This window comes from Chiloscyllium punctatum, chromosome 39 (assembly GCF_047496795.1).
Source record: "Chiloscyllium punctatum isolate Juve2018m chromosome 39, sChiPun1.3, whole genome shotgun sequence".
Classification (NCBI taxonomy): domain Eukaryota; kingdom Metazoa; phylum Chordata; class Chondrichthyes; order Orectolobiformes; family Hemiscylliidae; genus Chiloscyllium; species Chiloscyllium punctatum.
The window spans coordinates 14,501,815-14,573,903 of NC_092777.1; the positions used below are offsets into that span (position 1 = coordinate 14,501,815).

Consider the following 72,089-nt stretch of genomic DNA (forward strand, 5'->3'; position numbering starts at 1 on the left):
GGGAGTTGAAATGTTGGGCCACAGGGCGGTGTGGTTGGATTGGTGCGGGTGTCCCAGAGATGTTCCCTAAAGCGCTCTGCTAGGGGGCGCCCAGTCTCCCTAATGTAGAGGAGACCGCATTGGGAGAAAGGATACAATAAATGATATTAGTGGATGTGCAGGTAAAACTTTGATGGATGTGGAAGGCTCCTTTAGGGCCTTGGACAGAGGTGAGGGAGGAGGTGTGGGCGCAGGTTTTACAGTTCCTGCAGTGGCAGGGGAAGGTGCCAGAATGGGAGGGTGGGTTGTAGGGGGGTGTGGACCTGACCAGGTAGTCACGGAGGGAACAGTCTTTGTGGAAGGTGGAAAGAGGTGGGGAGGGAAATATATCCCTGGTGGTTGGGTCTTTTTGGAGGTGGCGGAAATGTCAGCAGATGATTTGGTTGATGTGAAGGTTGGTAGGGTGGAAGGTGAGCACCAGGGGCGTTCTGTCCTTGTTACGGTTGGAGGGGTGGGGTCTGAGGGCGGAGGTGTGGGATGTGGGCGAGATGTGTTGGAGGGCATCTTTAACCACGTGGGAAGGGAAATTGTGGTCTCTAAAGAAGGAGGCCATCTGGTGTGTTCTGTGGTGGACCTGGTCCTCCTGGGAGCAGATACGGTGGAGGCGGAGGAATTGGGAATATGGGATGGCATTTTTGCAAGAGGTAGGTGGGAAGAGGTGTAATCCAGGTAGCTGTGAGAGTTGGTTGGTTTGTAAAAACAATGTCAAATCGGTCATCATTAATGGAGATAGAGAGGTCCAGGAAGGGGACGGAGGTGTCAGAGATGGTCCAGGTAAATTTAAGGTCAGGGTGGAATGTGTTGGTGAAGTTGATGAATTGCTCAACCTCCTCGCGGGAGCACGAGGTGGCACCAATACAGTCATCAATGTAGCGGAGGAAGAGGTGGGGAGTGGTGCTGGTGTAATTACAGAAGATCAACTGTTCTACGTAGCCAACAAAGAGACAAGCATTGCTGGGGCCCATACGTGTGCCCATGGCTATGCCTTTGGTCTGGAGGAAGTGGGAGGATTCAAAGGAGAAATTGTTAAGGGTGAGGACCAGTTTGGCCAAACGAATGAGAGTGTCGGTGGAAGGGTACTGTTGGGGACGTCTGGAGAGGAAAACGGAGGGCTTGGAGGCCCTGGTCATGGCAGATGGAGGTGTAGAGGGATTGGATATCCATGGTGAAGATGAGGCGTTGGGGGCCGGGGAAAGGGTTAGGGTTGACTTGTCCGGACTTGTCCTACCTGCCTATCTCCTTTTCCACCGATCCAGTCCACCCTCTCCTCCCTGACCTACCACCTTCATCCCCTCCCCCACTCACCCATTGTACTCTATGCTACTTTCTCCCACACCCACCCTCCTCTAGCTTATCTCTCCACCCTTCAGGCTCTCTGCCTTTATTCCTGATGAAGGGCTTTTGCCGGAAACGTCGATTTTGCTGCTCCTTAGATGCTGCCTGAACTGCTGTGCTTTTCCAGCACCACTAATCCAGAATCTGGTTTCCAGCATCTGCAGTCATTGTTTTTACTAGGCTGACAACTAGGTAGAGTGGCAGAGGGGGAAGGGTTAGGGTGCAAGGTGGGTAGTGTGCCAGGATACAAGGGGGCGAGGGGGGCAGGGAAGAAATGCAGTGTTTAAGATAAGTTGCTCAGCAATTCCTTCAGAATTTGTTATGATGGAGATTCTGCAGATCCACCTATATGCATATACCCACATACACACCAATCTCCATGGGAATAACAACTGCGTGGTTTTCAGGAAATCCAGCCTGATATAATATGGATTAAGAAAATGTGGATCTGGCCTATTCTTCAAATCTCCTGCTCTTCTTCTTGACAGGAATGAGACTGATGAACAAAAAGAAAGACATCTCACCCAATTAGCTTCTGTCACAAAGCTGTACTCAGCTGGAGTCTGAGCTGCGCTGAAGTGCCATACACTTTATCACTGAAGCTTCAGCAATATGCAACAAATTACTTCTTACCACTTGAGGCAGAAGGAACAGCTGTGCGCATTTCTACTTAAATAACACTCAAATGGTTTTTAAAAAAAACCCATAGATAGTAGATAAAAGCACAAAGCCCAGTGCCTCAGTATGAGGTATCTTTGAAAGTTCATTAATAATTGGATACTATTTATCATGAGGGTGCTGACTCATTTTCCGAGTGTCAATATCTAGCTTTCACACATTGACTGAATCCAAAAGGAATTCACTCCAATTACAAGAGATATTTTATTTTGACACCACACAAACAATGATATTTTCAACTGAATAGAGTAATAGAGTCATAGTCTAATACAGCATGGAAACAGGCCCTTTGGCCCAACTGGTCCATGCTGACCATGGTGCCCTCTCAGCTAGTTCCAATTGCTTGCATTTGGTCCATGTTCCTCTAAACCCATGTACCTATCCAAATGATTTTTCAAATGTTGCTATTGGAACTGTCTCAACCACTCTCTGCATGAAGAAGTTGCTCCTCATGTCCTTCTTAAATCTTTCTCCTCTGTCCTTAAACCCTTACCCTGTAGTTTTCAATTCCCCATCCTGGGAAAAAAGACGACATGTATTATAAGCATAAATAGTATCCAATTGTTGATGGACTCTTAAAGATATCTTGCATTAAGGTACTGGGCTTTCTGCTTTTATCTATTATCTATAAGCCCCCTCATAATTTGATACACCTCAGTACGGTCACCCCTTATTCTCCTACATTCCAAGTAACAAACACTACCCTGACCAACCTCTCCCTATAACCCAGGTCTACTAGTCCTGGCAACTTCCTCGTCAATCTTCTTTGTACTCTTTCCAGTTTAACTATATCTTTCCTATAACAGGGTGACCAAAACTGTATACAACACTCCAAGTGCTGCCTCACCAACGACTTATACAATTATGACATAAAGTCCCAACTCCTATACTCAATGCCTCGACTAATGAAGGCCAGCAGGCTAAATGCCTTCTTCACCATTCTGTCTACACTTTCGAAGAATGCTTTCACTTGCAGTAGAAAGGTGATTTGGGGTCTTGCTTCTCATCTCAGGGACCTGGGTTTGAATTCAGCCCAGACTGGTGAGGTGTAAAAATCCACAACCCCCTCTCCTTTCTCCTGACAGGCGTCTCCTGTGAAATGGGTTTGGTAGTTTCAGCTCAGTCAGTGTGACTACCCCCTCCAGCAGCGGAACTGTCTCACTTGGAACAGGACATGGTAAATGTTGGTTGCTGTAAGAGTTTAAGTATCACCTTGGTACAACAGGGTATTTTGTCCTGAAAGAGGATGTGAGACAGAGTTTATTCTACATCAAGAAACCAGAGAGTAAATTTCACAGTGTTCAGTAGAGGGTGGGAATCTAATTCTGGACTGGGGAGAATCGCTGACTCCAACTCCTGGCTATGAAACAGACCCAATCATGTGTGTTCCATCCAACTAATAAAGGGAGAAAGTAGGAGTAGTGCTAACGTCACTGAACAGGAATTTCAAAGGCTTTGTGGACACAGGTTCAAATCCCAACATATCAGGTAGTAGAACTTAAATTCAATTAATCATAAAATAAATCTGGAATTGAAAGTTAGTCTCACTATGATATCATTATTGATTGTGGTAAAATCCCAGCTGGATCAGTGATATCTTTTAGAGAAGGAATCTCCTATCCTCTATGTGACTCCAGACTTACTTTTTATTGTTTTTCATGGGATGTGGGCATTGTTGGCTGGTCCAGCATTTTTTACCCATCTCTAATTACCCAGAGGGCAGTTAAGAATCAACTGTATTACTGTGGGTCTGGGGTCACATGGAGGCCATGGACAGTAGATTTCCTTCCCTAAAGGGCATTAATGAACCAGATGGGTTTTCAACAGCAATTGACAGTCGTTCCATGGTAACCATAAGACTAGCTTTTAATTGAATTAAATTGCACCATCTGCCAAGGCGGGATTTAAACCCTTGTCCCCAGAATGTTAGCCTGAGGTTCGGGATTAACTAGTCCATTGATGTTATCACCGCTCCACAAATATGGCACTGATCCCTTACTATCCTGTAAAATGGCTGAGCAAGACACTCAATGCAAGGGCAGTTAAGGAAGAGGAGCAAATGCTGGCCTTGCTAGTGATGCCCATATCTGTGCCATGAAGATTCATGAACTTAACAGCGACCCAGAGGGAGGGGAAAAACCAGCCAATGGGGAAAGCAGGAAAGCTTGGAAAAGCAGGATGCCTTGGTGGATGCATCAATTTAAGGACACTACCGGCACGGGGCCAAAACAGTTGCACCAGGCTTGTAAGTGTTAGTGTATGGGAGTGTGTTTGTGTGTGTTTATGTTTTTGTGTATATGTGTGTGTTTACGCATGCACGTGTGTGTTGTGTGTGTGTGTGAGAGAGATGGAAGCTGTGTGTGTGTATAAATGTGTGTGAAGTCATAGAGCATGGAAACTGACCCTTTGGTCGCAATTGCCCAAGTTGACCAAGTTTCCCCAAACTAAACTAGTCCCAATCACCTGCAATTGGCCAATAACCCTCTAAATCTTTCCTATTCATTCCTGTCCAAATGTTGTAACTGGACCTACAACTACCACTTCATCTGGCAGTGCATTCCACAAATGAATCACCTTCTGAGTGAAAATGTTGCTCTTTGGGTCCCTTTAAATCTGTCTCCTCACCCTAAAAATATGCCCCCTAGTTTTGAAATCCCCCATCCTAGGGAAAAGACCTTTGCCATTCACTTTGTTCAAATTATTTTATATGATTTTATAAACCGCTATGAGGTCACCCCTCAACTTCCTACACTCCGGCGTATAAAGTCCCAGCCTATCCTTCTAACTTGTTGTTCATCAGGGAGAACAGCATGAACTCGCTTCAGATAATAAAATACCATGTTTCAGCATTTTAATGCCAATTTATTACAGAGGCATGACAAGTCTTTTTGGTATGAGTCAAAGCTTCTGAAAACAATTGAGTTGGAGACCAGTCCTCAGGGGGACACAAACAACAAATCAGTGTCTAACGAGGACTGTGTATTTAATTTAAGTATTAAGTTCAGCTATCTGCCATGTTCAGGAGAAGGGGTTAACTGAAAGTAAAGAACACTTTTTGATTACAGTGGGAGTCATTTACAATCATTAAATGTGTCTGACTAGGTCACTGGAGAAAGGTTTCAACGGCATTTCTTATTCATAAGAACCCAAGAAATGTTTCTATGGAACTGCATTCATTGCTGTACATTTCATTGATTTAGCCCTCAACTAAATTACAACCATTGGGTGAGACATAATTCACAACTTTCTGTAATTTGAAATTAATCATACTTCACCTGTACTTTATATTTTAGTTAAACAGAGATTGGCAGATATTCATCCAGACATTTGACACCATCTGTTGAACTGTGTATATGTATATGAGTATATGTGGGTTTATGTATGTGTGTGTATTTATGTGTGTTTCTGTATGTTTACTAATTCCATCCCATAATCTCCAATTCTCTTTAATTAGTACCGATTGCTTTCTCATTTGTCCCCATTCTGTTCTCCCATGATGCTCAATGCCCTAACTAAATCTTCAGGCTTAAGCCCCCACCTACACAAGTAACTTTCGAAATTGAATATTGTGCATATGAATACAAATTCTGTATTCATAATGACTGATGTATTTTACATGACAGTAGAGAAGATGATGATACTGATTGTATATTCACATCGTTCTTCATTTATCATGTGATCTGTACCGAAAAGAGTGCACATTAAGTAATCTGGCTCATATAATAGTGTACTTAACACTTATCGGATAATTATATGTACAATTTACAAAATGAATAGTTATTAGGAAAGAGTAGTGTAGATTAACTGACATGATTTGCTAATATTTACTGGTCTGAAGTTGTGGGGCAGTTGGTAAAACTGTTGCATTAACAGATTGAGGAATATGTGGAATTTTGAGAAACACTACAATGACATAGAGGTAAAAACAAGGACTGCAGATGCTGGAAACCAGAATCTAAATCAGAGTGGTGCTGGAAAAGCACAGCAGGTCAGGCAGCATCCGAAGAGCAGGCAAAAGCCCACGGAATTACCTCTGAACTATACACCCAACCCAATTTCTCCCTCAAAAGTTCCCAGTCTATCATTCCTGATGAAGGATTTATGCCCGAAACGTCGATTCTCCTGCTCCTCGGATGCTGCCTGACCTGCTGTGCTTTCCCAGCACCACATTAATCTGGACCCTACAATGACAGAATCATCCAGCACGGAAACAGACTCTTTGATCCAAATCATCCATACCCACCAGGTATTCTGAACTAGTCCCATTTGGCCATATCCCGCTAAACCCTTCCCATTCGTATAGCCATCCGAATGCCTTTTAAATGTTGTAATTGTACCAGCGCCCATCAATCCACAGTAATCAGTCCTGTATGTCAGTAGATCCAGACACTGATTCCCAACTGCTGAACCCTGTTTGTCTCCTCATTGTTGTGACTGCCTGGGTTCCCAGGTGGTTGTTCTAGACTTGCCTCGTGTTACCTTCTATTTCTCTCCCTAACCCTCTTTCACATTCTGCTCTCCATCCTTATTACATCTCCCATGCTGACTCTCTCTCTCATTTTTTCATCTTGCTGTTCTGTTTCCTTTTCTTTTTCCCTATTTTCATTATCATTTCCTTGTTGTTGGGGGTATAAACTCTCCATTACTTTCCCTGTTCTATTTCCCTCACCTCCGCCTCCGCAGTGGGGAAGTTTGTAACCTCCAGTTCGATGACGCGAGATGCTGAGTCTTTTTAAATGGAAGGGGGAGACAGGGAGAGAGAGAGAGACCCACTGAGAGATCCGGAGGCAGGGAGAGAGAGAGAGAGAGACCCACTGAGAGATCCAGAGGCAGGGAGAGAGAGAGAGACCCACTGAGAGATCCAGAGGCAGGGAGAGAGAGAGAGAGACCCACTGAGAGATCCGGAGACAGAGAGAGAGAGAGAGACCCACTGAGAGATCCGGAGACAGGGAGAGAGAGAGAGACCCACTGAGAGATCCGGAGACAGGGAGAGAGAGAGAGACCCACTGAGAGATCCGGAGACAGGGAGAGAGAGAGAGAGAGAGAGACCCACTGAGAGATCCGGAGACAGGGAGAGAGAGAGAGAGAGACCCACTGAGAGATCCGGAGACAGGGAGAGAGAGAGAGAGAGAGACCCACTGAGAGATCCGGAGACAGGGAGAGAGAGAGAGAGAGAGAGACCCACTGAGAGATCCGGAGACAGGGAGAGAGAGAGAGAGAGAGAGAGACCCACTGAGAGATCCGGAGACAGGGAGAGAGAGAGAGAGAGAGACCCACTGAGAGATCCAGAGGCAGGGAGAGAGAGAGAGAGAGACCCACTGAGAGATCCGGAGACAGGGAGAGAGAGAGAGAGAGACCCACTGAGAGATCCGGAGACAGGGAGAGAGAGAGAGAGAGAGACCCACTGAGAGATCCGGAGACAGGGAGAGAGAGAGAGAGAGAGACCCACTGAGAGATCCGGAGACAGACAGAGAGAGAGAGAGAGACCCACTGAGAGATCCGGAGAGAGGGAGGGAGAGAGAGAGAGACCCACTGAGAGATCCGGAGACAGGGGGAGAGAGAGAGAGAGACCCACTGAGAGATCCGGAGGCAGGGAGAGAGAGAAACCCACAGACAGTGTCATTCATTAGATTCAGGCTGAGAACGAAAGGGCTATCGTTAATGAGGAACACTAATTACACTTTCAGATTGAACAGTCAGAGGAATTGGGTTTATTTAAAAAAAATAAATTGGCTTTAATTCTGAAATCAAGTGAAGAGATGGAGACAGTGGACAAGAGTTTAGTTATTTTTAAGTAGGGGTGAATTCTCTGTTGTAAATCACCTTTGAGATCATCGCCCCCCCCAACCCCTCAGCCGAGCTTCGAATCTGAACAGCTGGGTCCCTTCTCCTTCCCCTGAAGATGGATAGGTCGGAAACCTGGCGAGCAAATTCCTCCGGTGTCGCCGTCCCGGACAACGGATCGAGAGGGACCATCGGAAACCTGTCCGGTAAGGAGCAGTCTGTGCGCACCGAGGGTACAATGGACACTGCAGCTGAAACCGCAGGGACTCCGAGCGGGAACTATTCTGTTTTGGGACAGTGCAGCGAAACGCCGGGGCTGGGGATTGGAGGGAACAAGCAGCCAATAGTTTAACACATATATTGGAAGAAATAGGCGTGAGGGCCAAAGCCTGAGAGACTGTTGGAGGGAATTAAATTCTTTCTCCACCCTCTTTCCACAGATGCAAGGTTTCTGCTGCCTGTTTCAGATTTCCAGCATCTATTTTTCTCCAATAAATCAGACTATTATTTGAAAAAGGATTATGCAGGGGTTACAGGGAGTAGGCATGAGAAGGCATTCAGTCATGAAGCTTATTTGGAGAACAGGGCCCAATGGCCTCCTCCAACTTGTACATCAGCTCTGTGACATACAAGGCTCCGAGATTGAACTAGTGTAGAATGAAAGCAGAGACCATTAGAAACATCAGACAAAGAAAGTGCTCGCCAATCGCAGCCCTTTACTGTCAGGAAGGTGCTTTTGCAGCACAATCACTGATGGAAGGTAGAAGGACCACTGTAACGGCAGGTAATTTGTCTCAGTATCGAAATTGGCCAGGAAAAGTTCCCCCCACTTTTCTCTAAAATGGGATCTTCTATCGTTATCTGAGAAGGATCTAGCTGCTTTGTGAAGGGGCATCCTGTACCAGGCAGCAGATTTACGCATGAGCACTTGGGAGAGCAGTTAAGAGTTTTTGTCGTACTCAAGTTACATTTTTGTTACAGCATTCTGCTCAAAGTTTGTTTAAACACTTGTTTTTTTGTCTGACTGTCAATGTATGTATATCTGTCTCAATATGTGTACAGAGAGAGGTACTCATGTCTGATTCTGCATGAGTAGGTATAGTTGACTGTATAGTTGTATGGCTACCTATAGGAAATTTCTTGCGAATATGTATATGTATAGAAATGTTTGAAAGAGTCTGTATGTATATCTACAGGAGTATGTGGAAATGTGTATAAATATAGGTATGTTTGGAAGGATTTGTGAGTTTTTCTGTAAGTCTGCGTGAATAGAGTCAAACAGCACGGAAACAGCCCCTTCGGGCCGACCAGTCCCTGTTGAACAAAATCCCAAACTAAACTAGTCCCACTTACCTGCCTTTGGCCCATGTCCCTTCAAACATTTCTTATTCATGTACAGTGCTTATCTAAATGTCTTTTAAATATTGTAACTGTACTCAGTTCCTCTGGAAGTTCATTTCACACACGAACCACTCTCTGTTAAAAAAAATTGCCCTCATGTCTTTTTTAAATCTTTCTCCTCTCATCTTATCTGTCGGATGTGTGTAAAGCTCTGTGTGTATATCTGCAGGGGTGTGTGTAAAGGTTTGTATTTTTCTATAGGGTGTGTAAATGTCTGTGTGTACATCTATAGGGATGTGTGTGTAGGCGTGTGTGTAAACATTTTTTTATAGGGTGCGTGTAAACATCTGTGAATGTATTTGAAGGAGTGTATGTAAAGGTTTGTGTGTATATTTGTAAGAGTGTGTAGATGAAATACAACATTATAAAGGCAAATCTGTGATTTCATTAAGTAAAGCAAACTGAAAAAGTAATGGAATTTGAGTAATGTTAGAGATTGGTTTAGATTAATAAGCTCATCTTGTATATAAATGCGTTAATGTTTTTGAGAGAGGAACAGTGATTTCTTTCCAGGAATGAGCGGTCTTCTCAAAAGGTATCCCATTCTCCACTGGGTGGGGTTCCACCAGGTTTTTTAGATTAGATTACCTACAGTGTGGAAACAGGCCCTTCAGCCCAACAAGTCCACACCTACCCTCTGAAGAGAACCCACCCCCCTATATTTACCCCTGACTAATCCACCTAACACTACGGGCAATTTAGATTGTCCAATTCACCTGACCTGCACATCTTTGGACTATGGGAGGAAACCGGAGCACCCGGAGGAAACCCACGCAGACACGGGGAGAATGTGCAAACTCCACATAGACAGTTGCCCGAGGCGGGAATTGAACCCGGGTCTCTAGCGCTGTGAGGCAGCAGTGCTAACCACTGGGCCACCATGCCGTTTTAAAACAACTTTACACTTAGGATCAACCATCAAAAAACAGGGAAAACAAAGAGCTTAGTAAATGATGTAGAACATCTCCCTAAGATGGAAAGATGCAGTTAGTTCTGTCATTCATGAGATGAAAAACTCCGATGACTATGATTATAGTTCATACTTATGTGATGACACAATGGCTTTAAGAGGTGGACTTTGTTTTCTTTTACTTTTATGAAGAAAGTTGAGGGACTGAGCAGTCTGATCCAAAGCCAATAAAGTAAACAACTTGTGAGGCCTTGAGTTTTATTTCAAAATAGAAGCAGCCTGAATGGGTGGGGCCAATCTCCCACAGAACCAGGATTTTTGTTTTAGCTTTCTTGAAGTTGGGTGTGGAAGCTCTAATTCATCTCTCTGTTACAGCTCAAAGCTGGGATTCTCTTCCTGCTGCTCGAATTGCATGTGAGCCAACCTGTTTTACTGAATTTGCCTTTTCCAAGGGTGTGTTAATGGGATGTTACCATATTCGAACAGTAGTAGTTAGTATATGTATACACTATAATTTTGTTAAGCATTTCAATAGAGTTACAGTTAAACCAATTCTTTTATTTCATTTATATTTTGTCTGTATTTTAATTATAGTGTATGAATAAAGTGTGTTTTGTTTCAAAACTGGTAATTTGACCAATCAAATTGCATTCAGAACATCACGTCTTACACTTACCTTTAAAAAAAAAGTTAGGGACTTGGCTATCCTCTTAATATATTTAGAGAGGGTTTGATCTAGTCCATAATTTTTACCCAATTTTTGTTGACAAAATTAGCTCACAAATTTCTCAAACTTGTATGCAGAGTTCTGTGGGTTCACTGTAAAAATACAATGTACTGTACTATTTGCTGATGAGCTTGTGAGACTGCCGAAGATTCCTCATAGATCCAGCTTTCCCACCAGGTGTGTTATAGAGTTCATGGCCCTTTCAGTACAGCCAGAGTAAAGAGGGGGAAGATGCCAACCTGTGCCTACGAACAGCATTCTCCCTGTGGAACACTGAATACGTAGCATCTCAGAAGCAAACTGCATATAAACAGTAACTCTCAGACACAAACAGCACATTTACTGAAACTCAAGGGAGAGGAGAAGAATCATGCCTTTAGATTATTCAATTAATTTATTGCAGCAATAATCCAATGCCATACCTGTAGCCAATTTCCTGGGGAAACATTCTGTACCCGTGAGCTTAGCTTCAGAACAATAAGCTTGATGTGACTAAAGCTACTGTAAAGGGAAATGCCTGTTTTTCTCCATCTTTCTCTGTCTTTCAGGTTCTGACCAGTTTACACCATACACCAACATCATCATGCCAAGTGTGTTTGGGGTCATCAGCTGTTTGGGGATCACAGGCAATTGTATCGTCATCTACACTATTGTCAGGAAGACCAAGTTCAGGTGTAAGCACACAGTGCCCGACATCTTTATCTTCAACCTGTCGTTAGTGGACCTGTTGTTTCTTCTAGGGATGCCCTTCCTCATCCATCAACTTGTTGGAAATGGAACTTGGCATTTTGGAGCTGCTTTGTGCACCGTCATAACAACCCTGGACAGTCATAGCCAGATCACCAGCACCTACATATTGACTGTGATGAGCTTTGATCGTTACTTGGCCACAGTTCACCCACTGAAATCCACCTCTATGCGTACACCGTCTGTTGCAACCTTTGTGATCTGCTTGGTTTGGTTAATGTCCTTCTTGACCATCATCCCAGTATGGCTCTACACAGGACTAATGCCATTGCCAGATGGCACGGTTGGTTGTGCCTTACTTCTGCCCAATCCAACCACTGATGTCTATTGGTTTACCCTTTACCAATTCATGGTTGCCTTTGCCATCCCTCTGGTTGTTATCTGTGTTATTTACTTCAAGATTCTTCAGCACATGTCCACGAGTGTGGCCCCACTACCCCAAAGAAGCCTCCGAATGCGAACTAGGAAGGTCACCCGCATGGCAGTGGCCATCTGCTCAACCTTCTTCCTATGTTGGGGACCCTACTATATCTTTCAGCTGGCCCACCTGACCATTGAAAAGCCAAGTCTCGCCTTCTTCTACACGTACAACTTTGCCATCAGCTTGGGCTACGCCAACAGCTGCATCAACCCTTTTTTGTACATCGTCCTGAGTGAGACCTTCAAACGCCAGTTTCTAATGACCGTCCGCCCTGCCCATCAGCAGTTCCGGGTGAACAACAGTGTGGCGGAAGGGAGCCTGTCCATCAAACTCTCCAGTGAGCCAACACACCAAATGCGTTTCACGAGTCGGCTCTCGCCGAACTCTTTGCCTGCTCCAGGTGCAGTTCACTGAAGGTTGGTCGATGTCCTGTTTTAGAGATGCCAAGGAGATTTCTTGCCTCCATTTGCTCACGGTAAAGCCACAGCCTAAAGTGAGAGAAGTGACATCTCACTGTGAATAACAGGGCAAAATGAGCGCAAGGCATACAAGGAACTCTCCGGAACTGCTGCCAGAACACATCTTGTGCTGCTTTTCTGGGAATATAGTGGAATTCCACATGGATTGTAAATTAGCTCCTTGTTTGGAAACAGGAACAACTCTGAGGAGTTTCCCACAATGGTTTCTTCAACTACAAAGTCCTCCCTCATTCCCCATCACCCATATTAACTGCCCCTACCCCCACCCCAACCCACCCCACCCAATCACTCCAATTTGAGCACTGATAAAGGCTTTGACTGGACTTGCCTGAGGGATAGAATTGGACCATTTAAACTGTGGTGCATGCATTGACGGATTTGAGGTGGAGCTGGGGTCTACTGATTTCCTGATAGCAAATGGACATTTCATATCATGTGAATGCTAATATAGTGGCCTACAGCACAAACATGGTGAAAGATGTTGTGAACATAGCCCAGTCCACCACACAAACCGACTTCCCTTCCATTGACTTCATCTATATTTCTCACTGCCTCGGGAAAGCAACCAACATAGTGAAAGCCACCTTCCACCCTGGATACACTCTCTTCCACCCTCTTCCTTCAGGCAGAAGATATTAAAATTTATACACATATACAAACAGATTTAAGAATGGCTTCTTCCCTGCTGTTATCAGACGTTTGAATGGAAAGTCTTTAATGTTAATGTTGGTCTCTCTCTCTCTCTCTCTCTCTGCACCTTCTTGGCAGCTGTAACACTATCCTGCACCCTGTTCTGTTACCCTGATTCACTTGTATGTTACGATCTGCCTGTAAAGCACGTTAGACAACACTTTTCACTGTAGCCAGTACACAGGACAGCAATAATTCAAATCCTATATTTTGGAAGCAACACAGCAAATGATAAAAGGGGAACTAAGGAAAGATTTGTCAGTAACAGAACGATGGCGCAGTCCAGATGAAACATCATAGTTTGCAGTGAGACCATAGGACCGTAAGGTATAGGAGCTGAATTAGGCCATCCAGCCCATTGAGCCTGCTCCACTATTTGATCATGGCTGATATGTTTCTCAACCTCATTCTCCCATCTTCTCCCTGTAACCCTTGATTTCCCTAACAATCAAGAACTTATCAATCTCTGTTTTAAAAACACTCAATGTCTTGGCTTCCACTGCCCTCTGTGGCAATCAGTTCCACAGAGTCCCAATTCTCTGGCTGAAGAAATTCCTCCTCATCTCAGTTCTAAAGGGTTGTCCTTTTACTCTGAGGCAGTGTCCTTGGGATCGAGTTTCTATGCCCACTCTATCCAGTCCTCTCAGTATTGGGTGAGTTTCAATCAGATGCCTCCCCCCCCCCCCCCCCCCCCCAACCTTCTAAACTCCATCAAGTACAGACCCAGAGTCCTCAACCACTCCTTTTACAACAAGTCCTTCATTCCTAGTATCATTCTTATAAATGTCCCGTGCAGTCCCTCCATTACCAGCACATCCTTCCTTAGATACGGGGCTCAAAACTACTCACAATATTTCAAATGCAGTCTGACCGGAGCCTTCTATAGCCTCAGCAATACATCTTTGCTCTTGTATTCTAGCCCTCTCAAAATAAATGCTAACATTGCATTTGCCTTCCTCCCTGCTAATTGAACCTGTCTGTTAACCTTAAGAGGGGTGGCATGGTGGCTCAGTGGTTAGCACTTCTGCCTCACACAGCCAGGGATCTGAGTTTGATTCCAATCTCAGGCAACTGTCTGTGTGGAGTTTGCACATTCTCCCTGTTCCTGCGTGGGTTTCCTCCGTGTGCTCCGGTTTCCTCACACAATCCAAAGCTGTGCAGGTCAGGTGAAATAGCCATGCTAAATTGCCCATAATGTTCAAGGATGTGTAGGTTGAGTGCATTAGTCAGGTTTAAATATAGGGGAATGGGTCTGGGTGGGTTACTCTTCAAAGGGTCAGTGTGGACTCGCTGGGCTGAAGGGCCTGTTTCCACACTGTAGGGATTCTATGAAGAATCCTGAACAAGGACTCCCAAGTCCCTTTATGCTTTGACCTTCTGAAGCCTTTCCCCAGTTAAAAAGCCATAACTAACCGAATATGAAACAGAAAGATTTACTGTAACAACATCCGTTGGCCAGAAAGGTTTTCATGAGCTTTTTGCTGTGGAATCCAACTCATGGTTCTCATGGTGGGCTGTAAAAAGCCATAGATTGGCACAGCAGAGAAGGAGGCCCATCAAGTCTATGAAATGGAATGTGGGCTCAAGTTGTGTTATGTATCCTGGTCATTACTGTTGATAAACTATGGGACTATCAAAATGCCCAGCAATCCATCACATTGCAGCATTCAGCCTTGTGGCTGATTGGGAAGCTGTGGTTTATAACTAACCCAAAGCAGGTCTAAATCCTCACCATTTCATTTCAGGAACCTTCTTTGGAGTGTTACATAGCAGGTAAAAGGTTATTTATAGAATGTTTACATTTGTTCTTTTTCTGACCATTGAAACTTCTAGATAAATTCTATCTAATTCATGATCATTCTGTACTATCTCTGTTATCTCCACAACAGAAAAATAATAAGGCTGATGAAGAAGATTTTCCCACTTGAAATCCATACTAACCATTCCTTATTAGATGTTTCTCAGCTCCAAAACTTTCAATTTTCCTCCAGCATCTTCTGCCTTTTAGAGTCATCCAGCATAGAAACAAGCCCTTCAGCCTAACATGTCTATCACAACATTTTTTTGTAATGTCCATGATGTACAATACCATCACAAACCATAAGAAATACATTTCATTTGTTCCCACTTACTTGCCATCTTTAACTCTGAAAACTATTTATTACCCTTACAATAACTATAAACATATTATGAAAACTTCCTCTCTCCTCACCCAGTTTCCTCAGTGATGCTGACTTCCTGTTACAGTGTTCTAACATCTCCCACTCCTTGCAGTCAGAACTCACATAACATTAGGTGATAGTCCAACAGGTTTATTTGAAATTACAAGCTTTCAGAGCGCTGCTCCTTCATCAAGTGAAGTCTCTTCTGACAAAGGAGCTGCACTCTTGAAAGCTTGCGATTAAGAATAAACCTTTTGGACTATAATCTGGTGTCGTGTGACTTCTGACTTTGTCCACTCAGTCCAACACGGGCACCCCCACATCATGGCAACTGTCAGTGATGCTAACTGATGTTACAGTGTCCTCACCTCATCCATTTCCTCCTGAGGATACAGATTTCCTTTACTCTTGCTGCTGTGTAGCATTCCCTTCGTTCTAGGTTCTAATTTTAAAATCATGTCCCCTTATTCTGATTTCCCCACCAGAGAAAATAGGTTGTCTCTCTTCACTCAAATATGTGTGTCATCTTAACAGTTTTTTAATCACTCCTCAACCTTCTGAAGTTAGAGGAATACAAAGGAATGGTGCAATATGGCCTTTTAATAGAGCCATAGAGTCACACAGCATGGAAGCAGATCCTTCGGTCCATGCTGAACATTATCCCAAACTAAACTAGTCCCATCGGCCTGCTCCTGGCCCATATCCCTTCAAACCTTTCCTTGTCTTGTATCTATCCAAATGTCTTTTAAACATTAAATCGTACCCACATGCACCACTTTCTCAGGATGTCCATTCCACGTATGAAACGCCCTTTGTGAAAAAAACTTTGCCCCATGTCTTTTTAAAATTTCTTTCTTCTCACCTTAAAATATGCCTCATAAGTTTGAAAAGGGAAAAGACAACTACAATTAACCCTACCTATATCTGTCATTATTTTATAAACCTCTATCAGATCGCCTCTCAAACTCCCGCGCTCCAGTGAAACAAGTCCCAGCCTTTTTTAAAAACTAAAACCTTCCATACCCAGCAACATCCTGGCGAATCTCTCCTGAACCCCCTCCAACTTGATAATATCCTTCCTATAACTGGGCAGCCAGAACTGGACACAGTACTCCAGAAGAGGCTTCACTACTATCCTGTACAATCTCAACCTGACTTCCGAACTACTACACTCAAAGGACTGACCAATGAAGGCAACCATGCCAAATGCCTTTTTAACCACCCTGTCTATATGTGACACAGACCTCAAAGAATTATGTACCTGTACCAAATGTCCCTCTGTTCTACATCACTACCCAGAGCCCTACCATTAAATATATAAGCTCTACCTTTGTTTGTTATATCAAAATGCATTACCTCGCATTTATCCAGATTGAACTCCATCTGCCATTTTTCAGCCCATTGACACATTTGATCAAGATCCTTTGTAATCTTAGAAAACCTTCGTCACTGGCTACTCTGCCACCGATTTCGGTGCCATCCGCAAACTCATCCAAATTATTTATATAAATGACAAACAAAAGAGGACCCAGAACCGATCTCTGTGGAACACCACTGGCCACAGGCCTCCAGTCCGCAAAACAACCCTCCACCATTACTCTCTGTCTTTTGCTGTTAAGCCAATGATGTATTCAATTGGCAAGCTCACCATGAATCCCATGTGACCTAACTTTACTAATTAGTCTTCCATGTGGAACCTTGTCAAAGGCTTTACATAAAATCTAAATAAACAATATCTACTGCTCTGACCTCATCAATACTTTTGGTAACTTCCTTAAAAAGCTCAATCAAGTTTGTGAGATGCGATTTTCCTCACATAAAACCATACTGACTATCCTTAATCAAATTTTGTCTGTCTAAGTGTTCTTAAATCCTATCTTTTATAATCATCTCCAACAATTTACCCACATCTGAAGTCAGACTCACAGGTCTTTAGTTCCCTGGTTTCTTAATCAAAGGTAGAACATTAGCCATCTTCCAGTCATCAGGCACCTCATCCATTCTTACAGATGATGCAAATATTTCTGCAAGGGGTCTCATAATTTCCTCTCTTACTTTCTGTAATATTCTGGGATGCATTATATCAGATCCCAGAGATTTATCCACCAGTATATTCTCGAAGATCTCCCAAACTTCCTCTTCTGTAATGTGAACTTTTTAAAGCATCAAAGCTTATTTCTCTGCATTCTCTAGACTCCATCTCTTGCTCCACAGTTACAAAAACTGACAGAAAATATTTATTTAGTATCTCTCCCATCTCCTTGGGTTCAACACAAAGATGACCTCCTTGATCTTTAAGAGGCCCTACCTTCTCTGTAGTTACCCTCTTGGTCTTAATGTATTCGTAGAATCTCTTAGGATTATCTTTAACCTTATCTGCCAATGCCTGTATACTCTTTATATTAATTAAGAGACTCAATTGAACCAAATTGTCTATATCTAAAATAACATTATCTTTTTTTCTTGACTAGAACCTCAATATCTTTATTCATCCATTGTTCCTTAATCTTACTAGACTTACCCTTCACTCTAACAGGAACAATATGCCTCTGAACTCTTGTCATCACACTATTGAACCCCTCACACTTGTCAGACATCCTTTTGAAAGCTCATGATTCTTTTCAACTACACCTTCTACTTATCCACTGGCATTCAATGCTTTATATTGATGAAAATTCACATGTGTTTGCTCTGTAATGTTTTCTGAAGGCAGTATAAGGTGACACTCTAGAACCAGTTTTTCTTAAAAGAGCTGAGTTTGTATGGAATCTATTCTAAATGGTTGATAATTGCCAACTGTAAGATGTTGATGGCATCCATCTTCTCATAGCTTTGGGGTTTGAGAGTCATTTTAAGGACAAATGAGTGCATGGTGCAAATCGAAAGCTGAGAGCTGCTGATGTCTGTGTTGGTATAATACTAATGGTATTATAATACCATAAAATATGTTATTATCTCCAAGCCAGGGGGGCAAGTGGCTTGGAGGGAACTTGCAGCTGATGGTGTTCCCATGTATCTTCTGCCCTCATCCTTCTAGATGTAAAGGGTTATGAGTTTGGAAATAATATTATTATAATACAAATACTAATGATCCTGAATTCCATTTGACAAAATGGGAATTGCAAATTACAAAGACTTTCCTGTCATCCTTACTTCTTTAGCTCTGTGCTTCCCTCGCTCCATTGTGTTCATTTTCCATCTTCCATTCCGGCTTATTACTCTTTCCCTGGCTAATGCTAACACCATTGCCATCCCCCCAGGCCTCTCTCACTTCTCTCTGCAATATCTTGCTGCTGCTTTATTTATGAACAGACTGATCCAGCCACACCAATTACTAGAGGGTGATGCGCCATGATCAGGGGACACCAGCTTGCTGATTGAATTGAATTATTTGTGAGGAGCATTTCCAAAAATGGCAGTACAAGGTCCATTTAATAAAAACATGATGCAGTGTTAACAGGTCACCATCAAACAGCAGCATCAACCTTCGAATAATAGCAAATATGTGACAGAATTCCATCTTGTAAAAACACAACTACCATGTCTGTCTGTCTGTCTTTTCTCCTGTTCTCATTTCTGAGGGTTGGGACTACCATTGGATTGGTCCATGCTTGAGGACAATGCTCCCTGTAAGTTGGCTGAGCAGGAGACTGTCCAGGGTCTATTGGAAGGGTTACAGGCTTTTGTTACCTATCTGGCCATGTTAGAACACCTCTTCCATGACCAACAAGCCTTGGAGAGGACTCAAATCTGGAACTTCTGGTCTAGAGATATGGAAGCTACCTGGGGTGTTGCAAAGCCACCTACTTTACCATGACTAAATAATCAAGTGATGACAGCTCCAGAGATATTAGCCTTTGGTTGAATATTAGATCAAAGACTAATACATACAGGGCAATCTGAGTATCTTCATTTTTGCCTGGTTATGGTATGGTCAATTTACAAATATAAAGTCGCTGCATATTGTAAATAAGAATGACTTGCCATTTTACCTCATGGTTTCCCACCTGTGGAACCATTCATTAAAGGTTACAAATCCATACACAGTCTCTTCAATAGAACGGTGAGGTGAGAATGATAGCCCTTGACATCAAGGCTACATTCGACTGAGTGTGGCATCAAGGAGTCCCAGCAAAACTGGAATCAATGGGTATCAGGGGGCAATCTCTCTGCTGGATGGGGTAATACCTAACACATAGGAAGATGTTTGTGGTTGTTGGAAGTCAATAATCTCTGCTCCAGGACATCTCTGCAGAGGTTCCTTAGGGTAGTGTCCTAGCCCCAACCATCTTCAGCTGCTTCATCAATAACCATCCCTCCATCACAAGGTCAGAAATGAGGATGTTCACTGATGATTGCACAATGTCAGCACCATTTGCAACTGCTCAAAAACTGAAGCAGTCCATGTTCAAATGCAATAAATCTGGACAATATCCAGGCTTAGGCTGATAAGTGGCAGGTAACATTAGTGCCACACAAATTCCCACACTATGACCATCTCCAATAAGAGACAATCTAATCATTGCCCCTTGATAGAAAATGATATTTTTAATACTGAATCCTCCACTATCAACATCCTTGGGATGACCAGTGCCCAGAAATGCAACTGGACTTGCCATATAAATCCAATGGTTACAGAGGATAGGAATGCTGCGGTGAGTAACTCACTTTCTGTCTCCATAAAGCCTGTTCATCATCTACGCTGCACAAGTCAGGAGTATAATGGAATACTCCCCACTTCCCTGAATGGGTACAGCTCCAGCAATACTCAAAGAAGCTTAAGCAGCCCACTTGATTGGCACCAAATCCACAAGCATCCACTCTCTTTGCCAATGATGCTCAGTATTAGCAGTGTGTATTATCTACAGGATGCAGCACAGAAATTCACCAAAGATCCTCAGACAGCACCTTCCAAACTCATAACCACTTACATATAGAAGGAGACGAGGGCAGCAGATACATGGGAACACCATCAACTGCAAGTTCCCCTCCAAGTCACTTACCCTCCTGGCTTGGAGATAAATCACCGTAGCTGGAGCCTGTATCAGTACTAACTTTTCTTTTTTCTAAGCTTATGCAACTTCACTTAGCAATTTTATCAGTAGATTTATGTTTGAGATATGTTACCTTTCTCTACTTATTCTATATTTATTTCTGGATTTGCTGCTGGTTCTGATATTCACTCAGTTGCTGGCCATTTAGCCCTAGAGCTGGCAGTGCTGTTGTGTTTGGGCAGGAGGTCTGAGTGAATATGCTGCAGGTCTTGCCTCGGATTTTTAATGAAACAAACATGGAACCTGGGCTTTGCTGGCTGGTCAGTATTTCTCACCTGTCCCGAGTTTCCCTTGAGAAGGTAGTGGTGAGCTGCCTTCTTGAACCCGCTGCATCCACACACTGTAGGTTGACCCTCAGTGCCATTAGGGAGGGAATTCTGCGACAGTGAAAGAACGGTGATATATTTCCAAGTCAGGATAGTGACTGGCTTCAAGGGGAACTTGCAGGTGGTACCTGTTGTCCTGCTGCCCTTTGCCTTCCTAGATGGTTATGTATTTAATTTATATTGAGTTCAGTATATTTCTTCCTGATTTCTGTTCATTTTTCCTTATTTCGCTGATATTTTATTTTTATCCTTTTCTTTGATAGTTGACATGGCATAATCTACCATTCCATGATATCCTATTGCAATATCACTTATATCTGTCACAAACAATTACACACTCATTATTTTTAATCATCCTCTTTCTCTTCTTGCATTTATCAAATTAGAGTCACAGAGTCATAGAGATGTACAGCATGGAAACAGACCCTTTGGTCCAACTCGTCCATGCCGACCAGATATCCCAATCCAATTGAGTCCCACCTGCCAGCACCCGGCCCATATCCCTCTAAACCCTTCCTGTTCATATACCCACTCCAGATGCCTTTTAAATGTTGCAATTGTACCAGCCTCCACCACTTCCTCTCGCAGCTCATTCCATACACGTATCACCCTCTGCGTGAAGAAGTTGCCCCTTAGGTCTCTTTTATATCTTTCCCCAGTCACCCTAAACTTATGCCCTCTAGTTCTTGACTCCCCTACCCCAGGGAAAAGACTTTGTCTATTTACCCTATCCATGCCCCTCATGATTTTATAAACATCTATAAGGTCAATCCTCAGCCTCCGACGCTCCAGGGAAAGCAGCCCCAGTCTATACAGCCTCTCCCTTTAGCTCAAACCCTCCAACCCTGGAAACATCCTTGTAAATCTTTTCTGAACCCTTTCAAGTTTCCCAATACCTTCAGTGTTATCTTTCATATCCCTCTCAAGCCCTTTTTCATTTTTTTTTGCTGCTATTAACACTGGCGCGATATCCCTTTGCTGTTTTGTCTCTTCTAGTTCCCAGGCCCATTCTCTTCTCTGCCTTTGTTTAAGCCATTTCCTTTAGTTTTGCACAAACTCACTGATCTTATATTATACTGAAGCTTTTTCTCTCAAAAAAACTTTATTCATAGAACCTGTACAACTACATTTCAACTTGGAACTTTAGACAATGCAAGAAAACTTACCGTTTCTCTTTCCAACACGTTTATCTCTCAGTGCTTTATGATGCGGCTGTCACTTTAACAGCATATTTTGTCCTGGTGGTTTTTTTGAAGAAGGGTTGTAGGTCTGAGGTGGCAAACTGGTTAGTGAGAACCACATGTGTAAAGACGTTGATTTAATTAGCCTGAATGGATGTGGCCAGCTCTCACAGAACCACATTTCTGAGTAACATCAGGAGCTTTTGGCATCTCAAAACAATTGGAAGCTTCACTGAATGTCTCCTGGCTGTTACTCTGCTTTGAATTTTCTCTTGATTTTTTTTTCCTCTCCTGGATTGGAGAACCACATGGGAGAATCTGTGCCTGAATTTGCCTTTTTGCCAAGGGGTGTGTTTATGGAATGTTACTATGTTGGAACAGTTAATTAGTAATAGCTATTGTATCTATCTTACTTCTGTTGTTTCCAGTAGAGTTAAGTTATTCTAAATTCCTCTTTCTTTGGTTGTATTTTAACTGCAGTGTTTAAATAAATTGTGTTTTGCTTGTCTGCATTAAACTCCATTTGCCACCTCTCAGCCCAGCTCTGCAGCTTATCTATATCCCTCTGTAACCTTCAGCATCCTTTGTTACTATCCACAACTCCACCGGCTGTAGTGTCATCCGCAAATTTAGTAACTCATCCTTCTATGCCCTCATTCAGGTCATTTATAAAAATGACAAACAGCAGTGGACTCAAAATAGATCTTTGCAGCACACCAATAGTAACTGAACTCCAGGATGAACATTTCCCATCAACCACCACCCTCTGTCTTCTTTCAGCTAGCCAATTTCTGATCCAAACCGCTAAATCACCCTCAATCCCATGCCTCTGTATTTTGTGCAATAGCCTACCATGGGGAACCTTATCAAACACCTGACTGAAATCCATATACACCACATCAACCACTTTACACTCATCTACCTGTCTGGTCACCTTCTCAAAGAACTCAATAAGGTTTGTGAGGCACAATGTACCCTTCATAAAACTATATTGACTGTCCCTAATTGACTTATTCCTCTCAAGAAGATTATAAATCCTATCTCTTATAGCCCTTTCCAACACTTTTCCCACAACTGAAGTAAGGCTCACTGGTATATAATTACCAGGGTTGTCTTTACTCCCCTTCTTGAACAAGAGAACAAATTTGCTATCCTCCAGCCTTTTGGCACTATTCCTATAAAAAATGACAACATTAAGATCAAAGACAAAGGCTTGGCAATCTCCTCCCTAGCTTTCCAGAAAATCCTAGGATAAATCCCATCAAGCCCAGGGGACTTAATTATTTTCACATTTTCCAGAATTGCTAACATCTCCTCCTTGTGAACCTCAATCCCATCTAGTCTAGTAGCCTATAACTCAGTATTCTCTTCAATGACATTGTCTTTTTCTAGTGTGAATACTGACGAAAAGTATTTATTTAGCACTTTCCCTATCTCCTCTGACTCCATGCACAACTTCCCACTACTATCCTTGATTGGCCAATATCTTACTCTGGTCATTCTTTTGTTTCCTTGATACTATCCGCCAACAACTTCTCATATCCGCTCCTGGTTCTTCTCAGCTCTCTAGGACTTTGCTAGCTAACTTATAACTCTCAAGCACCCTATCTGAACCACCACATCTCATCCGAACATAAGCCTTCTTCTTCCTCTTGACAAGAGATTCAACTTTCTTAGTAAACCACGGCTCCCGCCTGACCAGTATATACTTATCAAGGACCCGCAGTAGCTGTTCCTTGAATAAGCTTCAAAATGCCCATCCCCTGCAGCTTCCTTCCCCATCCTATGCAGACTCAATCTTGACTAATTGCATTATAGCATGCTATATGAGGACAAGTTCAATTTTATTGCAAATATTAAAAGATAGAATTGAAATGTTGTGTAATGTGCTTTTACAAATGTTATGAGTAAAGCATATTTTTGGGGTCAAAAAGATAAATTGAGCATGTGTAGACTGATAATTAAAATTCTTCATTGGTCTTATTCATGATTTCTCTGTAAGCTCCTCTGGCTCTAGCACTCATTGAGAACCCCACATTCCTCCAGTTCTGGCCTTTTGCACATCCCTGATTTTCTTTATCTCACCACTGGGGACTGTGCCTTCAACATAGGCCAAAGGCCTGGAAACCCATCCCTGAACCATTCCATCTCGGAAACCCTTAAACCTGCCTCTTTGATAAAGTTTCTGTTCACATTTTCTGATATCTCCTTTACATTGCAGCTCTGATGAAGAGTACCCTAGACTTGAAATGCTATCTTGCTCTCTCTCTCTCTCTCTCTCTCCATGGACATTGTCTGACCTGCTGTGATCTCCAGCATTTGTTGTTTTCAGTACATCTCTTTACATTGTTTGGTCTAAAATATTGGCCTCCGATGCACCCGTGAGGTTCTGTAAATTGTTTGTAACATTTAAGGCAGAGTTTAGGCTAAATCATGACATCATAACTGAGGCTGATCCTGTCCTCAGCCAAGGGGCATTCATATAGGACCTGAAAAAGACCAGTTAACATCTCAAACATGTTCTGCCATTTGTTGAGATCACGACTGATCTGCAAACTAACCCCACTTAGCCCCCTATGTCCCAAATCCTTTCATATCTCGGCTAACAAAAATATCTCAACTGTATGAGTAGCAAAGGTTGGAGGGATATGGGCCAGGAGCAGGCAGGTGGGACCAGTTGAGTTTGGGATTGCATTCGGCATGGACTGGCTCGTCTGAAGGGTCTTTTCTTGTGCTGGATGACTCTATGACATGACGATAACTCAGTTTTAAAGTCACGTGCACATGTTTACTAATGAGTCACTGGGTAAGATTGCCGAACAAGATCCTCAGATATGTGGCTGCCTCCCCACTGACCTAAAGTTGCTGAACACAATTGTAAAAGCCTTGGCTGAGATCTTCACAGCCCAAGCAACTAATCTGGGATGCTCCTTGTCTAAATAGCTATTGCTGACTGACCTTACTTACCACATGTTTGCTGCTTTTGAGTCTTAAGTGCGCTGTGATGTTTTGATTATCCCGTTGGTTGATCCTGTCACAACTATGATGAGATCGTCAGTGTAATTTACTGCGAACTCTTAAAACTGTCATTTGTTACAAAGCTGCGGTCTTTTGAATGTATAAAATTTGAATTTATTGCTGAATTCATGCTGTATTCTGCCGTCGAGTAAAGCACTGGCATTTTATTATAATATTGCTTTTTGGTAGGGATTAAAGTTTCAGAAAGCATTGTAAACCATTTTGCAAGCTTTGTGTTGATATCTGAAATGTGAGGCTATTCTATGCAGATTGCCCACTTTACTGAATAGAGATGACAACAGGAGATGGTTACTGTCAGAAGAGTACGCTGCATCAAACAAGTCCCACAGGGTAAATTCCTCACAAATCCCTGAGCGTTTAAAAAAAATGCTCAGAGTTATATTGTGGTGTTAGCTTTGGTATTTTATGGGAACAAAACTTCCGAAAGATAATGCAGCAGTTTTAAATAACTGATGTGCAATATCTAGCACATCTAGTATAAAATTTGTTGTGTGCTGTTTTCTCAAAGGCATTGATGTCTTTGTTTTAAAGCACACCTGTGTGCAGCTTCGGCCACTCTGTTAGAGGAAAGATATTAAAGTGGAGAAGGTTCAGAAAAGCTTTACCAGAATGTTACTGGAAATGGAGGGAGGCTGGATGGGCTGGGTTCTTTGTCACTGGAGCCTAGAAGGTTGAGGGGTGACCTTACAGAGGTTTATAAAATCATGAGGGGCATGGATAAGGTGAGTGACAAAGGTCTTTTCCCTAGGCTGGGCGAGATCAAGACTAGGGGACATAGCTTTAAAGTGAGAGGAGAAAGGTTTAAAAAGGAAATTAAGGACAATATTTTTACACTAGGGAGTGGCTCATATGTGGAATGAACTGCCAGAGGAAGTGGTGGATGTGGGTACAGTTACTGCATTTAAAAGACATTTGGATAACTTTATGAACAGGAAAGATTTGGAGGAATGTGGGCCAAATGCAGGCAGGTGGGACTAGTTTAGTTTGGGAATGTGTTTCGCCTAGACTGTCGGGCCGAAGGGTCTGTGTCTGTGCTGTTTGACTCTCTGACTCTAGGTCTGTTAGAACAGCAGAATGTCAAATTTCAGTTGAAAATATTGATGTGCTCCATTAAGACAGGGAGCAGAGATTTCTCACAGTGAAGCACGCATCTGAAGTAAATAAGAGCAAGGATTAAAGACGGGGATAGCAATCTCTGGCAGAGGATGCTGGATCCCTCAACCTCAGCTCAACTGGATGCTGATTTTGCCACTCAGGGATCTTCCACAAAAGGAACCATTTCTGGGAGCAGGAACTGAGATTGTTTGAGGTTCTGTCAACTTTCCCTGAGGCACTGTGCCAGCTTGGAGAGAAAGAGAGAGATTGGAGAAGTCAGTCTCACCATGAGTGCTATGATGCAGTAAGCCATTGCACCAATGTCACCATCCCCTCAAGAGTGGCCACCTGCAGGAAGCATCAGGCATCTGACCACAGGCTGGACGTTATGAGTGTGCTGCACCCTGAGATGCCTGTATGAAGGCAACTCATTGTTAGGCTGTGGGTTTGGAGGTGTGGTGATGGGACAAGAACAATGGATAATGGCAAGGGCTGAATGCAGTGATCAGTGATGGGAACTGTAACAAGTGTGTGGGGAAAAGAAAGCATCAGAAGGAGCACTTGGGCCCATGAAATTGGTCTTTTTTTACTGAACACATCATTCATTACTTGGCCTGAGAGACAAATATTGAGAGATCAACAGTATAGTTCCAAGTGCCTCATCTGAAAAAAAACTGAATTGACAGAATTAACAACTGACATTTCCTTTGTGATTTAATGGCCTAAGACATTTCAGATGTGTGTGATCAAACAAGGTTTAATGCTGAGCCACATTATTAGCTACACGGTCAGGAGACCAAACGTTTGGCAGATGGGTTGGGTTTTGAGGAGTGGTATAAATCAGGAGAGAGAGGATGGCACGCTTAGGAGTGAATTCAAGAGCTTGGGCCAGAAGTAGCTGAAGAGACAGCTGCCAAAAGTGGACCGATGAAAAGTGAGGGGGTGCTTGGGTGGTCTACAGTTTCCTATCCAGTGAGACTACATAATTGGTCAAAATTGTGTCAAATTAAACTACGCAAAGAGTCTGAACATCAACTACAATCAATCCCCAGAACACAGTTTTTGTTTGGAGAGAGCTGGCATGATATTTTACCTCATCCAATGGACAACATTTGCTTCTTAATAAGAGTAAAGCCAATCCCACACCCTCTCCATTTCTGAATTCATGGTCAACCTTAAGAGACTGAGGGATTTCTATTCTTTTGTAGAAGTTAAAAAAATCTAAATCCCTCTGATTGGGCGACACAGTGGCTTAGTGGTTAGCACTGTTGCCTCACAGAGCCAGAGATCCAAGTTTGATTCCCCCCTCGAGTGACTGTCTTGTATGGAGTTTATGCATTCGTCCTGTGTCTGCATACGTTTCCTCCAGGTGCTCCGGATTCCTCCCACGGTCCAAGGATGTGCAGGTTAGGTGAATTGGACAAGCTACATTGCCCACTGTGTTCAAGGGACATGCAGTCCAAGTGGATTAGCCATGGGAAATTCAGGGTTACAGGGATGGAGTGGGTCTGGGCGGGATGCTGTTCAGAGGGTCAGTGTGGATTCAATGGGCTGAATGGCTTGCTTCCACACTGTGGGATTTCTATGATTGATTTAAGAGAAATTATTTCATTTCTGGAAATAATGAGATTCTGACAGGTTATTTGATGCACTTGTCTGAATCAAATTTTGCAATGAAGCCAGCCCATTCCAGGGTTGTGTTTGGATCTTTTCAGTAATTTGTTACATGCGCTGAATTTTAAAACACCAAAGAAATGGGACCAGATGCCTCATCTAATCTTCTCTTCCTCCCCCTTTAATGTTTGGGCTAAAATAATCAATATCCTGCTAATTCCTGCAGCGTTCCTTCTGTGGGAGCTGTGTCTGTGAGTGTTGGGACTACTGACTCTCTGTAGCATTGTGAACCAATATTCATACACATGCACTTCTGATAAGGAGAATGAATTCAGATCTCATTGTGGCACTGTGCAGCTGCCCTGGGGAAAATATTGTTAGATTAGATTCCCTACAGTGTGGGGACAGGCCCTTCGGCCCAACAAGTCCACACTGCCCCTCTGAAGAGAAACCCTCCCAGACCCATTTCTCTCTGACTAATGCACCTAACACTACGGGCAGATTAGTGTGGCCAATTCACCTCACCTGCACATCTTTGGACTGTGGGAGGAAACCCACACAGACAGATGCCCGAGGCTAGAATTGAACCAGGGTCCCTCGTACTGTGAGGCAGCAGTGCTAACCACTGAGCCACCATAGTAAATAACCTGGAAGCTCTCCGTACTGTTTTAAAAGCACTGCTAGTTCATGAATAACATCAGGAAGAGGTACATTCCAGCCCAATTGGATTGATAGGTTCTTGCGTGCCCCCAGTGCCACAATAAATAGTTGACACAATAGCCTGGACTTTCCTGTAGAAAGGCAAAAGTGGGTACTGCAGATGCTGGAGATCAGAGTCTAGATTAGAGTGGTACTGGAAAAGCACAGCAGGTCAGACAACATCCGAGGAGCAGGAGAATCAATGTTTCGCACAAAAGCCCTTCATCAGGAATCTTTCCTGTAGAAAGATTGCCCACTTTACACTCAGCGTCGGTACAGGGAGCAAACTGGGTGTCTCTTGCTGAAACTCCATCTTTAAAAATGGCTGATGGGATTCCCCTCCTATAAATTAAAAAAGAGACCTTTACAGGGTGAAATGATGGATATTCCACCGGTGATTGAGTTATTCCTGTGCAATGCTGCAGAGAATGATGAGGATAGTTGAAACAACTCCACAGCGGCCAGTATCGCTCACCAGGACACCCTTAATTTCCACATGAACAGTCCTTGGCTTAATACTGCCACATTCAGAGTTAGCTACCAGAGTGTCAGCATCTCTGGTCATGTCAGCCAGCGTTCCCAGTTTGGAGCAGATTAACAGCTCGGAATCTCGGAACTCATTTTCTAGGAGGTCCACCTGGCTGGTCTTGTTACTACAATAGTGAGGGAAACTAGAAGTGTGCAGCAGCAGGCAACACCTGACCACATGCTGGTGAGGACGTGTCTAATCTCTCTTTATGTACCAGCTGAGATTGCAATGTTTGGAATTAATTATGAAAGCTGATTAGTATTCTTTGGCCATTTAGTTACACAAGAAAGAATTAATGGCTCATTAGACAGTTAGGACTGCACCTTCTTTGTCACCATTTCAATGCCTCTCTGATCCTTTGTTCCTCCCCTTAATTGAGATATTTAAAGCAATTGTTTTGAAAGCAAGCAGCCAATTGGAAAATGCAGAAAGAAACCATCAAAACAATACATAATCCAACGTCCTTGTTCATCTTTGCTGGCAACGATAAAACAGGTAGATGAAGAAAGTATCTGATTCTAAATACCCAGTACACTCACATAGAATTCTATTTGCACATTTGGCCTATCGTTTCTGTGTTCGACATTTGGATGGAGTGGCAAGGTGCCTCATGTTCTAATCCATATTGATGTGGGTGTCTGCTGTTCTCAGGACCGTTTTTGGATTGTCCTTAAGCATGTTCATTAATAGACTGTACATGATGTTAGGGCTACAGAGCAGCATGCTCAGAGTTGTACCATATCCGACCTCCTAGCAGAGTCCCCGTTAATTACAATTGAGGTCACATTTACATCACAGCTTACCTCAGAACCTCACCTCTTACCTCCACACCAGCCACATGTTCCAGATCCAAGGGCAGCATGGTGGCTCAGTGGTTACCACTGCTGCCTCACAGCACCAGGGAATTGGGTTCAATTCCACCCTTGGGTGACAGTCCCTGTGTACATTGTCCCCATGTCTGTGAGCGTTTCCCCTGGGTGCTATTGTTTCCTCCCACATGCAAAGATGTGCAGGTTAGGTGGATTAGCCATGCTAAATTGTTCGGGGATGTGTAGGCTAGGTGGATAAGCCATGGGAAATACAGGTTTACAGGGTTAGGGTAGTTGATGGTTCTTGGTAGGATGCTCTTTGGCAGGTTGATGTAGACTCAATGGGCTGAATGGCCTGCTTCCACAATGGAGTGATTCTATGAATATTCTGTCTAATTCATCCCATTCCCCTGCTCCATTCTTCATAGTCATGCAGTTTCTTTCCTGTTTATTTAGTTTATTCTCTTTTCAGTGTTACTACTAAAGTTCTCAATGAACAGCACAATTATTGCTAGATTCTAAAGGGACAATGGGTTTAAGGTCACTTTATCTGAATGCCCGTAGTATTAAAATAAAGTCAATGAACTTGTGCAAATCAGTACAGAAGGGTATAAAAATGTTGCCATTACAGAAACGTGGTTGCAGGGTGGTGATGACTGGATATTAAATATCCAAGGGTATCAGGTGATTAGGAAGGTTAGGCAGAAAGGTAAGGGAGGTGGGGTCACACTCTTAATTAAGGATGAGATTAGGGCGATAGGGAGAGATGAGACAGGATCTAAGGAACAAAATGTTGAATCCATTTGGATGGAGGTCAGGAATAGTAAGGGAAGAAGTCACTGGTGGGAGTAATCTGTAAGCCACCCAATAATAATGCTACAGTGGCATGGACGATCAGTCAAGAAATCTTTGATGCCTGTAAGAATGGAACAGCAGTAGAGATGGGGGACTTTAACATGCACATTGATTGGTCGAATCAAATCAGTAGAGGCAGTCTTGAAGAGGAGTTCATAGAACTCAGCGTGATAACTTTCTTGAACAGCATGATACTGAATCCAAAAGGGAGCGTGCAATCTCAGATCTAGCCCTGTGTAAATGAGAAAAGTAAAATTAATGACCTCGTAGTTATGGATCCTCTCGGAAACAGTGATCACAGTATAATTGAACTTCAGATACAAATGGAGGGTGTAATAGTATCATCTAAAATGAGGGTGTTATGCTTAAACAAAGGAGTTTATAATGGGATGAGGAAGGAATTGGCTGAATTAGACTGGGAACACAAGTTATACAGTGGAACAATTGAGGAACAGTGGAGGACTTCCAAAGAGATTTTTCACAGTGCTCAAGGAATGTATATTCCAATCAAAAACAAGGATAGTAAGGGTAGGAAGAGCCAGCCTTGGAAAACCAAGGAAATAAAGGAAGGCATCCAATTAAAAGCTCAGGCTTACAAAGGAGCCAAGTGTAATGGGAACCAGGAAGACTGGGAAAACTTTTAAAAATCAAGAAAGAATCACAGAGCAAGCACTGATGAAAGGAAAGATAGATTATGAATGCAAATCAGCAAAAACAGGTAGAAAAAGTTTTTATAAATATATAAAATGGAAAACGTGGCTAAAGTGGATGTAGGTCCCTTGCAAGATGAGAAAGGGTAATTAATATTGGGTAATGCTGAAACAGCCGAAGCCTTGAATAACTATTTTGTGTCAGACTTCATAATGGAAGATATGTTGAACATGCCAAAGAATGATGTGAAGGTTACAATGGGAGGTGAAGACCTCAATTCAATTGTTATCACTAAAGGGGTAGTGTTGAGCAAACTTGAGGGTGTAAAGGTGGATAAGTTCCTTGATCCTGATGGAATGTATCCCAGGATGCTGAAAGAAATGGCTGAAGTTATAGTAGATGCGTTAGTGGTAATTTACCAAAATTCACTGGACTCCGGGCAGGTACTGGCAGACTGGAAGACAGTGAATATCACGCCGCTGTTTAGAAAAGGGTGTAGCAAAAGGCAGGTAACTATAGGCCAGTTAAGCTTAACATCTGTAGTTGGGAAAATGTTGGAGGCTATCAAAGAAGAAATGGTGAAACGTCTGATGGAAGAGGTCCCATCAGGCAGACGCAGTACGGATTCAGGAAAGGAAGGTTGTGTTTGACAAACTTACTGGAGTTCTTTGAGGATTTAACAAGAGCGGTGGATGGCGGGGAGCAGGTGGGTGTTGTATACTTGGATTTCCAGAAGGCATTCAATAAGGTGCTGCACAAAAGACTCATCCATAAGATAAGAATGCATGGAGTTGTGGGGAATGTATTAGCATGGATAGAGGACTGGTTAACCAATAGAAAGCAGAGAATTAGGATAAATGGGTGTTCTTCTGGTTGGATGTTGAGTGGTGAGCAGGGTGACGCAGGGGTCAGTGTTGGGCAACTATTCATGATATATGTAAACGGTTTGGAAGAGGAGACCATATCGAAGTTTGCTGATGATGCTAAACTGAGAGGAAAGGTAAACTGTGCAGAGGATGTGGAGGGTCTGCAGAGAGATTTAGGTAGGGTAAGTGAGTGGGCAAAAGTCTGGCAGATGGAGTACAATGTTGGTAAATGTGAGGTTATCCACTTTGGAAGGAAAAATAGTAGGCCACAGTATTATGTAAATAGTGGAAGATTGCAGCATGCTGTTGTGCAGAGGGACTTAGGAGTGCTCATACAAGAATCATTACAAGTTGATTTGCGGGGGCAACAGGTCATCAGGAAGGCAAATGGAATATTGGCTTTTGTTACTGGAGGGATTGAATTTAAGAGCAGAGAGGTTCTGCTGCAATTGTAAAAGGTATTGGTGAGGCTGCACTTGGAGTATTGTGTGCAGTTCCGTCTCCTTACTTGAGGAAGGGGCTTTGGAGGCAGTGCAGAGAAGGTTCACCAGGTTGATTCTGGAGATGAGGGGGTTACCCTATGAGGAGAGGTTGGAACTGCCTGGGATTGTACTCGTTAGAATTTCGAAGAATGAGAGGAGATATTGTAGAAACATATAAAATTATGAAAGAGGTAGATAAGATAGAGGCAGGCAAGTTTTTTCTGCTGGCAGTTGAGACCTGGACTAGGTGACATGGTCTCAAGATTAGGGGGAGTAGATTTAGGTCAGAGACGAGGAGGAACTGCTTATCCCAGAGAGTGGTGAACCTAAGGAATTTTCTGCCTCAGGAAGCAGTAGAGGCAGCTTCATTAAATATATTCAAGACAGAGTTGGATGGGTTTTTGCATTGACGGGAAATTAGGGGTTATGGGGATAATGCAGGTAGGAGGAGCTGAGATGATGGATAGATCCACAAGCTTGATGGGCCAAATGACCTATTCCTACTTCTATAACTATGAAACTATAATTATCCAACTGTGTCTATCTATCTCTTCTCCCATCCTCATTTCCAAAGAGAAGACTATGTTTCTGGGTAAATTACTGCTGTGGTTTGCCTTTGTCTTGTGAAGGAGAGCTGACAAAGAGACTGCCCCAACTCTCACTGCCTGCTATCAGGTGGAAGGAAGGATTTAAAGACAGACAAAGAACCTGTCTGGCCCCATACACATCTTCTTCGGACAATGTCCTGACATGGGATTCAAACCCACAGTTAGGAACATGACCACTGTGCCATAAAGCATAGAACATAGATCAGTACAGCACAGTACAGGCCCTTCGGCCCTTGATGTTGTGCCGACCTTTTATCCTAATCTAAGGTCATCCTACATTTTACTATCATCCATGTGCCTCTCCAAGAGTCGCTTAACTGTCCCTGATGTCGCTGACTCTACCACCACTGCTGGCAGTGCATTCCATGCACCCACCACTCTCTGTGTAAATAACCTACCTCTGACATCTCCCCTAAACCTTCCACCAATTATCTTAAAATTATGCACACTTGTGATAGCCACTTCTGCCCTGGGAAAAAGTCTCTGGCTATCCACTCTATCTATGCCTCTCATCATCTTGTACACCTTTATCGAGTCACCTCTCATCCTTCTTTGGTCCAATGAGAAAAGCCCTCGCTCCCTCAACCTTTCTTCATCAGACATGCCCTCCAGTCCAGGCAGCATCCTGGTAAATCTCCTCTGCACCCTCTCTAAAGCTTCCACATCCTTCCTATAATGAAATGATCAGAACTGAACACAATATTCCAAGTGTGGTCTAACCAGGGCTCTGTACAGCTGCATCATAACCTCACAGCTCTTCAAATCAATCCCCTTGCTAATGAAAGCCAACACACCATAAAACTTCTTAATAGCCCTAACAACTTGGGTGGCAGTTTTGAGGGATCTATGGACATTGACACCAAGATTCTGTTTTTCCACACTGCCAAGAATCCTGTCTGTAACCCTGTACTCTGAGTTCAAAATCAACCTTTCAAAATGTATCACTTCATACATTTCTATGTTAAACGCCATCTGCCACTTCTCAGCCCAGGTCTGCATCCTGTCAATGTCCCATTGCCAATGACAGCAGCCCTTCATACTATTCATAACTCCACCAACCTTCCACTTCCTCATCCAAGTCATTTATAAAAATCACAAAGAGCTGAGGTCCCAGAACTGATCTCTGTGGAACACCACTGGTCACCAAACTCCAGGCTGAATACTTTCCATCTGCCACCACCCCCTGTCTTCTGTAGGCCAGCCAATTCCATATGCAGACAGTTACATTTCCCCACATTTCCCTGTATCCCGTGCCTCCTTACTTTCTGACTGAGCCTACCATGGGAAACGTTATCAAACTAAAATCCATATATATTACATCCACTGCTCTACCTTCATTATGTGTTTTGTCACATCCTCAAAGAATTCAGTAAGGATTGTGAGGCATGACCTGCCCCTCACAAAGTCATGCTGACTATTTCTAATCAAGCTATGGTTTTTCAAATAATCATAGATCCTGTCTCTCAGAATCCTCTCCAATAATTTGCCCATCTGTCTGTAATTCCCAGTGTTATCCCTATTCTCTTTCTTGATCAATGGGACATTTGCCACCCTCCAATCATCTGGGACTACTCCAGTGGACAGTGAGGGTGCAAAGAACATCACCAAAGAAGCAGCAATCTCTTTTCTTGCTTTCTATAATAACTCTGGGTAAATCCAATCTGGTCCAGGGTATTTATCTATCCTCATGTTTTTCAAAATTTCCAGCACATTCTCTTTCTTAACATCAACCTGTTCAAGGATATCAGTCTGTCTTATGCTATCCTCACAAATACAAGGTCCCTCTCACTACTGAATACTGAAGCAAAGCATTCATTAAGGACCTCCCCTACCTCCTCTGACTCTAGGCACAACTTTCCTCCACTATCCCTGATCAGCTCTACCCTCACTCTGGCCATCCTCTTGTTCCTCACGTAAGTGTAGAATGCCTTGGGGTTTTCCTTAATCCTACTGTCTCAGTCTAGGTAAGCTACTCTTCAGAGGGTCAGTGTGGACTTGTTGGGCTGAAGGACCTGTTTCCACACTGTAGGAAATCTAACCTAATCTACCCACCAAAGCTTTTTCATGCCACCTTCTAGATCTCCTAAGTCCATTCATCAATTCCTTCCTGGCTACCTTATAACCCTCTCAAGCCCTGTCTGATCCTTGCTTCCTCAACCTGAAGTAAGCTTCCATCTTCCTCTTGACTAAATGTTCCACTCTCTTGTCATCCAAGGTTCCTTCACCCTACCATCCCTTCCTTGCCTCAGTGGGACAAACCTATCCAGCAATCACAGCAAGTGTTCCCCAAACAAGCTCCACATTTCAGTCGTGCATTTCCCTGAGAATATCTGTTCCCAATTTATGATCAACAATTCCTGCCTAATAGGATTGTAATTCCCCCTTCCCCAATTAAATACTTTCCCATACAGTCTGCTCCTATCCCTCTCCATGATTCTAGCAAAGGTCAAGGAGTTGTGATCACTATCACTGAAATGATCTCCCACCTGTGGATCTGACACCTGACCTGGTTTGTTGCCAAACACCAAATCCAATATGGTCTCCCCTCTGGTTGGCCTATCTAGATATTGAGTCAGGAACCCTTCCTGGACACACCTGACAAAATCTGCTCCATCCAAAGTATTTCCACTATGGAGATTCCAATCAATATTAGGGAATTGAAGTCACCCATGATAACAACCCTGTAATTTCCACATCTTTCCAAAACCTCCCTCCCAACCTAGTCCTCCATGTTTCTTTTGCTTTTGGGGTCTATAGAAAACTCCCAATAACGTGACTGCTCTTTTCCTTTTTGGAGACCAAAAAACTAGATGCTGGAATCCAAGGTAGACTAGCAGGAAGCTGGAAGAACAGAGCTAGCCAGGTCACATCAGGAGGTGGAGGAAAGGTTATACCTGAAACGTTGACTTCTTCATCTCCTGATGCTGTCTGGCCAGCTGTGTTTTTCCAGCCTCCTGCTTGTCTACCTTTCCTGTTTCTGACTTCTACCCATACTGACTCAGTAGACAAAACCTTCCTCGACGATCTCCCTTTCTGTAGCTGTGATACTGTCCCTGATTAGAAATGACACTCCCCGACCTCATTTACCTCCCTCCCTATTCTTTTTGAAACATCTAAACCCCGGAACATTCCTCCCCTGTGATATCCAAGTCTCCATAATGGCCACAACACCATGGCTCCAAATACTGATTCATGCTCTACGGTCATCACCCTTATTCCTGACACTTCTTGCATTATAATAGGTAAACTTCAACCCATCACACTGACTGTAACTTTCCCCTATCACTTGTCTATCCTTCCTCACAGACTCTCTGCACGCAGTATCTGCCTGATTACCAGTTACCCCATTCTCTGATCCATAGCTCTGGCTTTTATACCCCTGCCAAATTAGTTTATACCTTCCCGAAAAGCTCTAGCAAACCTCCCGACCAGGATATTGGTGACCCTTCAGTTCAGGTGCAACCCATCCTCCTTGTACAAGTTCCACCTTCCGCAGAAGGTATCCCAATGATCCACAATTCTGATGCCCTCCCTCCTACACCAGCTCTGCAGCCACATATTCAACTGCACTCGTTCTCTGCTTCTAGCCTCACTAACCCCTGGCACCAGTAGTAATCCGGAGATTACTACTCTGCTCATCCTGCCTTTTAGATTCCAAACTAACTCCCGATTTTCACTTTTCATGTCCTCATCCTTTTTCCTAGCTATGTCATTGGTACCGATGTGTACCACAACTTCTGGTTGCTCACCCTCCCTTTAAAGAATCCTGTAGACACGATCCAAGACATCCCTGACCTTGGCACCCTGGAGGCAACACACTATCCGGGAGTCTCGCTCGTGACCACAGAATCTCCTGTCTGTTCCTCTCACCATTGAATCTCCGATCACTATCGCTCTCCTATTCTCCCCTCTTCCCTTCTGAGTCACAGAGCCAGGCTCAGTGCCAGAGACCACTGTGGCTTTCCCTTGGTAGGTTGTTCCCCCGACAACAGTATTCAAAGTGAAATACTTATTATTGAGGGGAACGGCCACAGGGGATCCCTGTACTGTCTGCCTATTCCCCTTCTCTCTCCTGACAGTCATCCAACCACCTTTATGTTGTAGCTTTGATGTGGTTATATCCCAAAAATTTCCCAAAAATTAAAGGGTGTCACGGGGCTGAGTTGAGTATGGTTGCCATTACGAAAGAGATAGTGCTAGAAAAGTTAAAAAGTCTTAAAATTGATAAATCTCCTGGCCCCGATGGGATACACCCTAGAGTTCTGAGAGAGGTTGCTGAGGAAATAGCAGAGGCATTGGTTGAGATCTTTCAAGAGTCACTGGAGTCAGGAAAGGTCCCGGACGATTGGAAGATGGCTGTAGTAACCCCCTTGTTCAAGAAAGGATCAAGGCAAAAGATGGAAAATTATAGGCCAATCAGCTTAACCTCGGTTGTTGGTAAAATTCTAGAATCCATCATTAAGGATGAGGTTTCTAAATTCTTGGAAGAGCAGAGTCTGATTAGAACAAGTCAACATGGATTTAGTAAAGGGAGGTCATGCCTGACAAACCTGTTGGAATTTTTTGAAGAGGTAACAAGTAGGTTAGACCAGGGGAACCCAGTGGATGTGGTCTATCTGGACTTTCAAAAGGCCTTTGATAAGGTGCCACACGGGAGACTGCTGAGCAAGGTGAGGGCCCATGGTGTTCGAGGTGAGCTGCTGGGATGGATTGAGGATTGGCTATCTAACAGAAGGCAGAGAGTTGGGATAAAAGGTTCTTTTTCAGAATGGCAGCCGGTGACGAGCGGTGTCCCGCAGGGTTCGGTGCTGGGGCCACAGCTGTTCGCATTATATATTAATGATTTGGATGAGGGAACCGGGGGCATTCTAGCGAAGTTTGCCGATGATACAAAGTTAGGTAGACAGGCAGGTAGTACTGAGGAAGTGGAGAGGCTACAGAAGGATCTAGACAGGTTGGGAGAGTGGTCCAGGAAATGGCTGATGGAATTTAACGTGAGCAAGTGCGAGGTCTTGCACTTTGGCAAAAAGAATATAGGAATGGACTACTTTCTAAATGGTGAGAAACTTAATAAAGCCAAAGCACAAAGGGATCTGGGAGTGCTAGTCGAGGATTCTCTAAAGGTAAACATGCAGGTTGAGTCTGTGATTAAGAAAGCGAATGCAATGTTGTCTCTTATCTCAAGAGGGTTGGAATATAAAAGCAGAGATGTACTACTAAGACTTTATAAAGCTCTGGTTAGGCCCCATTTGGAGTACTGTGTCCAGTTTTGGTCCCCACACCTCAGGAAGGACATACTGGCACTGGAACGTGTCCAGCGGAGATTCACACGGATGATCCCTGGAATGACAGGTCTAGCATATGAGGAACGGCTGAGGATACTGGGGTTGTATTCGTTGGAGTTTAGAAGATTAAGGGGAGATCTAATAGAGACGTACAAAATAATACATGGCTTTGAAAAGGTGGATGCTAGAAAATTGTTTCTGTTAGGCGAGGAGACTAGGACCCGTGGACACAGCCTTAGAATTAGAGGGGGTCATTTCAGAACGGAAATGCGGAGACATTTCTTCAGCCAGAGAGTGGTGGGCCTGTGGAATTCATTGCCACGGAGTGCAGTGGAAGCCGGGACGCTAAATGTCTTCAAGGCCGAGATTGATAGGTTCTTGTTGTCTAGAGGAATTAAGGGCTACGGGGAGAACGCTGGCAAGTGGAGCTGAAATGCGCATCAGCCATGATTGAATGGCGGAGTGGACTCGATGGGCCGAATGGCCTTACTTCCACTCCTATGTCTTATGGTCTTATGGTCTTATGGTTACCTCCCTGTAACTCCTCTCGATCACCCCCTCAGCCTCCCGAATGATCTGAAGTTCATCCAGCTCCAGCTCCAGTTCCCTAAAGTGGTCTGTGAGGAGCTGGAGTTGGGTGCACTTCTCACAGGTGAAGTCAGCAGGGACATTCATGGTGATCTTAACTGCCCACATCCCACAAAAGGAGCATGTAACTGCCCTCGCTTCCATCCCCTTGGCTTGAAATTACCAAAAAAGGTAAAAACAAAACCTTACCTTACCAACCCTGTACACAGTTTTTCTCATTAGAGGGATCCTTTGGATAATGTTTCATATTTAGCTTTTGCCCGAATATATTAGTCCACTTTCCCAGCAGTTCCTGTGTCCACCTCTGCTTCTGTTCAGCCTTCGTTCCACTGATTCACGGGGTAGGTATTTAATATTCAAATTTACCTTCCTGGCTGCGCCCGGCTCACGCTCTCCTGACTCCCGCTGCTGAAATGGAGGCTGCTGATTCATAAGGGGGGTAATTTGTATTCAAATTTACCTTCCCAGCTGCTCCCCTGATCCAGTTTACATGACTCTCCATATCGGTGTCATGGAATGGAGCCAAATTTGAGAACATGAGGGTCTCGGACGCAACTAGCTGGATGTTGAATAAACTTCATCTTTGCAGTGCAATAATTTGCAGCCATGAATTTGATGGATTACTAACATTACAGACTAGGTCAGGGCTGGTTAACCTTTGACTCCAGATGCACATGCAGCTCCTCACTTGCAGCTTTCACTCCATGAGAAAAGTCTTTTAAAAAAAAAAGAGCTGTTCTGATTTGGACAGAATGCTCCTCGTTACCCTACATGTTAAACAATAGGCATCATCAAACTGTAAATTAAATGATTCATGTAGTCTAGCAATAGCATGGTTCACGATAACTCCTTTGGTTTGAGGAAAACATTTTATGATTGTGACAATTATTGACTTAAATGTAGCTGAAATGATAAATTATTGTGAATGAGCTGTTCATATCATTTTAATCAAGAGAAACAATTGAAGTTGTATTTATTTAGCTTTTAAAAGTTCTAAAGAAGATTCTGAAGAAGAGTCTTATTGGACTTGAAAGATTAACTCTGCTTCTCTCCATAGACACTGCCAGACCTGCTGAGTTTCTCCAGTTTTCTCTGTTTTAATTTCAGATCTCCAGTATTTATTTATTTATTCACTTTAGAGCCTTTGTTTGGGTCTATTTTTCTATGTTTAAAGATGGTACCAGAGAGAGGCGACACTACACAACACTTTTCGCTGTGTAACAAGATACACATGACAATAGGTAAATCAAATGCTTTGCAGACCTTTGTTTTAAAATTTGTTTTAAACATTTAATGACTGGCAAAATTATAGCAAGAAAAGCATCAGTGGGCTGAACCTTGCACTCTTGTGGTGAAGTGCTGATTGTGGTGGGCTCTTTGGAGATTTCCACCACAAGATTTCTCATTGAATCTTACTGGGCCTGTCTCACCTAGCCTGCCTCTCTGGTGTCCACCTCTTCTGATGCTAGCCCCATCTTACCAGGGGCTATTCCTCAAACAACGCAGCAGTCAGTCACTAGTGGAGGATGTCCCCGACCAGTCCCAACAGCAGAACCAGATCTTCAGCAGCCCCGGTTGCAGAGTGGGCACCCATTTGGTGAAGTGCCACATCAGTTGAGTGACGAACCCATTACATCCAAAAGGAAGTTCCTGCTACACTCAGACTCCCTTCCCATCCCAGAGCCATATAATCATTTCACTTTTCATTACATTCAGTCCAGTCTATCGTCATTTTTATCACCATCCTCATCACAGATGAGGATCACTCATCTTTTCATATATTTACATATTTACAGTGAGCGTCATATTTATATAATAGAGGAAGCAGCAATGTTCCCCTCCTCTCACAGCACCCCTGGATGTTTCACAAGTGATGAGACACTGTTGGCTAGCATTCACCTCTTTCTAAGTCATTGCTGCCCACACTTACATCAAGGAGATATCAATGTTAGATTTCCAAATGCCAATGTTATGATGCCACCCACCCTTGATTAGTATTTGAAGCCTGAGCACATTGGCTCTGTATGCATGGTGTATGGGTGAAGAAATTATTGCAAGTTCATTTGTGCTGGAATTTGCAAATGTTTGCTTCATGCCCCCATCAATGTCCTCAGCCAGTTTGAAGGTGGATTTCAAGCTCTCACCCATCAAACTGACACCGACTCTGCCCAACCTGGGCATTGGCACAGCCATTTTCCAACTGCAGGTGGTACCTAGAGAACGGTAAGTGAACACTGTTAGCGCTGGAGTCAGACTGATTTGAAGGTACCCTCCTACTCCTCAGAGCCCCAAAATTCCCACACTCTATTCCCATCAACCCCCTCCAATGCAGAGACCCACCGCAATGAAGCTGTCTTCCAACTATCATCCCTGCTAACATTACACCTTAATAATGCCCAGCCTTGTCCTCCTCTTGTGGATGCCACTGTGGTGGTCACTGCCATTAAGCTGCCCTCTAATAGCTTACTATGCCCTGTCATGCTTGTGTGGCATCATCCTTGTCTTCATCTCTACAAACACCTCTGCTTCTCCATCCCTCCCCAGCTTGGATTACTCCACCTCTCTTAGCAGTGATCTCCTCGGCTGCCCCTTTGTACCCTCTCAAAGAGCAGAATGCTTCTTTTCCTCACAGTGCCTGACATGAAGCCATGGATAAGCCTAACTTTAATAAAACTATCTTTCCCAGAATTGACATCTATTGTATTCTACTCTGTACCTTGGCCAGTGACTTTAATGGCTTTTGTCTGGTCAAACCAGAGTTACAATCCTGGCTTTTTGTTAAACCCCAAGTTGAGTATGTATCCCCTTCTGCCACCCATTACCAAGACTGATTACTTATCTCTTAACATTTTTCACATCTGCTTCTACTTTACCCTCAGTGTTGCCAATTCCTTGATGCATCCCTTTAATATATCTTGATACTTCTCCAACACCATCCATTGTAAACTATGACTGACTACTGGGCATGAGAAAGAACATAGCATCTTCTTAAATCATCAAAGTAACCTGATGTAATTTATAACCAATGACAAAAAGAGGATTCTGGGTAATCCAAGATGGAGAATGGGAAAACATTGTGGCTGTAAGAGCTGCTCCTTTTTTGAAGTATTTTCAGTGTTGGAGGTGATTTCCTTGAATTCCGGGAGCAGCAATTACTGTTTTATATGCTGTTGCATTGTTTTGGAACTTTGGGGAAAAAAAATCAAAACAACAGCACTTTTAAAAGGGAGAGGAACAGACAAAAGTCAGTGACCACATGATCAGTGAGGGAAAGAGAGAAAGAAACCTACACTGCTAACTAACAGTGAACCTGCACAGTTACTGCCTTTGCTGTTTGAGTTCATGTATCTCTTGATATCGGAGTGTGTCTAGGAATAATTAACAAACATCAAAACTCACCTTGGAGCAACCTATGTGGGAGACCTCACAGTACAGGAACAGTTAAGTGCATAGCTTTTAACATGTAATCTTGTTGTAAATCTATAGAAGTGAGTAGAGTGGGTTCTTTCTTGATTATATGTTTTATTGAGACCTGTCTATTGATTAAATTTTTAAAAATATAAACCATAAGTACTAAGTTAGTTGGAGCATTGTTTTTTCAGAGCAATAAGACATTGCTATTTTCTGGGTCTGTAGATTGCGAAGACTGATGATTATGTCGGCAGGGATCAGTTAGAGTGGAAGTTAGAGGCAATGAAGAATTTACAAAAGCAAGGGGATATTATGGATGGCAGTTATAGGTAGGGAGAAAAGCCGCAGATACAGTCACATAGGTGGGTTAACCTCAGGAAAGGTAGGAGGGGTTGGCAGGAAATGACTATCCCCATTTCAAACAAGTATGCTGTTTTGGGAAATGTAGGGGGTGGTGGACTCTCAGGGGAATGTAGCACATACAGCCAGGTTTCTGGTATCATGACTGACTCTCCTATAATGAGGGTTACGTTGGGATCCAAGCGATCAATTGTGAGAGGTGACTCTCTAGTCAGAGGCACAGACAGATGTTTCTGCAGTCAGCAGAGAAAATCAGAATGGTGTGTTTCCTCCTGGTGCCAGGATCAAGGATATCTTGGAGAGGGTGCAAAATATTCTCAAAAGGGAGAGGGAACAGCAGGAGGTCATTCTACACGTTGGACCTAACGGCATAGGAAGGCAAAAGGATGAGATTATGTAGGGAGAATATAGAAAGTCAGGCAGGAATTTTAAAAGGACGTCCTCGAAGGTAGTAATATCTGGATTACTCCTGGTGCTACAAGCTATTGAGGGGAGGAACAGGATAGAGCAGATGAATGTGTGGCCGAGGAGCTGGTGCAGGGGAGAGTGGTTCACATTTTTGGATCAATGGAATCTCTTCTGTGGTGGAAGTGACCTGTCCATGAAGGATGGATTGCATCTGAATTGGAAGGGGACTAATATACGTTTGAAGATTTGCTACAGCTGCTCTGGAGGATTTAAATAGCAAGGAAGGGGGTGGGACCCAGGGAAATAGTGAGGAAAGAGATCAATCTGAGACTGGGAAAAGGAACAAGTCAAACAGTCAGGGCAGGCAGGAACAAAGTAGAGAACAAGATAGAACGGTGAAATTAAACTGCATTTACTTCAATGCAAGAGGTCTAACAGGGAAGGCAGATGAACTCAGGGCATGGTTAGGAACATGGGACTGGGATATCACAGCACTTACAGAAATGTGGCTCAGGGATGGACAGGACTGGCAGCTTAATGTTCCAGGATACAAATGTTATAGGAAGAATAGAAAGGGGGGGCAAGAGAGAAGGGGGAGTGGGGTTTTTGATAAAGGATAGCATTACAGCTGTGCTGATGGAGGATGTTCCTGGGAATACATCCAGGGAAGTTATTTGGTTCGAACTGCGAAATAAGAAAGGGATGATCACCTTGTTGGGATTGTATTATAGACCACCTAATAGTCAGAGAGAAATTGAGAAACAAATTTGTAAGGAGATTTCAGTTATCTATAACAATAATAGGGCGATTTTGGTAGGGGATTTTAACTTTCCAAACATAGACTGGGACTGCCATACTGTTAAGTGTTTAGATGGAGAGGAATTTCTTAAGTGTGTACAAGACAATTTTCTGATTCAGTATGTGGATGTACCTACTAGAGAAGGTGCAAAACCTGACCTATTCTTGGGTAATGAGGCAGGGCAGGTGACTGAGGTGTCAGTGGGGGAGCACTTTGGGGCCAGTGACCATAATTCTGCTAGATTTAAAGTAGTAATGGAAAAGGATGGACCAGATAGAGTCCTAGAGATGTATTGCATGGAAACAGACCCTTTGGTCCAACCCGTCCATGCCGACCAGATATCCCAACCCAATCTAGTCCCACCTGCCAGCACCTGGCCCATATCCCTCCAAATGCTTCCTATTCATATACCCATCCAAATGCCTCTTAAATGTTGTAATTGTACCAGCCTCCACCACATCCTCTGGCAGCTCAGCCTCCGACGATCCAGGGAAAACAGCCCCAGCCTGTTCAGCCTCTCCCTATAGCTCAAATCCTCCAACCCTGGCAACATCCTTGTAAATCTTTTCTGAACCCTTTCAAGTTTCACAACATCTTTCCGATAGGAAGGAGACCAGAATTGCATGCAATATTGCAACAGAGGCCTAACCAATGTCCTGTACAGCCACAACATGACCTCCCAACTCCTGTACTCAATACTCTGACCAATAAAGGAAAGCATACCAAACACCTTCTTCACTATCCTATCTACCTGCGACTCCAGTTTCAAGGAGCTATGAACCTGCACTCCAAAGTCTCTTTGTTCAGCAACACTCCCTTGGACCTTACCATTAAGTGTGTAAGTCCTGCTAAGATTTGCTTTCCCAAAATGCAGCACCTTGCATTTATCTGAATTAAACTCCATCTGCCAATTCTCATCCCATTGGCCCATCTGATCAAGATCCCGTTGTAATCTGAGGTAACCCTCTTCGCTGTCCACTACACCTCCAATTTTGGTGTCATCTGCAAACTTACTAACTGTATCTCTTATGCTAGCACCCAAATCATTTATATAAATGACAAGTAGTAGAGGACCCAGCACCGATCCTTCTGGCACTCCATTAGTCACAGGCCTCCAGTCTGAAAAGCAACCTTCCACCACCACCCTCTGTCTTCTACCTTTAAGCCAGTTCTGTATCCAAATGGTTAGTTCTCCCTGTATTCAGTGGGATCTAACCTTGCTAACCAGTCTCCCATGGGGAACCTTGTCGAATGCCTTACTGAAGTCCACATAGATCACATCTACCGTTCTGCCCTCATCAATCCTCTTTGTTACTTCTTCAAAAAACTCAATCAAGTTTGTGAGACATGATTTCTCACACACAAAACCATGTTGACTATCCCTAATCAGTCCTTGCCTTTCCAAATACATGTACAACCTGTCCCTCAGGATTCCCTCCAACAACTTGCCCACCACTGAGATCAGGCTCACTGTCTATAGTTCTCTGACTTGTCCTGACCACCATTCATAAACAGTGGCACCACGTTAGCTAACCTCCAGTCTTCCGGCACCTCTCCTGTGACTATCGATGACAAACATCTCAGCAAGAGGCCCAGCAATCACTTCTCTAGCTTCCCACAGAGTTCTAGGGTATACCTGATCAGGTTCTGGGGGTTTATCCATTTTTATGTATTTCAAGACATTCAGCATTTCCTCCTCTGTAATATGGACATTTTTCAAAATGTCATCATCTATTTCCCAACATTCTATATCTTCCATATCCTTTTCCAAAGTAATTACTGATGCAAAATATTCATTTAGTATCTCACCCATTTTCTGTGGCTCCACACAAAGGCCGCCTTGCTGATCTTTGAGGGGTCCTATTCTCTCCCAGTTACCCTTTTGTCCTTAATATATTTGTAAAAACCTTTTGGATTCTCCTTAATTCTATTTGCCAAAGCTATCTCATGTCCCCTTTTTGCCCTCCTGATTTCCGTCTTAAGTATACTCCTACTGCCTTTCTAAGGATTCACTCGATCTATCCTGTCTATACCTGATATTTACTTCCTTCCTTTTCTTAACCAAACCCTCAATTTCTTTAGTCATCCAGCATTTTCTGTACCTACCAGCTTTCCCCTTCACCCTAACAGGAACATACTTTCTCTGGATTCTCATTATCTCATTTCTGAAGGCTTCCCATTTTCCAGCCATCCCTTTACCTGCACTCTAACAGTTGAAGTTCTAAATTGGAGAAAGGCTAAATTTGACGGTATTAGGCAAGAACTTTCAAAAACTGATTGGGGGCAGATGTTCGCAGGTAAAGGGATGGCTGGAAAATAGGAAGCCTTCAAAAATGAGATAACGAGAGTGCAGAGACAGTATATTCCTGTCAGGGTGAAAGGAAAGGCTGGTAGGTATAGGGAATGCTAGATGACTAGAGAAATTGAGGTTTTGGTCAAAACGATGGAAACATATGTCAGGTATAGACAGGAGAGATCGAGTGAATCTTTAGAAGAGTATAAAGGAAGTAGGACTATACTTAAGGGGACAAAAAGGGTAACTCGGGAGAGAACAGGGCTCCTCAAAAATCAGCAAGGCAGCCTAAGTGTGGAGCTGCAGGAGATGGGGGAGATACTAAACGAGTGTTTTGCATCAGCGTTTACTGCGGAAAAGGACGTGGAATATATGGAATGTGGGGAAATAGATGGTGACATCTTGAAAAATGTCCATATTACAGAGGAGGTAGTCCTGGATACCTTGAAACGCATAAAGGTGGATACATCCCCAGGACCTGATCAGGTGTACCCAAGAACTCTGTGGGAAGCTAGGGAAGTGATTGCTGGGCCTTTTACTGAGATATTTGTATCATCGACAGTCACAGGTGAGGTGCTGGAAGACTGGAGGTTGGCTAACATGGTGCCACTGTTTAAGGTAGATGGTAAACACAAGCTAGGGAACGATAGACCAGTGAGCCTGACACCAGTAGTGGGCAAGTTGTCGTAGGGAATCATAAGGGACAGGATTTACATGTATTTGGAAAGGCTAGGACTGATTAGGGATAGTCAACGTGGCTTTGTGTGTGGGAAATCATGTCTCACAAACTTGATTGAGTTTTTTGAAGAAGCAACAAAGAAGATTGGTGAGGGTAGAGCAGTGATCTATTTATACTTCAGTAAGGCATTTGACAAGGTTCCTCATGGGAGACTGATTAGCAAGGTTAGATCTCATTGAATACAAGGAGAATTAGCCATTTGGATGTAGAACTGGCTCAGAAGTAGAAGACAGAGGGTGTGGTGGAGGGTTGCTTTTCAGACTGGAGGCCTGTGACCAGTGAAGTCCCACAAGGCTTGCTGCTTGGTCCACTACTTTTCATCATTTATATAAATGATTTGGATGTGAGCTAAAGAGGTACAGTTAGTAAGTTTGCAGATGAGGCCAAAATTGGAGGTGCAGTGGACAGCAAAGAAGGTTACCTCAGATTACAATGCGACTTTGATCAGATGGGCCAATAGGCTGAGGAGTGACACATGGAGTTTAATTTAGATTTATGTGAGGTGCTGCATTTTGGAAAAGCAAATCAGAACAGAACTTATACACTTAATGATAAGGTCCAAGGGATTGTTGCTGAACAAAGAAACCTTGGAGTGCAGGTCCATAATTCCTTGAAAGTAGAGTCACAGGTAGATAGGTTAGTGAAACGGCATTTGATATGCTTTCCTTTATTGGTCAGAGCATTGAGTATAGGAGTTGGGAGGTCATGTTGCAGCTGTACAGGATGCTGGTTAGGCCACTTTTGGAATATTGCATGCAATTCTGGTCTCTTTCCTATCAGGAGGATGTTGTGAAGCTTGAAAGGGTTCAGAAAAGATTTACAAGGATGTTGCCAGGGTTGGAGGATTTGAACTATTGGGAAAGGTTGAATAGGCTGGGGCTGTTTTCCCTGGAGCGTCGGAGGCTGAGGGGTGACCTTGTAGAGGTTTATAAAATCATGAGGGGTATGGATAGGATAAATAGACAAAGTCTTTTCCCTGGGGTGGGGGAGTCCAGAACTAGAGGGCATAGGTTTAGGGTGAGAGGGGAAAAATTTAATAGGGACCTAAGGGGCAACTTTTTCACACAGAGGGTGGTACGTGTATGGAATGAGCTGCCAGAGGAAGTGGTGGAGGCTGGTACAATTGCAAACATTTAAAAGGCATTTGGATGGGTGTATGATTAGGAAAGGTTTAGAGGGATATGGACCAAGTGCTGGCAAATGGGACTGGATTAAGTTAGGATATCTGTTCGGCATGGACGAGTTGAACGGAAGGGTCTGTTTCTGTGCTGTACATCTCTATGACTCTAATTACTTTCAAAATGTATTCACCAATTTGTCGTCGGTCAATGTAGCAGCTAATTTGAGCAGAGCATGTTTCCACCGGAAAAAGACCGTTCTCTGTAAATGGTAAAATATCAGCCAACTCATTTACTTTTACTGCTTTGATCTGGGGTGGCAGACAAGTGTGACGTTAAGATTTTATTTTTAGAAATGGCCCTTCTGATAATGTTGCATTTTACCAGGCTTTGTGCTACAGTGTCAGACTGAACTTTGCACCCAGCTCTCTGGAATATCATTTGAACTCACAAGTTTCTGACTCAACATTGAATCATAGAGTTATTAAATTGCTATAGCACAAAAGAGGGCCGTTCTGCCCAGTTGTGTCAATGCTAGCCCTCTTCAAGGACAACTCAGTAGGTCCCACTCCCCTGCATTTTCACTGTTGGCCTGTTCTTTATGTATTTTCATTCCATAACTGCATCTGTTTTCACCATGCTCTTGGGTTGTGCATCCCATAACTTAAAACTCTTGCCACATAAGAAGGAGTAATTTCTAAAATTCTTTACTGGAATGTGGGTATCACTGGCACTGACAGCATTTATTGCCAATCTCTAATTCTCTTTGAACTGAGTGCCTTGCTGAGGGATTTCACTGGGCAGTTAAGAGCCAACCACATTGCTGTGGGTCAGGAGTCATGTACAGGCCAGACTAGGTTAAGGATGTCAGATGTCCCCCCCGCCTCGCCTAAAAGCAATTCATGAACCATTGATGATAGTTTAGGTGGCACTGTTATTGCTACTAGCTTCATATTATTTTAAGTATACCGACTGCTGAGACAGGAAGTAATTTTCGTCCCACACAAATGCCAGGCTATGACCATCAGCAATAAGAAACTCCTTGAATCCCCCACTAGCAACGTCCTGGGGGTTATCATTGACCAGAAACTCAGCTGGATAGCCATACAAGTACTTTGGCTACAAGAACACTCCCCAAATACCTGGATGGGTGCAGTTCCAATGACATTCAAAAAGTGTGACACCATTCAGGACAAAGCAGCCCACTTGATTGGCATCACATCCATAAGTATTTATTCCCTTCACCACTGATGTTCAGTAGCAGCAGTGTGTCCCATCTACAAGATGCACTGCAGAAACTCACCAAAGTTCCTTAGACCTTCCAAACCCATGGCCACTTCTATCTAAAAGGACAAGGGCGGAGGTTACATGGGAACACCACCATCTGCAGTTTCCCTCCCACTCACCACCCTGACTTGGAAATATATTGCCATGCCTTCACTGTCGCTAGGCCAAAATCCTGGAATTCGCTCCCTCAAGGCATTGTGGGTCTTCCCCCAGCACATGGACTGCAGTGGTTCAAGAAGACAGCTCACCCCCACCTTCTCAAGGGCAACTACAGACAGGGAATAAATGCTGGTCAGCCAGCGATGTTCATATGCCATGAGCGAATTTAAAAAATACTTGAACCCACATTCCCAAATTATTACCCTGAGGATTTGGATTACCAACCCAGTGATATTGCCACCCTATGCTTTTACTGTATCTTTTACAATTTATCTTAACTAAGTGTCCTCTGTTTCTCTATTCTTTTACCAATGGGAAAACTTCCCCATCTACATGGTCTAGGCACCAGTATCCAATGTTATCTCAAGTTGTTCTTTTTTTGGGGGAACAACACCAGTTCCTTCAATCCATCCACACGGCCTATATCAGTGATCACAATCTCATGAATCTTTTCTGGACCCATCCAAATTCTTCACACCTTTTCCGAAAGTGTGGTTCCCAGTGTTATGAAAGGACATGAGTTAACTTGCCAGAAACTGACAACTCTCAAAAATCGGATCCTTCAGCCTGAAGTCTCACCTTCATCATCTGCAAGTCTCTGTCCACCTTCATCTTATGTAACCTCTCAATTCTTGACCTGCACTTTGTTCCTCTCCTGTGTCCTCAGTCTCCCTGTGCATCATATCTCCTTCCCCTTCAGTCCAAACCCTTTTGCCATTCCACACACCCCTCCCCCACATTTAAAAAAATACCTTCCAGAAACACACTTTCTCAATCAATCTCTCAGCCACTTCTGCTGACCCTCTTTGTCACTGGCTCCATTCTCCGTGAAACACCGCAGGATAATTGCTCACGTTGAACAGGCTGTAGAAGCACCAGTTCTCATTGTAGAGAGCCGTTATAATAAAAATGCTGCATCAGTAATGTAGATTTATTGTCTGATGTAAATGAGGATCACAGCATCATGTTGTTTCTGTGCCTCCTTGAATATGGCAATAAACGTAGATATTAATGGTTCTCAACTGTAACCCAGCAGCAAATTAAGCCGATAATTAATAGATGCAGGGGAAGGCAATGGCATGATAACAGCTTGCTTTAGGAGATGCTGTGATAATTGTACAGATGGGCAGCCTTTGTCACTTTAAATACTCAGTCATTATCTCAAGTGCTAGTTACTCAGAACACTTCAATTCTGGGAAGATTTACATTTCAGCAAATGAACCATTAATTCTGTTCAATTGAAGGTCTAATGGAGTATAATTGGTTCTGAATTATGAATCACTGATTTCCCTCACCACCTGAGAGGTTTCTGTCACACAGTGGTTGTCACCCCACCTCTGGGACAGGGGGCTTGGGTTCAAGTCCCACCTCCTCCAGATCATCACTGAACCGATTAATTAGAAATTGTTGTTCCTCCCCAGCCACTAACAAACTAACTCTTCGCCGGCTTCCCTCTACTTCACCTGATGAAGGAGCATCACTGCGGGAGCTTGTAATTTCAAATAAACCTGTTACACTATAACCTGGTGTCATGTGACTTCTGACCTTATCCACCCACAGTCCAACACTGGCATCTCCACATCAAATTAACCCTTAGCAAGCCAGTAGAAGCAAGATATGATGTTCTGCCATTTTAATGGCTCACAATCACATACCAAATAAAATGCGCGTGATGTTGTAATATAAGTGATGTTACAACCAATTTGACTTCAGTGCCAGGTGAATTACTGGGTATTTTTAAAATATACTTTCAATCAATCTGTTCAGAGATGTTGTTACAGAACTCAGGTTTCCTGGCTCAGTAGTATGTGCAGAATAATCGTGCCACAAGAGCCCTAATATCTGGGTCTTGACCATAGGACTCATTGGCAAGAAATGTCTGACATGACATCTTTAAAGATTGAGGTGATACTATGGCTTTAAGAGACATTTTTTGTCCTTATTTATTTAAAGAGAAGTTTTAAGACAGAGGTGCAGAGCTTTCTATTTGAATCCAATAAGATAAACGCCTTGTAAGGCTTTGAAGTTTTTGTTAGATTGGAACAATAGAAGTAGCATGATTGGGTGGATTTTGACTGTGTGGTGCTGGAAAAGTTTTGGGCATTCCTGATGAAGGGCTTATGCCCGAAACACCGATTCTCCTGCTCCTCAGATGCTGCTTGACCTGCTGTGCTTTTCCAGGACCATTGTCTCGACTCTGATCTCCAGCACCTGCAGTCCTCACTTTCTCTCATGTTTGGGTAGGGTCAAGCTCCCACAGAACCAGGATTTTTAGTTTTAATCTTTCGGTGGCAGTTGCTGCAGTCTTGAAGCTACATTTGGAACTACAGTACATCTGTTCCTGTTACTTTCTCTCAGAGTTTTCTTTTGATGTTTTCCCTCCTGGACTGGAGAATTGCATGTGAGGCAATCTATCTTATTAAATTTTTCTTTGCCAAGGGTGTATTTATGGGATGTTACTATACTGGAACAGTTACTGTTTAGTAGTTAAGTAATCTATTATTTTAGTATGGTTTGCAGTAGAGTTAAGTTATTCCAATTTCTTCTTTCTTTTGTTTGTATTTAACTATAATGTATGAATATCGTGTGGTTACTGAGTTTTGAGAAGACTTGTAGCTCAGATTGAGGTTCTGGATGCAGGGTTGCTCACTGAGCTGTAAGGTTCATTTCCAGACGTTGCGTCACCATACTAGGTAACATCTTCGGAGGCTACTGAAGATGTTACCTAGTAAGGTGATGAAAAGTCTGGAAATGAACCTTCTAGCTCAGCGAGCAAACCTGCATCCAAAGTGTGTTTGGCTTCAAGACTGATAGTTCAACCAATCAAATTACGTCTGGAACTCAATGCCCTGCACTTGCCTTTAAAATAAAGTTGGGATCTAGGTTATCTTCTTCATATATTTTGAGGGGTTTGGTTTAGTCCTAAAAAGGATGGCCAATGAATGATCACAGAGTACTCTAACCATCCGGTTAAGACTTAAGAATAGAGTTGCCCTCCAGCAAACTCTAAGCCACATGAGGTTGGAGGTGTCCATGCAACTAAGAGAGAGCAAGGTCACCTTTTATGGAGGACACCCTTTGAAGACAAAGTGAAAGAGTTTCAGTGTAAGGCCACAACATCCAGGCTGTAAATGGTGTGAGGTAACCCCCTCCAAGAATTGGCTACTGACTGCAGCTCTAGCCCAACATTCAAGGAGGCTCAGTATGAGATGGGTGGGGCGGGGGCATCCTGGCGTCAGAATTTTCCATTCTCTCATCAGATATGGGTGTCACTGACAAGCCCAGCATTTGTGGCCTACCTTTGGACAAGGAGAAACTGATTCCATTGGCTGATGGTACAAGAACTGGGGGACACAGGTTCAGGGCCAGATTTAAAGGGAGGAATGCGAGGAAGAACATTTTTACACAGTGAGTGGTGATGACCTGTAATTAATCACCAGCAAGGGAGGTAAAAGCAGAGACAATGAAGAATTTCAAAATGATGTCAGATCAGCACTAACAGGAAATATAATCTAGGATAAAACAGGAGATAAGGACTGACTCATTTTTAAAATTAAACAAGATATGGGCATTGATAGCTCGGCCACCATTTATTGCCTGTCCCCAATTACCCACAGGGCAGTTAAGAGTCAATCCCATTGCTGTGGGTCTGGAGTCACATGTAAGCCAGATCAGGTAAGGATGGCAGTTTCCTTCCCTAAAGGACATTGGATTAAGACATTATCATTGCTCTGGGGAGAGCTTGTTTTGCCTCAATGGCTAAATGGCCTCTTCCTGTGCCCAAACATAACTCCTGATTCTAATTTCCATTACTATGTGTGAAAGGCTGGCAGCATGAAGAAAGGGTTCTGTCATGTGTGGGAGATTCACTCCATCAGATTATTGATCACGCAGTGAAGGAAACAATTCACTCCCTTGGATTGTAGGTTGTTGACAGTAGTTTTCAATTTATCAAATTTTCTTAAATAAAATTTGATGCAGTCCAAGTACTTAGATCAACAGCTCAGAAAATATTGTCTCAGGCAACTAACGGTGTCAGAACTAATTGGATTTTCAGAAGCACTGGTAAGTATTGAAAGGTTTCAGCCAGTATGCCAGTGCCTTGTCTAATGAACAAGCAGCTCATTGAACACCCCCCTCAGTGTGAAGAATGAATGCAGAATGCAAAGCACAAGATTTGGAAATGAAATACAGTTTAGTTTTGACTTAAAAGGGCTTCAAACAATCAAACAGTATTGCAGCCATTTTTAATTTAAATTTTAAATATTTTACATTTATACCACAACAAGGCTTCAGTACAAATTCCAGGCTGACTCTCCAGTGCAGAAGTGAGGGTCAGAAGTCACATGACATCACATTATAGTCCAATAGGTTTATTTAAAATCACAAGCTTTTAGAGCACTGCTCTTTCGTCAGGGGTAGTGAGGGAGCACTGTGCTGTCAGAGGTGCTATCTTTCAGATGAGACTTTAAACTACCTGCTCAAGGGGATGTGAAAAATCTCGTGGCATGATTTTGCAAAAGAGCAGGTTGCGTTATCCCTGGTGCATGGTCAACATTTTATCCCTCAACTTTATTATCCTCTGTGGGAGCTTGCTGTGCAGAATATTGATGTCTGCATTTCCTGCAGTTCGGCAGTGATTATTCTTTCAGAAAAAAAGGTCTTCATTGGCTTTAATGAAGTTGGGATGACAAGTGGGAATCTGGCTGAGAGACCTGCAGACATCCAAAACGTGTCCTAATCCAGGGTAATGGCTTTGAGTTGCAGCACTATCAGAGGGACACATGGAAATACAGTACTGTCTTTCCAAACTTCGAGCCATAATAGGCTATTGCTATTTGCTACTGAGCCAGGCTTTGAAGGGATGGTTACGCAGCTACTATAGTGAATAGCTACATTGTTAAAACAATGGCTATGAACATGTACATCTATTACAAATGAGATATGGTACAGCTGTACTTAGGATCCCTGGGGGATCACTGAATGGGGAAGACATTGAAGTTTGCATCACATATAGACAAGGTGGTTTAAAAGGCTTTTGGCATGCTTGCCTTCATTGCTCAGTCCTTTGAGTGTAGTTGGGAAGTCATGTTGAGGTTGTACAGGACATTGGTGAGGCCTCTTCTGGAATATTGTGTCCAGTCTTGGTTGCCAAGTTAGAGGAAGGATATTATTAAACTGGAGAGGGTTCAGAACAGGATTATCAGGGTGTTGCTGAGGGTGGAAGGTTTGAGTTATAAAGAAAGGCTGGGCAGGCTTGGTCTTTTTTCACTGGTGTATAGGAGACTGAGAGGTGATCTTATAGAAGTTTATAAAATATTGAGGGGTACAGATAACGTAATGGTCATTGTCTTTTCCCTTGGATGGGGGATTTCAAGATGAGGAGGCATATTTCTAAGGTGAGAGGAGAAAGATTTAAAAATGACATGAGGAGCAGAAGTTTTACACAGAGAGTGGTGCGCATGTGGAATGAACTTCCTGAGGAAGTGGTGAATGTGAGCACAATTTAAAAGACATTTGGATAAGTACATGAATAGGAAAAGTTTGGAGCGATATTGGCCAGGAGCAAGCTGATGGGACTATTTTAGTTTGGGATAATATTTGGCATGGACTGGTTGGACTAAAGGGTTTGATTCCATGCTGTATGACACTATGATTCTATGAATAACCCATTCATTTCCAACCAGTTTCAAACAATCATATCAGACTTGAAGCATCAACTCTGTTTCTCTCTCCATAGATGCTGCCAGACCTGCTGAGTTTTTCCACCACTTTCTGTTTTTATTTAAGTTTTCCCTTAAAGACCTGATCGATATTTATCCCTCACCAACATTGCAGAGGCTGTTAGCTAGCTATCATCACTTTACTGCTTGTGGGATCTTCACTAGAACATATTAGAAACATAGGAACAAGAATAGGCCATTCAGCCCCTCAAGCCGATTCTGCTACCATTCAACGGGTTGGCATGGTGGCTCAGTGGTTAGCACTGTTGCCTCACAGGGACCTGGGTTCGATTCCTGCCTTAGGCGGCTGTCTGTGTGGAGTTTGCACATTCTCCCCATGTCCATTAACTACGTGACTTATTCTCTTCACCTGTTCATGGAATTTAAAAGATCTAAGTCTCTTTGGACAGCCACTATATTTAACTTCATACCATCTAGAAAGTATCCTGTTCGATCCTCTTTGGCTTAAAATGGATAATCGCACACTTGCTTACATTGAACTTCATCTGCCACAGGTTTACCCATTCATCTTGTCTATCAATTTCCCAGCCATGTCAGTAGTTTGCCCTCATTTCTTCTGGCTTCTATCTTAGTTATCTCCTAAATGGGACTTTCTCAAATGCTTTCTGGATGTCTATATATACATCAGTAGACATTTCTCTGTCCACTACCTTAGTCACCTCTTCAAAAAAATCTAATGAGTTATGTCAGGCATGACCTACCTGTCATGAATAAATGCTAGCACATGCTAATTAACTGAAATTTTGAGGTGTTCAGTTACCGTACCCTTGACTTAGACTCCAACAATTTCCCCACCACAGATGTCAGGCTAATTGGTCTGTAATTTCCTGGTTTTCCTTTCTTGTCCTTCTAAAAAGGTGGAGCAATATGTGCAACATTCCAAACCAGAGGCTTGAGTCCTATATCTGGGAAGCTCTGAAAGATATTAGTTAAAGCATCGACAATGTGCTCCCCTCCTTCCTTTCACACAGTTGGATAGAAACTGTCGGTTCCTGGGATTTGTCACTCTTTAATTCCATTAATTTCCCCATTACCAATGTTTTACTTGTATTAATTATATTTAGTCCCTCTTCCTGATCCACTGTTAATTTCCTCATGACTTTCTGTTGGCCATCCTTCTTTCTACTCCAAATCCAGAGGTAAAGTAATTATTTAACATGTCTGCCACTTCCCATTGTCATTGACAATATCCTCACTTTCAATTTTAATTGGGCCAACATTGCTCCTGACCACCCGCTATCTCTTTGTGCAACTATAACATTTCTTTATATTGATTTTGATGTCCCTGGTAAATTTATTTTCATAATTCCTCTTAGAAATTGCTTTTTGGCTCATGCTCACCTTTATATCTTTCAGCAGGATTTGAACGGTTCTCTCCACTTTTGGCAGCCCTTTGTTTTTAGTTTTAAACTGCCTCTTAACTCTTCTAGTTGTCCCTGGCTGTTTTTTTTTACCTGGGGGAGTGGAGTTTTCCCTCTCAGGAGTGTAACCTGGTTTTGTATTGTGTTAAAAGTTTTCTTTAAATATCTTTAAACATGTTGGCTGCTACATTTCCTTTGGTTGATGTCCTAACCTTGTGAAAGATTCTACATTAATGAAAGTCTGTTCACCAATAAGAACACCAATCCTCATCATTGTTCACTCCAAGAGACTCATGTTCAGAAGCACGCCTTCCTTCTCTACAGCTTCTACATCCTGATCTGAATATGGAGCCTTTCATACCTGACTCTCCTGCCCTCCAATAAGTCGATAGCCAAATACTTCACCAAGAAGAGATAAACAATGCATTATTCAGCTGCTTTGTTTTTAATTCATGATTGATAGTTGACAATCAAAATCCAGCTAGATTAAGTTAGGATATCTGGTTGGCTTGAATGAGTTAGACACTAAGATGAGTGGCAAAGCAAAGTGTGCAGAGGACTGTGAAACTTTGCAGAGGACGATAGATGCTTTATGTGAATGGGCAAAGGTCTGGCAGGTGGAATACAATGTTAATAAATATAAGTCATCCATGTTGGTAAGAGTAACAATAAAAAGGACTATTACCTGAATGGTAAAAAGTTGCAGCATACCGCTATACAGAGGGACCTGGGTGCTCTTGCGCATGAATCACAGAATATTGGTCTGCAGGTACAACAGGTAATTAGGAAGGCAAATGGAATGTTGCCCTTCATTGCTAAAGGGATTGAGTTTAAAAACAGGGGGGTTATGTTGCAGCTGTACAGGATGCTCGTGAGGCCACCCTGGAGTACTGTGTGCAGTTTTGGTCTCCTTACTTGAAAAAGGATGTAACGGTGTGGAGGGGGTTCACAAGGTTAATTTTGGAGTTGAGGGGGTTATCTTATGAGGAGAGACTGAGCAAACTGAGATTATATTTATTGGAATTTGGAGGAATGAGGGGGGATCTTATAAAAAAAACAAAATTATGAAGGGAATAGATAAGATAGACGTAGACAGGATATTTCCACTGGCAGATGGAACTAGGACAAGAGCGCATACCCTCACATTAAGGGGGAGCAGGTTCAGGATTGAGTTGAGGAGGAACTTCTTCATCCAGAGGGTTGTCAATCTGTGGAATTCCCTGCCCAGTGAAATAGTTGACGCTACTTCAGTAAATGTTTTTAAAGGTAAGATAGATAATATTTTGCATAATAAACGAATTAAGGGATACAGTGAGAGGGCAGTAAGTGGAACTGAGGCCATGAAACAGTCAGCTATGATCTTATTGAAAGGCAGGGCAGGCTCGAAGGGCCAAATGGCCTACTCCTGCTCCTAGTTCTTATGTAGACTGGTCTGTAAGCAGGCTGTACAACTCTATGACTCTGTTCAATGTCAAACACATTATCATGTATAAGATAAAGCATGTCACACTATCTCACTGACTGAAACTTGCTCAATCCTCTGGCTCTCAGGTTTGGGTGAGTGAGATTCCTTTGCAAGACAGGGTTCTTCAGCAAACCAGCCCAGACTGACTGACCTTGACTGTCTTGATACTCTCAACTAGTACTCTTGGTAAACTGGCAAAACGTATGTACCTCAAATACTGTGATGTTCAAGTATTTATGCTGTAAATAACAATGATGTGTATACCCGCGTATTACCATATGTTTTTACATTGATTTTAGGAGGTGTGTTGATGTTTTCTCATCGATTTGTTTGAAGGATTTTGATGTCTCAAAGCTTCTCCTGCTCAGGGTTTACTGCGGTGATGTCTACCTCTTTATTATTTGGAATATTTGATCAACTGGAATATTACTGGCTCCCATAGCTGCTGGTTAATTAAAAAGTTTGCTGTCCTTCCTCTGATAGTGGCCCAACCATTCCCCTGGATTAGGATATATTTTGGGTGTCTCGCTGCCAGATTCCCACTTTTCATAACTATTGGATATCTCAAGCACGTTAAAACCGATGAAGATTTATTTTTGAAACATAATCACTGCTGTGACAATAAAGCTAATTCTAATTCAAATTCTAAAATATAGGAGCCACAATTCTACAGCAATGTGGTCATATGCAGACATAGTGGCCCAAAGCTGTTGGTCGGGGCCAGAAAAAGGTGTCCACATATCGTCCCAGGACATCTTCAGCTGGGCATCTGGTGCAGGATCCAGCGCAACGTAGAAGTCTCCAGCAAACCGCAGAGCCAATATCAGAGTGGATCATTGCAATAATGGCAATAGCTGCCATATTCCAGCAAGGAAAATGTTTAAATGCCCTAGATCCAATGAAGAGTCATTGGATTCGAAACATTGACTCTATTTCTCTCTTCACAGGTGCCCCCTGACCTGCTGAGTTTCTCCAGCATTCTTGTCCATGCTTTGAACACTTCGACCAATTTACGTTTAAAAATGCTTTATCCAAGCGCTGTTTTGGGTGGGTGAGGTGGACCCAGGGACATGGAATTCGGTTTGAGGTTAAACTCGATTTTATCAACAAAATATTCCGTATTAAAAACACCATTTGAGCATTTCCCAAATTCCCACAATATTTACGCTCCATCTGGCATTATCCGTCTGAGAACGGATGTTACCCACAATGACCCAAACATTTAACTCACTTGGTGGCAGAAAACTACCTCAACCATAAGTTGGTCATAGTTGGCATCCCAAGACATACATCAGCCTTAGTGAACAGAAAGTGTTTATTGTCATTTGAAAGCTGAGTAGTATCTATTATCCAGAAAGCAAGTTCCATAAAGTGATAATAAAATAAAGAATTAATTATAAGCAATTATTTGTGCAAATAGCCTTTAATTAATACATCTAAATATATCTAATTGTACTTAAGTCTGTTAGAAGACTCTTTAATTTCTTCTAGACTGATAATGTACAAAGTTACAGGTTTTGCATTTTTCCGTTTTCAGTAATGTCATTACTGTGTAGTTTAATACTTTAATGTTACAGAATAGCCATTAATTAAGCTGCTCTCCTTTGCCTATTGGAAGGTTACTGCAGTTCAACTTTAAAGCCTTCTTAAAATTACACATTATTATTCATGTGATTTATGAAATGTAGGCATTAATCAATTTGTCAAACAGTTACCCTGGGAACCACTAATTTGATAGTAAATCTCAAAATGTGACACAGTGCATTTTTGGTGCCCTGTATGATCAGAGTTCAGTATGATCAGTATGATTATGGTGGCTCAGTGGTTAGCACTGCTGCCTCACAGCGCTAGGGACCTGGGTTCAATTCCAGCCTCAGGCGACTGTGTGTGTAGAGTTTGCATGTTCTCCCAGTATCTGCATGGGTTTCCTCTCACAGTCCAAAGATGTAGATTATGTGAATTGGTCATGCTAAGTTGCCCATAGTGTTTAAGGATGTGCAGGTTAGGAGCAATAGTCAGGGATAAATATAGGACAATAGGGTATGGAAATGGGTCTGGGTGGGTTACTCTTCAAAGGGTCAGTGTGGACTTGTTGGGCTGAAGGGCCTATTTCCACACTATAGGGATTCTATGATTCTAGTTGATTTTCATACTGCAATGGTATCACTTCTAGCTCAGGATGGAAAATGTGGGCTGAAGCACTATTCTTGAGACTTGAACATGTAATCCAGGCCAACACTCCAGTACAGGATCAAAAGAGTGTTAAACTTTCAGAAATGCTGACTTCTCTGATTAACTGATAAACCATTGGGAAATCTGCCCTCTGAAGTGAATGACAATGGTAATGTTGCTAGATTAATAGTTCTGAATGCACTGGGTCATGGGTTCAAATCCTACCACAGCAGCTGGTGCAATTTAAATGCAATGAATAAAACTTCAAAGGAGAACAGGGACGTTCTGATGGTGATAAAAGTAAAGCTCTGCAGGTGCTGGAAATCTGAAACAAATACAGTGAATGCTGGGTCAAGTGGCAAAATTGGACATTCTAAATTGACCCACAGCCAGAGAAATCAGGCCTGACTGAAAATTGGGGGAGAAAGTGAGGACTGCAGATGCTGAAGATCAGAGCTGAAAATGTATTACTGGAAAAGCGCAGCAGGTCAGGCAGCGTCCAAGGAGCAGGAGAATCGACGTTTCGGGCATGAGCCCTTCTTCAGTCCTGAAGAAGGGCCCATGCCCGATACGTCGATTCTCCTGCTCCTTGGATGCTGCCTGACCTGCTGCGCTTTTCCAGCAACACATTTTCTGACTGAAAATTGGCCAGATTAAATTAAACAGCAGCTGGAAACTATTCTCTGCAGAGAACGATGGACATTAATATCAAAGCAGTTACAAAGGTTCAAGGGCAACAGTTAGAACCAGCCTGAAGGCTGTGTATTGTAGAAATGTCAATCAGACTTTCTGGCACCTTGACTGTCTGAGAATGTACTTTACACCTCCCGCATAGCAACAGTGAAGGGTGTTGGTGTGACCCCATTGGATGATTTGAACCCAGCTCATGATCCCATTGGCCAAAGGCCACAAACCATTCTCAGATGAGAAGGTTGTCTTAAAGAAGATGTAGCTTATTTCATGGTAGCAATCAGGTAAAAGTTACGTCTGCACTTTTACTGAGACTGTGAGGAAATCTGTGCATAGAAGATCTTAAGATTTTCCCCACTCAAACTGGTATCATATCACATTGGGCAGGGCTTAAATGCAGGGTCCAACTTAATGGCAGCACTTTAACAGCTGGAGTTGTCCAGGTGAGCAACCTGCTTTTAACCAAAAAATGAAATCAACTGGTCTTTGATTTCCTTTGCTCTATATCTGTACAGTCTGCACTCAAGTTAATTTTCCACACAGCAACAGTGATGACATTCTCAAAATAATCAGAATGAACATGTGAGAAAGCACTTTGAAATGCCCTCAGCAGGCAATTCTGGTCTTTAACTATCCCAGAAATTAAATACTCTGAGCTGACTATGCAGTGACATGGTTGACTAACTCTTCTGACGTGTTCTCATCACAACAAGCTCTGTTCTAGATAAGATTAAGGGATTTACTTCTGATTTCATTTCCAACATTTCACGCTGCCTTGGGTTGTAAGCCTTAGGGGTAATCTTGAAAGTATGAAAATCTATCATAGCCACCACTGTGTAAAGCTGGTACATTGAGACTAACACAATCAGAAAATTCAGTCATTAATTAAACTCAAAAAGAACTAATGAAATCACTTTGAGAGAACCCCGCAGATGTTGTGATTAGTAACTTGCAAGGAAAAAGTATACGCTTTTGTAACCTCTGTTTGGTGTAACTATGATTGATTAAGGACAACAGGACCAACAGCAGCAGCTGCAAAAGAATTTGAAGCTTGGGAGAGTTGATAGGTTGAGAATGTGGTGCTGGAAAAGCACAGCAAGCTGGGCAGTATCTGAGGAGCAGGAGAATCGATGTTTCGGGCATAAGCCCTTCATCAGGAATGAGGCTTGTGGGCCGGGGCTGGGTGATAAATGGAAGGCAGTGGGGTAGCTCAGAAAACGATTGGTGGATGAAGATGAGGGAGAAGGTGATAGGTCAGAGGGGGCAGTGATGGACGGGTCCAGAGGGCGGTGCCAAGTTGGAGGCTTGGCACTGGGATAATGTGGGGAGAGGGAAAATGAGGAAGCTGTTGAAATCCACATTTATCCTGTGTGTGGCAGGGTCCCAAAGCGGAACATGAGGCGTTCCTCCTCCAGGTATCAGGTGGTAACGGTTTGGCGGTGGAGGGGGCCCAGGACCAGCATGTCCTTAATGGAGTCGGAGAGGGAGTTGAACTCTTCAAGGACATGCAGGTCCTGGGCCTCCTCCACTGCCAAACTGTTACCAGCCAATGCCTGGAGGAGGAACGCCTCATATTCCAATTTGGGACCCTGACACCGCATGGAATAAATGTGGATTTCAACAGCTTCCTCATTTCCCCTCCACCACCCACATTGTCCCAGCCCCACGCCTCCAACTCAGCACCACCCTCCAGACCTGTCCATCACCCACACCCCTTCCCCCCCAACCCCCCAACCTATCACTTTTTCCCTCACCTTCATCCACTTATCGCTTTCTAGCGACCTTCCCCCAAACCCCACCGTCCTCCCCTTATCTCTCAGCCCCGACCCACAAGCCTCATTCCTGATGATGGGCTTATGCCCGAAATGTCGATTCTCCTGCTCCTTGGATGCTGCCTGACCTGCTGTGCTTTTCCAGCACCACACTCTCAACAGATCTCCAGCATCTGCAGTCCTCACTTTCTCCTAGAGTTAATAGGTGACAAACGAATGTCAAAGATAAAAATTGCCAATTGCAAAATAATAGTTGGAAAAGCAGTGTTTGAGTTAGTTGGTGAGATTATTGTTATGTACGTTGCTGTGACGGCTGACTGAACTGAAAGCTGGCTTAATTCATACACTGACATTAACAGTAATAGTCATGACAAGAGCATAGTGAAATATGCCTGACCTGAATAAGGTGAGGTTAAGATGTGAGGACCACACTGGTTGTTAACCAGAAACAACATTCAGAATGAATCAAAAACAGGGAAAATGCTTTCAGTTACATAGTGCCTTACACACCCTCAGGATGGTACAAAAGTGCTTTGCAATATGAATTGCTCTTTAAGCATAGTCACTGCTGTAACATAGGAAACTGGATAGACATGCAGCATATTCCCACCAATAGCAATGCTGTAATAATCAGATAATCTGTTGGCCTGGTTTTGGTTGATGGAAAAATATTGGTCAGGACACTATGGAGACTCCCCTGCTCTTCATCGAGAGAGTGTTGATACCACACAGTGAGTGCCATGTGGTCAAGGGTCTTCAGTGGAGCTTGTATTTCTGATTCGGTTACACCGAGACACTGGGTGACGTTTCCCAACTTGTTATGGTTCTAGATGGCAATACCACAAACTGCTAAGCTCTCAGGTGAAGAGGGATGAATCAGCTCCTTTCTTTATTCACCCATCCCCTTGGATGGTTGCAACAAGGTTAATTCAGAAAGAATTCCTCTCCATTGTGGAATCAATTTAATCAGACTTTTTTTGAATCAAGAAAACATAAGCAAAAAAAGGGAGAAGATAAACTTTGAGGGCAAACTTGTGAAAATAAAAAATAAAACAGACAGCAAGAGCTTCTTTAAATATAGCAAAAGGAAGAGAGAAGCCTAAATGGAACATAGACACTTTGGAGAACAAGACAGGGAAATCATTATGAGAAACCAGGAAATGGTAGAGAAATTAAATAAATACTTCGTGTCAGACTTCATGGTAGAATGGTAAAAACAATAATTGCAGATGCTGAAAATCAAATACTGGATTAGTGGTGCTGGAAGAGCACAGCAGTTCAGGCAGCATCCAACGAGCAGTGAAGGGCTGATGAAGGGCTTTTGCCCGAAACGTTGATTTCGCTGCTCGTTGGATGCTGCCTGAACTGCTGTGCTCTTCCAGCACTACTAATCCAGTTCATGGTAGAATGGCTCAGTGGTTATCACTGCTGCCTTACAGCGCCAGGGACCTGGGTTCGATTCCAGCCTTGGGCGACTGTCTGCATGGAGTTTGCACATTCTCACTGTGTCTGTATCAGTTTCCTCCCACAATTCAAACATGTAATGGTCAGGTGAATTGGCCATGCTAAATTGCCCATAGTGATAGGTGCATTAGTGGGGGTAAATTTACAGTATGGGAATGGGTCTGGGTGGGTTACTCTTTGGAGGGCCGGTTTGGACTTGCTGGGCTGAAGGGTCTGTTTCCACACTGTAGGGAATCTAATACATTAATAGATTCCTAAAATTACCCACTAATCATGGGCAAAAAAAAGAGGAAATCAATATAAGAATTATCACTACAGAAAAAATACTAGGGAGAGTAACGAAACTAAAGTCTGATCAGTCCTCTGGACCTGATGGGATGCATCCTAGGATATTAAAAGAAATAGCCAAGCAGAGATAGAGAATGCACTGGTAGTAATCTTTCAGGAATCCTTAGAATCTGGAAATGTCCCAGACAATTGGAAAAGGCAATGTGACATCATTATTCAAAAAGGGAAAGAAACAAAAACAGGTAACTACAGGCCAGTTATTGGGAAAATGTTACAGACTACACAAAAGGTGTAACAGCAGAGCATTTGGAAATACATAAGTTGATCAAGCAGAAACAGCACAGGTTCACAAAGGGGAAAACATGCCTGACAGATTTATTGGAATTCTTGGAGAAAGTAACAAGCAGGATAGATAAAGGGGAAGCACTGGATAGAGTAAAAGAAAATAACAAAAAAACTGCTGGTACTGGAGATCTGAAACAGAAACAGAAATTGCTGGAGAAACTCAGCAGGTCTGGTAGCATCTGTGGGAAGAAAGCAGAGTTAACATTTCGAGACTGGTGAATTTTTATCAGAATTGCTAGTTGCTAGGAAACAGTGGTATTTATGCTGAAGCTGAACTGGGGGAGGAAAGGGGGAAGGGGTGAGGTGAGCGGGTAGGTGGAGATGGAACCCAGAGAGAGGGAGAGACTTTAAAGGGGCAGGTAAACAGGGAGATTATGGAGAGCAGGCCAGGATAGAAGAAAGGCAGAATAAGTGATAATAAGAGATAAGAGTGAGATGATAAGGTTAGCTGTGCTGAATGCAACCCATATAATGTGATAATGGGCCTATGAGGAGTCGTAATGTGATATACACGTCATTCTGCTATAACATGACAGCTGTGTTCCTCCACAAACTTGCACTACAGAAAATTGTGCCATGGAAAATCGCTATAGAAAATCGTGCTGTAGAAGATCACTAACAGAAAATCTCTATACCTCATTGAGTAGAAAGGTTGCATTTTCCAAACAATGTTCACAATTCACGTTAAAGCCAATTCGTGCTAATGAAATGGGGGTTATAGCAGAGTGACCTATGTTTGGATTTTCAGGTTTTTAATTGAGTACTGCAAGTTATGCTACACAATAAGATATGAGCCCACGATGTTGGAGGTGGTATATTAGCATGGATAGGGAGTTGGCTAAATTACATAAGACACAAAGTTGGGTAAGGGGGTATTTTCAGGATGGCAACCTGTAAGCAGTGAAATGTCACAGGGATTAGTAAAGGGGCCACCATTACTTACAATATATCTTAATGACTTGGATGTGAAAAATGAAAGTTCTATATAGCTAAGTTTGCTATATAGTCAACAACACAAAAGTAGGTGGGAAGGCAAGTGGTGAGGAGAACACAAAGAGTCAGTCGAGAAATAGCAACAGGTTAAGTGAATGAGCAAAAATTTGGCAAATTGAGTATGATATGGGAAAATGTGAGTTGATGCACTTTGGCAGGAAGAATAGAGGAATGGAATATTATTTAAATGGAGAAAGATTGCAGAAACCTACAGAACAGAGGAATTTAGAGTACTCATGCTCAAATCATAACAAGGTAGCATTCAAGTTCAGTCGGTAATAGAGAAGGCAAATGGAGTGTTGGCATTTATTTCAAGGGGAATGGAATATAAAAGTAGGGAGGTTTTGATAAAGCGAGACAAGGCACTAGTTAGAATCATAGAATCCCTACAGTATGGAAACAGACCATTTGGCCCAACAAGTCCACACCGACCTTCCCGAAGAGTAACCCACCCAGAACCATTCTCCTATTCTATTTCTCTCCATTTACCCCGAGTAATGCACCTAGCCTACACGTCCCTGAACACTATGGACAATTTAGCATGGCCAAATCACCTAATCTGCACATCTTTGGATTGAGGAAGGAAACGTACACAGACACAGGGAGAATGTGTAAACTCCCACACATTGAACCAAAGGCAACAGTGGTAACTACTGAGCCATCGTGCCACAGACGGCAATTAGACCACAGCTGGAATACAGTGAGCTGTTTTGAGCCCTTTATCTAAGGAAAGATACACTGGCTTTTGGAGGCAGTCCAGAGAAGCTTGACTAGGCTGATACCAGGTAGGGAGGGGTTGTCTTATTAGGAGAGGTTGAGTACGTTAGGCCTGTATTCATTGCTGTTTAGAATGAGAGAAGACCTTATTTAAGCATACAAGATTCTTAGGGGACTTGACAAGGTGGATGTGGAGAGGTTGTTTCCCCTTGTGGGAGAATGTAGGACCAGTCAGCATAACCTCAGAATAAGGGCTGTCCAGTTATGACACAGGGAGTGAGGAGGAGCTGGAGGTTTTGATGTTTTAAAGTGGAAACATCCCCAGGAACATGGGAGTTGTATCCCAAGCCTCTGTGGGAGACAAGGGAGGCAATTTCATAAGCTCTGATCCAAATTTTTAATTCCTATCTGGCCTCAGGCGGACTGAAGGACAGCCGTTGCAAATTCACCACTCAAGAATAAATCAGAGATTTACAGACCATCGAGGCTCACATTCATGACAGAGAAGCTACTAGTGAAAATTCTGAAGGACAGAATTAATCTCCACTTGGAGAGGCAAGGGATAGTCAGGCTTTGTCAGAGGTTGTGATTTTACTGAAGTTTTTTGAGGTAGTGGTCAGGTGTGTAGGTAAATGTCGTGTACAATTGAGGTAGTTTATTTGGATTTCAGCAAAACCTTTGACAATATCCCACATGGGAGACTGATGGAGAAGGTAAGAATACATGGGATCCAGGGTAACTTGGCAAGTTGGATCAAAGATTGACTTACAGGGAGAAGGCAGAGGGTGGTGCTAAAAGGCTGTTTGTGTGACTGGAGCCCAGTGTCTGGTAGCATACCATAAGGATCAGTGCTGGCTCCCTTATTGTTTGTGATACATGTATATGTAGATAAGAATGTGGAGGTGACGATGGGTAAGTTTGTGAATGGCATGGGGATTGACTGGATGGTTAATAGGGACAAAAAAAAGTTTTTGGTTAAAGGATGTTATAGATGGATTGACCAGATGGCAGATCAGTAGTAGATGGAATTTAACCCTAACAAAGTGTGAGGTGTTTTAGAAGAAGTAACAAGATTAAATGATTATTCAATGAATGGCAGGATATTTGGATGCTCAGCAGAACAGAAGGATCTTGGAGTGTTTGTCCACAGATCTCTGAAGGCAACAGGACAGATTCATAGGGTGTGAAGAAGGCACAAAGGTCACTTGCCTTTATCAGTTGTGGCATAGGTTATAGAGTAAGGAAGTTAAGTTGGAGCTGTATAGAACTTTGGTTCGGTCACAGCTGGAGTAGTGTGTGCAGTTCTGGTCACTGCACTGTAGGGAGGATGTGATTGCATTGGAAGGGATGCAGAGGAGATTCACCAGAATACTGCCCGGGAAGGAGCATCTTATCTATAAATAGAGGCTTAATAAGCTTAGAGCATTTTTCTTAGAGCAGAGAGGGTTGATTTATGTGTAAAACATTATGAGAGGCATGGACGGGGCACCTAGGAAGAACCTTTAGTCAAAGGGTCAACAACAAGGGCATAATTTTAAGATGAAAAGTTTAGGAGGAGATTATTTTCCATGGAAGGTGTGGGAATCTGGAATTCAATGCCTGGGAGAGTTGTAGAGGTGGGAAATCTCATAACCTTTAAAAAAATACAGACCTTGAAATGTCATAATAATCAAAGCTATGGGCTAAGCACTATAATGTCAGATTAGGGTTGGTGCTAACTCAATGGTGAAAGGGCCTGCTCTGTGCTGTATGACGCTATGACTCTAAGTGAGAAAGAATTTCTTTCCAGAGGATAATGAATCTGAGGGCTGTCGAGGCTGGATCATTAAAGTATGTTCAAGATATACAGAGTGTTAATCAGTCAGGGGATCAAAAGTTATAGGGAATTATCAGATCAGTCATGATCTCATTGGATGGGGGAGCAGACACAAGGGGCTGAATGGAGAAAGTGAGGACTGCAGATGCTGGAGATCAGAGTCAAAGAGTGTGGTGCTGGAAAAGCACAGCCGGCCAGGCAACATCCGAGGAGCAGGAGAGTCAATGTTTTGAGCATAAGCCCTTCAGGAATGAGGGGGTGGCCTAAGGGGGCTGAGAGATAAATGGGAGGCTGGAGGGAAGGTAGCTGAGAATGCGATAGGTAGATGAAGGTGATAGGTTGGAGAGGAGGCTGGAGTAGATAGTTGCGAAGAAAGATAGACAGGTAGGACAGTTCAAGAGGGCGGTACCGAGTGGAAGGTTTGATCTGGGATAAGGTCGGGGGAGGGGTAAAGAGGAAGCTGGTGAAATCCATATTGATCCCATGTTCTGCTCCCATGAGGACCAATTCCACCAGAGAACATCCCAGATGGTCTCCTTCTTCAAAGACCTCAAATTCCCTTCCCATGCGGTAGATGTTGCCCTACAGCACATCCCGTCCACTTCCCACTCCTCCACCCTCAAACCCTCCCCCTCCAATCGAAACAAGGACAGAACCCGTCGGTCCTCACCTTCCACCCCACCAACCTCCAGATATATCGCATCATCCTCTGCCATTTCCGCCACCTACAAACAGACCCCACCACCAGGGATATATTCCCCACTCCATTCCAATCTACATTCCGGAGAGATCATTCTCTCCATGACTCCCTTGTTAGATGCACATCCCCCACCAACCCACTCTCCACTGCTGATATCTTCCCTTGTCACCTCAAGAAGTGCAAAACCTGCACCCACACCTCCACCCTCACCTCCGTCCAAGGCCCCAAAGGGTCTTCCACATCTGACAGAGATTTACCTGTACTTCTACACATGTCATCTACTGTGTCCATTGCCCTTGCTCTGGACTCCTCTACATTGGGGAGACAGGACACCAACTTGTGGAACATTTCAGAGAACACCTCTGGGACACATGCACTCAGCAGCCCCACTGCCCTGTGGCTGAACACTATAACCCCCCTCCCACTCCGCCAATTGCGTACAAGTCCTGGGCCTCCTCTACCACCTGACACCTGGAAAAAGAACACCTCATCTTCTGCCTTGGGACCCTCTAACCACGTAGGACCAATGCGGATTTCACCAGTTTCCTCATCTCCTCTTCCTCCACTTTATCTCAGAAACAACCTTCCAACTCATCACTGCCGTTTTGAACTGTTCTACATGTACATCTTCCTTCCTACCTATCTGTGCCACCGTCCTCTCTGACCTATCAGCTTCACCCCCACCTTTATCTACCTATCAAATTCCTAGCTACCTTCGTCCCACACCCCCAGTCCAACACCCCTCCCATTTATCACTCAGCCCCCTTGGGCCACGCCCTCATTCCTGATGAAGAGCTTATGCTCGAAACGTCGACTCTCCTGCTCCTTGGATGCAGCCTGACCTGCTGTGTTTTTCCTGCACTGCACTCTTTGAGGGGCTTACTTCTGCTCCTACATCTTACAATCCTTTGGTCTTATGGACAACTGAATCGAGATCCATTACAAACAGTAAAAAAGAGTTGAATATATTGAAACAACAGACACATTAAGACTTACATTCGTTCCCTTATCCTCCGGTAATATTATCTTTTCAATTCCAAGCGTATCCCTTTAACTTTTTGACAGGGCTTCTGTAATTACATTTGATTTCCTGACAATGTGGCAGAGTGTGGATGTTAAACCTTTCCACAGAAGTTAACAGTTTGTGTCAGCATAAACTCTGCTTTATTGGTTCCATTTTAGACTGTGGTCTCTCTGCACCTCTCTCAAAATGTTTAAGAGCCAGTAACAAATAGCTGAAAAAGCTCAGCAGGTCTGGCAGTATCTGTGCCGGGAAATCAAAGTTAATATTTTGGGTTGAATGAACTGAGCTTCTCCTTCTCTACTGTGGAGTACAGTCTGTTGTTTGTTCAGGTTTTTGGAGAGTTATCTGATTGATCTCTCGATTCTGCATTCATCTTCTGAAGAAGAACAGTCTGATCCTGGTGTTACTTACATTGATGCTCATTTAAAAGTTTGGATTTGGAAGTAAAGGCTCACTTGATAAAATAGCCTTCAGCTTTACAATTATTTGGAATCTCTCGGGCCATGCTATGTTTGCTGTTGTCAGTCCAAGGTCTGTCAGTGGCTCAGATACTGTTGTGAAGTTTTGGATGAAGTACCAGTAGAACTCCCTCATTCCCGAGAACCTCATGAATTCTGGTTTTGTTATGGGAACAGGGAACTGTGCTGCTGCTTCTATATTTGCATACTTGCCCTTGAGCCATTATATGTGCTAAATAGATCATTTGAGCCTTAGCAAACTTGTTCTTTGCAAGATTGACTACCAGGTTCCTGAAGGAGGGCTCATGCCCGAAACGTCGATTCTCCTGCTCCTTGGATGCTGCCTGACCTGCTGCGCCTTTCCAGCAACACATTTTCAGCTACCAGGTCAGCTGGTTGTATTAGCTGGAAGAGGGTCTCCAGTTGTTCTGTGTGAGTTTCCCAGGTGTCAGTGTACACTAGGAGTTTGTCTGGGTGCTCTGCGCAAAGAGTAAACCTGCCAGTATCTGGTTCATCAGCCTTGGAAGAGTGAGAATTTCAGAGTCCAAATGACATGACTTAACTCTGGCATAACCCCTCTAAAGTTATGACAACAGCGATTTCTTTTGTGTTGGTAGTCGAGGGAACCTGCCATGACCCTTACCTAACCTATTTCTGTAATCCTCTAGCCACAGTATTGAGTAAGATCCACATTCACATCTTCAGCAAAACCTGATCCGTCCTTCCAATAACTGTCCCATCAGTGGATCAGGTTTTGTTGAAATCTATGCATTAGCTTTCCAGATATATTGTTAAATAGATGAGCAGACTTATAGTAACAGACACGATTAAGGAGAGGCAATATAGGCTATGCACAAAATTCTGAAATTATTCACTTTGGTATTAAGAACACAATAACAATTTATTAATTAAATTGAGAGATTGTTGAATGCTGTGGTACAGAGGAATCAATGTCAAAGAGAATGTTGTTGTGTATTGCGAAATGAATGGAGTATAAACATAGGGATTCTATTAGAGGTAAGTGAAATAACTCTACAGAGGCTGGAGTCCCATCACCAAGTCACCCTTTATTTACACATGGAGAGCCCTTGACACTGATCCAGCTCCCTCAGAGCCAGCTCTCAGAGTGAACAGAGCCTCTGACACGCCTGTTTATATCTGTCAGCCAGGGCTCTCTGATTGGTCTCCAGGTTAACAGCCCCAATCAGGGAACTCATATTCTATGATGTCCACCTAGCTGACCTCGTTACAATCACTATAGTAGGATTTTGAAGAAGATTCATAACAGACTTGAAATGTTAACTCTGTTTCTCTCTGCATAGATGCTAAAGTTCTCTGGCATACTGTGTGTTTGTTAGGGATGCTATGTGACAGTTTTACAAGGTATTCGTGAGATTACATTCAGAATACTATGCTTAGTTTCAGCCTCCTTATTTAAGAAAGGACATAATT

At 43.1% G+C, this 72,089-nt stretch overlaps 1 protein-coding gene across 1 annotated transcript; it reads left to right on the forward strand.

Annotated features, from left to right (window-relative positions):
* The first annotated feature begins 7,954 nt into the window (after positions 1 to 7,954).
* Positions 7,955 to 13,843, forward strand: LOC140463774 (melanin-concentrating hormone receptor 1-like). The gene is made up of 2 exons (XM_072558084.1): positions 7,955 to 8,042; positions 11,423 to 13,843. The coding sequence occupies exons 1-2, from the start codon at positions 7,955 to 7,957 to the stop codon at positions 12,454 to 12,456; spliced, it is 1,122 nt and encodes a 373-aa protein (XP_072414185.1). The 3' UTR covers positions 12,457 to 13,843.
* Positions 13,844 to 72,089: the final 58,246 nt, after the last annotated feature.

Coding starts and splice junctions, on each gene's coding strand:
- LOC140463774 (XM_072558084.1), top strand. CDS start 7,955: ATGGATAGGTCGGAAACCTGGCGAGCAAATTCCTCCGGTGTCGCCGTC. Junction 8,043..11,422: donor GACCATCGGAAACCTGTCCG/GTAAGGAGCAGT, acceptor TCTGTCTTTCAG/GTTCTGACCAGTTTACACCA.